At 36.8% G+C, this 72,089-nt stretch overlaps 3 protein-coding genes across 4 annotated transcripts; 2 read left to right on the forward strand and 1 right to left on the reverse strand.

Annotated features, from left to right (window-relative positions):
• The first annotated feature begins 6,997 nt into the window (after window positions 1-6,997).
• On the forward strand, window positions 6,998-10,455 carry LOC104101704 (uncharacterized). The gene is made up of 2 exons (XM_009609202.4): window positions 6,998-7,374; window positions 10,031-10,455. The coding sequence occupies exons 1-2, from the start codon at window positions 7,188-7,190 to the stop codon at window positions 10,222-10,224; spliced, it is 381 nt and encodes a 126-aa protein (XP_009607497.1). The 5' UTR covers window positions 6,998-7,187; the 3' UTR covers window positions 10,225-10,455.
• A 704-nt stretch (window positions 10,456-11,159) lies between these two features.
• Window positions 11,160-12,281, reverse strand: LOC117278086 (F-box/kelch-repeat protein At3g23880-like). Its single transcript, XM_070184582.1, has one exon. The coding sequence runs from the start codon at window positions 12,279-12,281 to the stop codon at window positions 11,160-11,162; it is 1,122 nt and encodes a 373-aa protein (XP_070040683.1).
• A 4,788-nt stretch (window positions 12,282-17,069) lies between these two features.
• Window positions 17,070-23,721, forward strand: LOC104101703 (uncharacterized). 2 transcript variants are annotated; one of them, XM_009609201.4, is made up of 9 exons: window positions 17,070-17,414; window positions 17,785-20,273; window positions 20,356-20,442; window positions 21,119-21,271; window positions 21,478-21,641; window positions 21,741-21,897; window positions 22,104-22,226; window positions 22,524-22,611; window positions 23,274-23,721. In XM_009609201.4, exons 2-9 carry the CDS (start codon window positions 17,985-17,987, stop codon window positions 23,453-23,455), a joined length of 3,243 nt encoding a protein of 1,080 aa, XP_009607496.1. In that variant the 5' UTR covers window positions 17,070-17,414; window positions 17,785-17,984; the 3' UTR covers window positions 23,456-23,721. The 2 variants fall into 2 exon arrangements, with proteins under 2 accessions (XP_009607496.1, XP_070042075.1); XM_070185974.1 differs by lacking the exon at window positions 17,070-17,414 and having other exon boundaries at window positions 17,764-20,273.
• Window positions 23,722-72,089: the final 48,368 nt, after the last annotated feature.

Consider the following 72,089-nt stretch of genomic DNA (forward strand, 5'->3'; position numbering starts at 1 on the left):
CTCATCATATACAACTTCCCAAAACCCGGCGAATACAGGTCACAAGCTCTATGAAGTATTTCTGAATATCTATATACATCAGTGTCTATAAAAGGATAAGGAAATAAAATAATCTAGGTAGAGGGGGACTCTGAGGCCTGCAGATGCTGGTAGGTATACCTTGAAGTCTCCGAAGCTGAGCTCTCGCCAGTGCCTGAACTGGATGGAGATACCTGGATCTGTACAAAAAGATGTGGAAAAGCGTAGCATGAGTACACCACAACGATACCTAGTAAGTGCGAAGTCTAACCTCGGTAGAGTAGTGACGAGATCGGATCAAGGCCTTACTGGAATAAATAATAAACTGAACAAGTGTATAACAATGAAATAATGATAACAATAGAAATGAGACAATTAAAGAAATACACCGAGAATAGCTACACTAAACTAAGGCAAATAATGCAACACAGAAGAAAACAAGGGATGCTATGACATGGAACAAAACAACAAAACACAAGTGATGAAATAGAAAGTATCAACAATAGTCACTACTGAGGTACCGCCTCGTAGTCTCAAATTACAAATCAATTCACAATCTTTCCTTATTTCATCACGGGAGCTTTGCATTTAGTTTTGAAAATTATTTTCCCGAAATAGCATCCCGCATTTTAGCCCTCCTTATCACACCGCGTGGTTTCAAGTAGTTTCCCTACTAGGAACACGCGTATCAAGCCCACCTTATCTCACTGTATACGTTTCAACCCTAAAACCTTATACCACCGCATTTGTATCAATGTTAAAACTTATTGCAAATCCCACCTCAAGTGCTCAATATCACAACTTGCCAAAGAAAGCAATAATAACGGTGTTTCACAATATATAGCCCATGGCTCAACCACAATGTACATAAGAGTCTCAACAATAACAACCGAAAGTGAATAACTCAACAGAATAGTATTTCACAACTTAACACTTTTCCTCAATGTTAATCACAACTTTTATAACTCCATACCAGTTTCAACAACAAGATATTCCAAAAATAACAACTTCATGTAAAGAATTCACGGTTAAATAATGAATAAGGAATAAAGGAAATAACAACTTCAACTAAACATGTAGGGCAATTAACAAGTAAGAGATAAGACAAGTAGAACATGTAAAGATAAACTAGAAATGATGATTATAGTTAAGGTAACTCAATTAAAGCATGAAAGGAATCTACATAGCTAAAACTATTAAATTTCTACATTTAGCCCGTGTACACACACGTCACCTTGCGTACACGGCTTTCACGCATCACAGTTATCACAAACAACACCAATCCTAAGGGGTAATTATTCTCCCACACAGAGTTAGACAAGACACTTACCTCCAAACATGCTAACTCAATCCACTAGTAGGCCTTTTTCTTGATTATCTAACTATGATGGCTCGAATCCCAATAATTTTCTTGAAAAACTCTCGAAAAATCGCCACAAATCGAGCTCTCTAGGTCAAAAATATGGAGATGAAACTCAAAACCTCGGAGACCCCTTTTCTGCCCAGCGATCCTCGCTTCTGCGGGCTTGGGGTCGCACTTGCGAAAAATCCATCGCAGGTGCGGTTCTAACTAAGGCTCAGAGGTTCCGCTTCTGCGGACAAATGCTTACACCTGCGATCCCACTTCTGTAGAGAAAATGACCGCACCTGCAGTCCCGTCCAAGGCCTCCCTCCAAATCCCACTTTTGTGAAAGCTAGTCCGTGCCTGCGGAGGCACACCTATGCCCAGGTGATCGCACCTACGAGCCCAGACCTAGGCTGCCTCATTTTGTTTTTGCGCTTTACCATTCGCACTCGCGAGTCAGCACCTGTGGCCAATCCCTCCTCAGGTGCGATGACACCAGAAGGCTGGAGATTCAGCAACAAGACTAAGTCCAATTTTGTTCTCGATTCAATCTGAATCACACCCGGAGCGATTGTAACCGTCAAAACTCCATTTCGGAGTCGTCTACACAAACGTCAATCTACGGTCAACTCTTTTAACTTAAAGCTCCAACTTAGGGACTATATGTCTCATTTCACTCCAAAACTCACCAAAAACCAAAACCAAACACCCCCAGAAAGTCACGTAACCATAATACAACATAAAAGAGGAAATAAATAGGGGGATCGGGGGCTAAAATACTCAAAACGACCGGCCAGGTTGTTACAATTGCTTCTACTGGTTCCCCTTTCAACCCCATCTAAACATTTTATACTGAGAAATACGTTATATGTTTCTTCTCTTGCTAAAAACTTTATCTCTATCTAGCGTCTTTGTATAATAATTGTGTCATTGAGTTTACTAACTCTGTTTTTTTTTGGTAAGGACCAGAGGATCAACAAGATTCTACTCCACTGTAGAAATGTTGGATCACTTTATCCTCTCAAAGTTACTTCTACTGTTCCGCCAAGCGTTGTTCTTTCCACTCAAGTCATGCCGCTTCTCTATGGCATCAGCGTTAGGACATCCTGGCTGACACTCCCTTCATTCATTAGTATTTAGGAAATTGTTTTACGCGAAAAACGGATAGAGTTGAACTTATACGTAGTTCTAAGGATACGTGGTATAACTTGGTATAAATCAGAAAAATAGTAAGTAGAAATATATTGAATATTGACTGTATAAAGGAATGAAATACAAACTAAATCGAGTAGAGAATGATTTATAAACAAGCAAGATGAACCAATGTCCAAGCTCAAAAAAGGATAATCTCAACTATATATCAATGTAATAATCTTTAGAATATGAGTGTATCAATGTTTTCTTCTCTGGATGTTGAATCTGCCCTCTACAGAAATAATATCCACTCTTCATATAGTGGAAGAATCATACTTTGGATATAACAAAAAATACATAATGGGGATCCCATGATAGATTAGTTGATCAGCTTTTCCTTAATTTCCGCTGAGATTCTCTCCCTGGTGCGGCTACAACGTCTCTTTGTCTCTTAGCTCGATCTTGGTCGGTCTCGGTATTGGTCGATCTCTGGATCTTGAGCTCGATATTGACTCGAGCTCGATATTGACTTGAGCTCGATCATACCACTTCATATCATAGTTCGATCTGGACTCGAGCTCAATATTGACTTCGAGCTCGGTATTGATTGGTCCCTGAATCTTGAGCTCAATAAGCTAGCATCAGATCTCGTCTCGACATCATGGTGATGACCCTCGATCCATCATGTTCCAATCTCGACTGATTATACGAAAGACGAACCCGATTTTGACCGTATATAAAATTAATTAATAGTTCTTCGTCTTTTGTCACAAATAAATGTAATGTTTTCCATGTAGGTAAACAAACTCGATTGTCATTTCCTTTATCTCTCAATAAATCCAATGCACCTTTTTCTCTAATTCATTCTGATGTTTGCCAAGCTCCAATAGTATCTAATTCTGGTTTTTGCTATTATATACTATTTCTTGATGATTATACCAGTTTTCATGGACATATTTGATGCATAATAAGTTAGAGACCTTTGAAAAATTTAAACAATTTTAGGTAATGGTTCAAAATGTCTTTTATGCATCAATTTCCAATTTCCAATCTGATGGTGGCAAAGAATATGATAATAATGCTTTTAATTCTTTCTTTCAATAAATTGGCATTCTATATCGTTTATCATGTCCTCACACTTTGTGTAACGACCCGGTCGGTCGTTTTGAGAGTTAGAGCTCCGAACCCTTATTAACTGCTTTTCCCATATCTATTTCTGCTATTGTGACTTGCCGGGATGATTGGTTTTGAGTTTCGGAGTGTTTTGGGATGCTTAGTCCCTAAATGAGAGCTTAAGTCTTAGAATTTGGATCGTAGTTAGAACTGTGTGAAGACGGTTTCGAAATGGAATTCTGTCGATTCCTTAGCTCCGTTGGGTGATTTTGAGCTTTGACGCGTATTCGGAATGTGTTTTGGGGGCCCGTAGCTCATTTAGGCTTGAAATTGCGAAAGTCGAAATTGGACAAGGATCTATCTTATGTTGAAGAGCCAGTGGCTATTTTAGACAGGCAGGTCAAAAAGCTAAGGTCAAAGAACATTGCTTCCGTGAAGGTTCAGTGGAGGGGACAGCCGGTCGAGGAGGCAATTTGGGAGACCGAGCAGGATATGCGCAGCCATTATCCTCATCTTTTTACCACTTCAGGTATGTCTCTATGCTCGTTCGAGGACGAATGATTGTTTTAAGAGGGTGAGAATGTAACGACCCGGCCGGTTATTTTGAGAGTTAGAGCCCAGAACCCCTATTAACTACTTTCCCCATATCTATTTCTGCTATTGTGACTTGCCGGGATGATTGATTTTGAGTTTCGAAGTATTTTGAGACACTTAGTCCCTAAATGAGAGCTTAAGTCTTAAAATTTGGACCGTAGTCGAAACTGTGTGAAGACGATCCCGGAAAGAAATTTTGTCGATTACGTTAGCTCCGTTGGGTAATTTTGGACTTAGGGGCGTGTCCAGAATGTGTTTTGGGGGCCCGTAGCTCATTTAGGCTTGAAATGGCGAAAGTCAAAATTTTGGAGTTTTGGACCACTAGTGAAAATTTTGATATCGGGGTCGGAATCTGATTCCGGAAGTTGGAGTAGGTCCGTAATATTGAATATGACTTGTGTGCAAAATTTGGAGTCAATCGAACGTTGTTTGGTCGGCTTAGGCATCGGTTGTAGAATGTTAAAGTTTCAAGTTCTTAACATTTGAATTGGAGGGTGATTCATCAATGGGAGCCACGTGCACCTTCTCCCGAATATCATCATTCCTAATCTTATCCATCCTAGTGTGCCGGCACATCCACCTCAACATCCTTATTTCTGCTACTTTAATCTTCTGGATATGTGAGTTCTTAACAGGCCAACATCCAGCCCCATATATCATGGCCGGTCTAACTACCACTTTATAGAACTTACCTTTGAGTATCCGTGGCACTCTCTTATTACACAGGACTCCAGATGCTAATCTCCACTTCATCCATCCTACCCCAATACGGTGAGTGAAAAGAAAAAAAACAATCGCACAAATAGGAATAGTTAGAGAAGTAAATAATAAATATGTTAATTACTATACGTTCCATATGTGTAGTCTGTAGAGATCAATTTCCCTTATTCTTCTCTTACTGCTGAGCCTACCTAACTTCACAAGAAAGAAAAAAAAGAAAAAAAAAAAACAAAGAAATGAATTAATATAAATTAAGCAAAATGTTTTTGTTTACCTACAAAAAAGTAAATTATAAACGAGATTTAATAAAAAATTTGAAGTTTAACTCTAGTTAAAAAGATAACAAGGTTAGAAATTTGGCCCTTTATTTGCAAGCAAGCTATCTACCCAAATCACTCTACCTTTTGGGAAATATTAAGACGTATTCTGGTAAAAGATGTCCATAAAAAATATTCAATATTACTCCGTCCCAAATTTAAATTGCTTCTTAAATACTTATCTATAGTTATAGTCTTTTGCATTATTAATTCTTCCATTAAAAAAATAATTTGGGACTTATTTTTAATCTTTAGCAATGTTATGAAATATCATCGCGTCCTTTTAACTCAATTTGATTTGCGGAGTATTAGGTACTCATATCTAAATAGAATGGAGCTCTAAAAATAAGGGGCGATGTGTAACTTTGTTTATGAATGTCCTTATTAATTCTCCCTTTGTCCAATTTATGTGGTATACTTTTCTTTTTAGTTTGTACTTAAAAGAATATTATTTTTTATATTTAGAAATAATTAAATTTTAAGCTACTTATTTTATCCTTAATGAGATGTTTACAACCGCATAAATGTCTAAGGCTTGTTCTAACCACAAGTTTTAGAAGTTTTTATTTCTTTCTTAAGCTCCACGCTAGTATATAAAGAACCGAACCCATAACTGTAAATGTCGGATTTCCACATTAATTATAAGATAAGTATGTTAAGATTACACAGTTTCTTCAAAGATTAAATAGAAATAAAAACCTTAACACTTTAAAAATTGCAACATAATTGAAGGTTAATTTTATAATTAAATCAAAAGATAGTAATATGAAAGCACTTATAAATCAAAACATGAATATATGGAATAATAATTAGGAAAAAGGAAAGATATGTGGACTCAAAAGAAGAGTAAAAGTTTCACGGGGCGCCTTATTTTATCGGCCCCAATTAAGTTGTACCCACTTTTTAAAAAAGCTTAAGTATCTAAAGTACAGACAACTTCAGCCCCCTCCTCCCCTCTTCTTCCCCCTCCTCCTCCTCCTCCTCCTCCTCCTCCTCCTATGTGAAAACAAAGGTGACAGTGAATTTACATAGTTTTTGTGAGCAAGTTTTAAGGTGATTTATGTTGTTTTACAGTAGTGAGTTATTGTGTCGCTTCCTTCTTTCATACTACTTAGGCTTTCTTCTTCTTCTTCTTCTTCTTAAATGAGCTTATTAGATTTATTGTTGTTTTGGTAGATTGATATTTGGGATTTGTTCTTTATGATATTTGGAGGTTATGTTTCAAATTTGTACTCATTTGGAGTAGATTTAAGAGTTAAATCGTATGTTGGATTGTTAAAATTTGAAATACAAGTTTTGTTTTTGGGCAATTTGCACTTCAAACCTATTTGGTCTTAAGTGAATGAAAATATTGGTTGCACTTCACACCTATTTGACCTCAAGGGCATGCAAATGTTTGTTGCACTTCATACTTATTTGGCCTTGAGTGTAATTTTTGCACTTTAGACTTAATTGACCTTAAGTGCATTGCATTCTAAACTTTTTTTTCTTTAACTACGGACTCGATAAGTTTGAAGTTGATCCTAAAGTGGATAGTCTTATAAACTTTTGTGCAAATTAGGTATAACTTCAATGGTGACCCCAAAACTGAGTATAGATGCAAGTGATTATTACACAAATAGCCGATCAAATTCAATTTTTATTTTTTTATAGCCGATATATACATAAATTATATATTGATTATATATATCAACTATTTTTAATTTAACAGGCGAACGACTGTTTAAGTTAATTCTTCTAGATGTGCAAATGCCCCAAAAGAAGAGGCAGGAAGTACAGCCATAAGAGAGACCCAAGAGTCCAAATGTGATGAAGGTCACTGCTTGGCCCAAAAACCCGACGTATAAATTAACACAACAGAGTCTTATTCTCCAATTCCATACGACAAGAACCAAATTCAAAATTCAAAATTCAAAATTTGTAAAATCTGAAACAGAGCAAAAATAATGGCAACAAAATCTGACATGAAAGGTTTCTACAAGCAAAAGAAGAAAGGCGGTGGCATCGCTAAACCATCCAATTCTAAATCATCATTTACGAAGAAATCCACCACCCCAAAGAACGCTGCAGCTATTGGCTCTGATGTTACTCAGCCCCCTGCACTCATCTCCCATGGCTCTCTCGATTTACAAGGTCAAATATTTTCCCTCTAATATTTCCAATTTCTTGCACCCCTTTTAAATTTTAACTTCTGTTGCGTATTTATTTTTTAGTTTTGGCCTTAGGGTTTGTTTACATATGTTTGTTGATTTTTGGTTATCTTAGGTAAATTAGGAGTTTTTTTGTACACATGCTTGTGCTTTGAGTTTTGGTCACCCTTTTGGGACGTCTAGCGGCGGAGCCAGGAATTTTAACAAGGAGATTCAAAAATTTGAACCTGCGATCTAAAAGAAATTGTTTTTGCCCTTTTTACGCAGTACAAATTTCCAATGAAGGGATTCAATTGAACCCCTTAATTTTTTAAAATCTTGCTTTTGGTTTGCTACAAGTTAGGGGTTCCTACAACTAAGTATTCCATAAACCATTATTTGCAAACGAAACCCACAAACAAACGCATAATATAAATTTTAATCCTTTTTCGATGGACGAGAGAACTAAATTATGACGAGACTAAAATGAAGACAGACTAAGAAGTAAATATGTACTTGTTGTCTCGTTTTTATTTACCTTAAAATATGATTATTAGATTAGCCAATTAGATTGATGAAATTAGGCCACAAGCAACTTGATTAAACCAATGCAATTATAATGAAAATAACGTAATAAAGTAGACAAGCTAAACAATTGAACGAAACAGATAAATAATAAGTGACAGAGGTTCTTATTGATTGATGAATGCCGCGAAATATCGTAGCAATGAGCACAAAAATTTTGATATAAGTATAGGGCATGTAAGTGAGAATGAGAATTAGACTGGGCTACAATTGTGGGGAAGAAGGGTATTTATAGGATAACCTAATCGTAACCGTCCCTAATGCCTCTCCACACGTTGGGTCCATTATCTGCAGTAAGTGTGAATCCCCTCCGTTACGCTAGCTAAGGCGCTACGCTAGCTGAGGCGTAACTGCAGGACGTGGTTAATGGGGAATTCTGAATATCCTAGCGCTCGTTGGTTCGGGGGTCTATCCAGACGCTTGTGACGGTCCGGATCCGGAACGACCGTGACTGGTATGGGTAGGATGATCCCGCAATCATCTTCCTTGGTTTTCATTCTTCGATCTAGGTGACTCTGGCTGACTTGGAAATGCTTGCCACGTGTTGACTCTCGTGCGGGCCACGTGTCGTGTACATATTTTACCAATACAGTTTTGTTGAAAAAGGGACACATTTACAACTTCTCCTTGACATATAACTGAGAAGGAACTTTCAACTTTTGACTTATTTTAATTAATTAGGAAATAGGGAAAACATTCTTCACTTTGGTTTAATTTTGGAAGAAAAAAGGAAATGAAGAAAACATTATTTGAGTTCTGTTAAATCTTTGGGAAGTTGATACTTGTGCTTTACTATTCTTTTCACTAATTAGAGTTAGAGAATCTCTTTAAGTGAAGGGTTCAAGCAAGATTGTGGATAGTCTAACCTACTTTTATGTCGGTTGCGGGTGCAGCTCTTCTAGTCTGTATTGACTGACTAGAGACTAGGACTACTCAGCAGCTTTTTGTATATTAGTGATTTATGGTATAGTTAAGATACGTGCCAGTTGGACCAGACACCACTGTTATAAAAAAATAAAAAGAAGAAGCTTTTTGTAAAGTAGTCACTCGGTAAAAAGGGGCTATAGAGGAGATTTATTCTAAGGTCCTAAGATAACTTTTCCCAAGATCTGATTTTTTTGAGATAGAATAATTACTTTTGTCTTTCTTCCAGTTTTAGCCAATTATCTAATTTCTCAATTTCTTTTTTCGTTTTGTTTGAATTTCTTCTTTAAGATACTTTTTTCCTCTTAATTGAAAAATGTTTGAAGAGTGTGCATACACAAAAGTTTTAGTAGAAAATCACATGTCTATAATTTTTGTGGATTCAATGAAATTGAACTCGTCCAGGAACTGGCATCTCTCTTGTTGAACGCTTGCCGCAGTCCTTATGCCTATGGACTTGCCATACTAACATGAGGTTTTTCATATCTTCAATCAATTAGCAAGTCATATATGAATTCTATGATTCAAAAGAACTAATTTGTCAAGATATCTTTGGGCAAAATGTTATCCTATGGAACAATGGGCTATATTCTGGGGTTGGATTGGAGAGGTCAAAGTTGTTATTTTCTCGTTTATAACCTTTAGTTATTACTATAGATGTATTAAAAACATGGCTTCTAAAATTGGCTTGTCAGTGTGTTTATATGGTTTAGAGAAAGGAACTTGCCACTACTTTAAAATTTTAATTAAAAACGATGCGCCAGAACAGTTGCATAATTATAATCAACCAGGTAGGAATGGAAACATCTGCTTACCAGGCATGATATACTATTATACTAAAGTAAACTGGAACAAACAGTCTATCACCATTAGCAACTTCCCTCAGAAAAGTTTAGCAGGGAAATGACCACTGAGATATGTTTCTGTTTCATTGGTGACATTTTGGTTTAATAGCTTTGGAAGCAAAATAAGGAATGTACAGTTTGTGGACACTACTCGAATCTTTCTTTTCTTTTGGTATTGAACTTGCAAAACGTAGTGCTGAATTGTTAAATTCTGAAGTTTTGCTCTTTTTTTTCTCTTGTTTCTCTAATATATTTTGTGATCTGAAGAGGTTGCTTTTGTGTCCCTTGCAATTACCAAATCTGCAGATGATTATGATCAGAATGAGGAAGTGTTGAGGCAATTTGACATGAATATGACTTATGGGCCATGCCTTGGAATGAGCAGGCTGGACAGGTGGGAGCGTGCTAAGCGACTTGGTTTGAATCCTCCAACAGATGTGGAACGTCTTTTAAGGTCTAGCAAGGTTCGCCATGAGTCCCTGTGGGATGGTCGCGTTTAGCCCCCTTCTGCATCGTATGGGTCTTTTGGTTTAAGTCTAGTTGCCATCCCTCTTTTGTTTTCCCTTTTCCTTTGGGGTTTTAACGGAATTTGTGTAAAAAGATGTACAGCAGCTGGCTGTACTGTACTATTAGTATCTTAGATATGCTCTACTTGACTGTAATTTTAATGTGATTCGCCTTGAAATTTTCTCTTCTCGTGTGATTTTAATTTTAACGTGTTCCCCTTGAAAGTCTTCTCATACCGTTACTGTTTTTCATCAAAATCCATCAACTTGAAATAGTTGATGGATAAGAGATAAATTTGTAGCAATGTTGAGTAAGAGACTTTGGAGCAGTTTCATGCCAGTGCAACGGACACACCAGTCACTAGTTCAACCATTTTATTTGTGTCAATTTGACAACAGTTTGACTTGCTTTTTAGTGTTGTGCTCATTGCTAGGATCGGAATACTCATGCGGAAGCTAACAAAGCAAACATTAAACGACGGTAAATCAGATAACAAACGAGAAATATACCAAAAAGAGATACAAATATTTAATGTGGTTCGGTCAATTAGCCTACATTTATGAATAGTACTCAACTCATTTCTCATCCAAGAGTTATTATATCTTAAAAGGATATTAATCTACAGTTTAACAGCTATGTTACAAAAATACAACACTTACAATAGTATGATACAACACATGTATCAATGAAAAAATTCACAAATTCTTACTTGTCTGTTGACTGCATTAGTGTACCCTGCATAGAAAGAACACACAAAATGCTGATAGTACTTTTTAAATAATTGATTCCTACAGAAGATAGAGGTGTAAGAATTATCCCGGTCAATTAACCTACATTTATGAATACACAATGTATAGAATTAAAAGAATTATAATATAATATTTTTTAACAGAAAAAAATAAAATAAACTTGCAAACTCAGCGTAATACTATATAGCATTAGGAGAGATTAATGTCTCCACATATGTTACAGCCCAATTGAGACAAAGTGATTCTTCAAGCTCAACTACTTTAACCTTTTGGAAGTGTCGTTTCGAATCATATATCACAAATTCAGTTTTATCCCTCAGAAATAACATATCTCCATCCCTAATAAATCCCACAGGCTGCATCCAAAATCTGTCATTCCAAATACACGGAATTATAATTGTCAACATTATATTCCAACTACAACTCATTCCATTCTTTTTCATACACCAAACTTCAAAATCAACCATCTTATTAACAGGGCTCAAAAACTTAGCTAAAAAAAGACTTTCTCCTATAGTAAATAGAGTTTCACTGACAATCCCTAAATCCTCGTCCGGACATAATATTTCCTCAAATTTTTCATTTTTCAAACATAGACTTAGAATAAATTTCTTCCCCTTTTTATGGCTAATCATGTAAACAATTCCATCAGCTATAACCATGGCTCTATCATAGTACGTGTCACGAGGCAACTTGCCCATCAATTTCCACGAATCATTTTTCGTCGAAAATATTTGAATATTATGACCACCTTGAGAAACTTTAGGCCCTACTCTAACTATTTTGTAATCTTCCAAAGTAGAAACATAACCTAAACCATAAACTATTTTGTCATTCTCTAAAGAAGAACTATACCGTAAATCATATGATCGCTCCTTCTCAATTTGGATTGCGCGAGGGATTGTTCTTGATTCTCTGATCGTCGGGTTCCAAAGAATAATTTTATCATAAGAGAAAGCTAGAAGAAATAAACCATATTTGCAAGAACTGACCACAAATTCTCTAGTCAATGTATGGTTGATTTTTGGAGGATGTTCAAGAAGAGAAATACCGGAATCATGTTGAAACGGGGCGTCTATGGAGTAGTACTGTTGGCAATGGTATTGGTACTTTATACAAGCCAAAAATATTTTATGGAAATTTGTATCATTTTTGTAACGATCATAATGTTGTTTGATGAATTGACGATCTTCAATTAGAGAACGCCATGATTTGCAAACGCAATTGAACCTTAGAATAGAACTCACAGGAAGTTTTATCAATATATCAATGGTGATATCACGGGGAAAGTTATCAGGCATTCTAATGGCTATAAGGTTTTGGGTTTGAGCTGTGCTACTTTGATGTGGAATTGTTTTGCTAGGATTAGGGTTTTAATATTAAGTGAAAAGAAACCAAATTATTAACGTTGCGTTTTTTGTGGGAATTAAAACAAACTATTAACGCCGATTTTTGCCTTTTCAGTTTTCCTTTTATTTTTCTTTAGTAAGTTCTACTTCCAAATTAACCGATATATATATATATATATATATATATATATATATATATATATATATATATATATATATATAAAAATTGTGGAAAATAACTTGATTATAATATTTTTCACCCAAATTAATTATTAGATCTACCAAAGTATTATATTGTTTATCGTCTGTATGTAATATATGTTCTCTACCCTAAAATTACTGAATTCTCTTTTAATATTCTATATTTTTTTTCTAGATATATTCTTAAGTCTAAATATTCTAAATTCTTTAATTTATCTATTTTAATTAGCCTAGTGATATCCAAATTTTTCTGCTTTTTAAAAATTGTATTCTTTGCTCTTCATAAATTATATCACTTTCTAATTCTTGTATTTCCCAATCTTAAGCGTATATGTTCTGGTCACTAATAATAATCTATACTAATAGATTTGATGTCATATGAATTCTTAATTCTGATTCTTTTATTTGTTGAGCTAGTTTTGAGGTTGTTGTTAAAAGTTTTTTTTAACTTTTTTGAGTATTTTTATTAATTTTATTTTTTCTGCTATATCTCTGTTTAAAATCCAATAATTAAAGGCTATTTGTTTAGTCAAATGACGTTGTCTCATAAGTATAGTCTATCCTAAAGAAAAATGTTCTATTTTACTTCTAAGTGTTCTAATATATTCCTTTTCTTGTATAATATCGTTATTAACTCTTTGAATTTTCCGAGTAAGGAAACCTTTATAATTAAACCTATTATCTATATTGATTATATCTAGATCAACTAGGGGTGGGCGTCGACCGGTTCAGTTCGGTTTTCATGAAGTTCGGTTTGTTCGGTTTTCGATTTTCTGTTTGGTGCACCAATAACCGAACCAAAATTAGTTCGGTTTCTTCGGTTGTTGCTAATTCGGTTCGGTTGATTTTCGGTTCAATTCGGTCGGTTTGGTCTTGTCGTATTGAGCTTTTAAATCGAATTTTTTCTACTAAAAATATGACTAATTTCATGTTTTAGTGCAACTAAAACTCGAAAACGCGATTATATCATTCATATAATAAAATATTTCTAATTAAAATATGAAAATACCAGAATTATCATAAATATATTGGTATTATTATGTTATTATACCATTTTATATAATTAATACTTATTTAGAAAAAAAAAAAAAGAAATGGTTTGGATGGGATATGGAAAAAGCGTGATTACAAGTGAGAGATTTTGTTTGCTATAAGTTTCTGATATGGAAAGAAATATTCTGTTGTCATCTATGTAAATCTCCTTATGATCCTAGGATTATGTGATTTTGGTTGAAACCGTGCCTAGTTTTAAAACTTTCTCCAAATAAAAAGGGATAATTTTTGAATGTGGGACTTTATTTATGTTTGGGCTTCAAATTTTATAATGTAAATATGTAGAAAAGTTGGGCTAGACAACTTAAAAAGAGCCCAGAGGTTAGGACCCATATTAGAAAACTTCGGTTTTTCGGTTTAACTGAAAACCGAAGTTGCAAAATCGAGCACCGAACCGAACACCGAAATTATAGAAAACATAAACCGCAAACCGACCGAATAAGCCGAAAAATCGAAACCGAATAAATCGAAATTTACGATTCGGTCAGTTTTTTTGATTCGGCCGGTATTATGCTCACCCCAAAGATCAACTTCTTCTGGACTATTCAGATACTGTTCTAGTTTTGTTTTATATTCTATTATGCTTTGAATTCTGTCTAGAGTGAGATATATTAAGTGATGGTGATAGCTTATATATCTAGTGAAAATATGTTATTTCATAAATTTGTAGTCCTAAAACCTTCTAACTCTGATACCAAAAAGAAATGAATAATTTCAAAAAAGAAAAAAAATGATAAAATAGAAGATATAGTTAACACTAGAAAAATTCTTTCAAGACAAAGACAAACAAGACAAACATATTATCAAAAATTCCAGTCCATAAATAAATTCCAGTCCAAAAATATTCCAAGATCGGGTGAATATGGTAATTACGAAAATGAAAACTACCTAAACTATCAAGATGCTCAAGATCCAAATGATAACTCGAAAATGAGTTTCGACTCGATAGCTCTACATAATCTTGACACGTAGAATAAATTTTTAAGAACAAAACAAAAGACAAGACAACAAATAGTGAAGAATCGCTCTGGCACAAGAGGTACAATAATGCAAAAGACATGTGAAGAAAGAAGAAATAACATAAAGTAGTGCTGAAAAGACTTTAGAGTCTTTGAATGAAAAAAATAATTTCAAAGTGACAAATAAAAATGAATCATCTCTCCTCAAGTCATGTGACGATGGGGCTAATGAAGTACCCAGCAAGGCTAGAAAAGAAAGGATTCTAAATATGTTTGAAATCCGTTTTAAAATTTGTTCCAAAGAATCGACTATATAGAAAGAGAGAATAAAGAAGAGGGACACAACTACAAGTCCATATGAAGAAAACATCCAATATTTCCTTCATCACCCACCATTCTCCAACACCCTTTGTAATATATTTTCCTATGTATGCTTTAGTATTTTCTATCTCAAGCCTGTAAAATAAATAAAGCTTTATGCTTTAGTGTGCAAGTTTTTTATTTCAAAGTCCAGTAAACTCTTTCGGGTTCACCGAAAGGGCAATCTCTCTCCGGTAAACATGTAAGCTACTATTTTTATCTAAAAATTATGTTTCTGTTTATTACCCCGAATTTATTTATAGTTTTATATTATGTATTTAATTTCTTAATTGCTATTATGTATTTAATTTTATCAGTTTGTAAATAACTAAAAACTACTCTATATAAGTATATGGTTATCTTTCCAACTTCTTAATAAATCTGATGGATTAATCTGTAAATTTCTAGGAGAGACCGGTTAAGATTAAATATTACCACAATGGTATTAAAATGGGCAAATATGTTTAACTGCGGCTTAAAGAAAGAGGATTTAAGAAAAAAGGTTGGAGAGAAGAGATGAACATAGTAAAAAAAAGAAAGTATACATTACGGGGTAATGTCAGTTCATAATTTTGATAAATTATTAACAATACAAGTTTATAAATTAAGAAAGAGGGAGTACCGAGTAGGATTTTACAATCATAAAGTTATCACCCTTTATCATTCCCCAATCACTTTTTACATACCCCTTATAATATATATATATATATATATATATATATATATATATATATATATATATAGGTAATGTCAGTTCATAATTTTGATAAATTATTAACAATACAAGTTTATAAATTAAGAAAGAGGGAGTACCGAGTAGGATTTTACAATCATAAAGTTATCACCCTTTATCATTCCCCAATCACTTTTTACATACCCCTTATAATATATATATATATATATATATATATATATATATATATATCATGTACTAAAATTAGCAAATATATAACAAGAAACCATGTGAGTCATTAGCCTAGTGCTTCAGATTTTAAAGTAGGAAATAGTAGTGGAATCAGACACCATATAGAATTCGTATTTAGATGGCAATGGCCGTTGAACCAAGTTTATTGCAACATTTAAGTCAATTATGCCTAGCTAAAGTAAAAAATAAATAAAATTGAATACAACATTTATTAATCAAAACGTTTCAATTTGAAATTTAACCATGCACAATTTATTTCTACTAATGTCTTATAATTTTAAAATCGATTGTGTACATTAAAACCGAAAAAATATCATAAAAAATATGATTGACTAAATGGGTAATAGTTTAAGGGAATGAAAAAGGAAAACAAATCAGAAATAGTTCGATTTACAACCAGTAATTGAAAAATAGCCACAGTTTGAAAAATAATCAAAATTTAGTCACTTTTTTCATGTAAAGATAAAATCTGAACAAAAACATCCTTATAAATCAGGAAAAATTCCAGCATAATGTGATGAAATTTTATAATGTGCTGGAGTTCCAACATAATATGCTGAAAGTTTATACGAAGGAGCTCCATAATCCAGCTATTTTTTAATAACTTTGCAAATGATGGTTATTTTTCGATTACCGGTCCGAAAACTAGTTAGTCCATACTATTTTTACAATAAAAAAAGATTATAGCCCCAATTGAACAAATTTCACTCGCGCAACCACTATTTCAGTTTTCACCCGTGTAGCCAAATATATATCTTGCAACAATTTTTATACATCTTTATATATTATTATACATCCTTGAGCCGAGGGTCTATCGAAAACAGACGCTCTACCTTCTCAAAACTTCTCAAGGTAGGGATAATGTCTGCTTATACATTACTCTCCCCAGATTACATTCGGTAGATTACACTGAATTTTTTTTTTTTATGTTATTGTTGTATATATTATTATACAATATTATACGCTTCTTATAAAATAATGTATCAACCTTGTATAAAAGTGTATAATAGTTTGTATATACAAAATTATAAGTGATACAAAATTATAAGTGATACAAGATTATACCAAAAACTGAGCTTTTTCTCCTACTAAATTAACTTCAACTCATGAAACTCTATTCAAAATGGGTAAAAAGCATCACCAAATGGATCCCAAAATTTAGAACAAGCTTTACCCAAATAATTTCATCAATATTAAGCAACACCCGCTTGATTTCCTTTAATAAATTCTTAGACATAGAATACAAGCTCTCAAAGAAATTCCAACTTTACCTTACAAAACTCCATTCCAAAAGGGTCTAATACATATATTATCAATGCGAGAAAAAAAAAAAAAACCTAAGCAATGGTGGGTCCTAAGTTGATGCCGCGTAATTCTAAGCAATGGTGCTCTCCCACTTCTCTTCTTTTGATATTCCGAAACCTTTGCATTTTACAACGCCCCCTTCTTCTCTCCCCATTACCCTTCTTCAAAAATGCTAATTTTCCATGTTCCATTTTTTCCTCTTTTTGGAAACCCTTTTCCAAAAATAGCAATTCTTCAAGCCTCAAAACCAGGTTCAATTTCAAGAACCAAACATACAAACAGGTACGTCTTGGCTAAAGAATTTTCTTTTACCCTTGTTCCATTTCAGAAAGTTTGTTAATTTTTTGAAAATGTTATGTTTGTGGAGTTAAGGAAAAAGATTGTCTTTATCAATTGTTAGCTGACTTTTTGCCTCAATATTTCTTGAAACTGTTATATTTTTTTGATGGTTTATTAGAAATTCTCTAAGATTGGTGAACTTGTCTTATTTTTTGTGATTATTGATCAATTTTTGTGGATAATTGTATTTTATGTATACATAGTTGCTGTTAAGAAAGAAGGACTTCCATTTTGGTTGTGAATATTGAATAATATTTATTTATAATGATTGACCAAATTTCAAGTTAATAACCTTTTGTTTCTGGTTGTTCAGTTGGTATTTCGTGTGGTGGTAGAAGCGTTGGAAGCAAAAAGGCTAGTTATATACAATACCCTTTTGGATTGAGTTTGTACATAGACTAAATTATTTGGCGTCACGAGCACATAGTAGAAGTTTCAAGAAGCTTTGGACCATTGGTGTTATGAATTTTGTTAAACGTTTTAGCAGTAACGGCCAAACTATTAGAGAAGACCATGACCTGTGAGTCTTGTGGAATTTCAGGCCAAGAAGTTGGCAATGTTGTTCCGCGTGATGAAAATTGTGATGACAGGCGTAGGCATAATGTGTCCGTGCAAACAGGCGAAGAGTTTTCAGAGGAATTTCTTAGAAAAAGTGTGACACCAAGAAAAACAAATATAGTAAGAGATACAGAACAAAATCAGCCAGCTAGAGGTGTTTCTAATCTATCTCAAGATTGCCGTCTTGTCTCTAAGGAACTTCATGACCTCCTTGGGATAAAGAGAAGAGATTCTGACTGCAGTACAGAATTTTCGGATTATTCTCCTAGGCTAGCACATGCAGCGGAAGGTGAAAAGAACACTTATTTTGATACGACAAGCAGATGTAACGAGGAATATAGTGTTAGTGGACGACAACCTTCTCGGTTCTCAGATGAGAGGAATAGAGATATATTAGAGTCCCCTCATGCACCGGAAGGTGAAAAGAACACTTACTTGGAGAGTTGTGCCAATGGAAAGATGAGATTGCTGTGCAGCTATGGGGGTAGGATTTTACCAAGGCCGAACGATGGAAAGCTTAGATATGTGGGTGGGGAGACGAGAATTATATCAATTAGGAAGAACTTAACTTTTAATGAGCTTGTGAATAAGACAACAGCGATATGTAATCAACCTCATACAATTAAGTATCAGCTTCCTGAAGAAGATCTTGATGCACTTGTATCCGTGTCGTCTGATGAGGATCTTCAGCACATGATCGAGGAATATCACGACTTGGGAAAAAGTTCTCAAAGGCTACGGTTATTTATTGTGACTTGTGCTGATTCTGAGGGACCTTGTTCCTTTGAAGCAATGACATTACAGCAAAGTGAAGCTGATTATCAGTACGTCGTTGCAGTAAATGGAATGCTTGAGCCAGGTCATCGTAGAAGCTCTAGCAGGGGTACATTTGGAAATGCACTGGACTACAGTCCAATTTGCCAAAGAGATTCCCCAACTTATCTCCAGTTTGATAACCATAATAGAGGTAATTCTATGAATGTGAAGTTTCTGCTCCGAAATCCCAGTTCTTCTTATGTTAACTTATCTCAGGTCCCCTCTACTTCATATGTTCAATCGTCTCCTTTATCTCCAGCAGCATTTCAGATCAAAGATCCTAACCGTTCCCATGTCTTTTTATATGATAATGTTGCAAGTCTTGATGTTCCTGATGCCGGTAGTCCATATACCATAGAGGAACCACTATATGAAAATTCCTATCATGTTGATACCACAGGCTACTATTATAATTGTCCTCTTGATAGGACAAATTACCCTAGTAAAGAGTCCGTGCCTTCTACGCAGTTTGGTCAAACAGAGTTGGATTCTAAGAGGCTAATGTCAGACAAAACGGCAATGCATTTAGAAAAGTTTAACTTTTCTCAAGTATCTGATATTCAAGCTACATCGGGTTTCAGCATGCATCGTGATGTCACTGAATCACGATTGGCTGAGAGGCCCAATGTATCTGCAGAAGAATCAATCAGCCCGTCTCCTTCAGATTTTCTACCTGAAAAATCTCCATCACTTGCAATGTCTAGTTCATCACAAGAGTGGTCAATGAAAGAGCATGAGGTGAGAGATGAAAATCACCGAATTGCCAAGAAGGAGAATCAACCAAATATAGAAGCAAGAGAACGCAACAGAGAGTATCTAGACCCTCCTTCCGATAAGTGCCGTAGAAGCTCTGAGGTTAATACAAGCAACATACCAACTGTTAACACCATGGAACACAAGTTGAAATTGCCAAAAATTCTATGCTACCCGGAGTCAGCATCAGATCCCCAAATACTAGGGGAAAAACACACTTCCCAAAATACTATGAGCAATGTAACAGACTCCTACAGATTTTATAAGCCACAGCCTTCAATATTAAAGGATAGTCGTGGCCTCCAAAACATGCATTCTGTGCCATTTTCATCCGAGGAATCTAGTTTTTATTTGGATTGGAGAAATCCCCTTACCAGTGATATATCACTTCCAAATTCAGCTACAGATGTGGCTTACACTCATGAGGTCTCTTTCCACCGGAAACTTGCGGATGGTCCTCATAAAACTATGGAAAAGGGAAATGCTGATGGAATTTCAGCAGCATCCACATTACCAGAAATTGCTGTTATTGTGGAAGATGTAACTGATAGTGTGCCTCCCGATATCCCCTTATCTTCAACAGTAATCCCACATGTGCAAGATGAACCTAGTGATGGGATTCCATCTTCTGAAGAAGAAACTGACGCCGAGAGTGTTGTTGAAGAATCTGATTATGTAATAATTTCTTTCTCGATTCATTGGTATCAGGTCTCATTTGGTTTTGTGGAAAAAACTTGACTATTTCATGAATCTGTAGGCTGTCAAAATTGGTTCTAATGGAAAGGAAGAATCTGTCTCTGATGCTGCCATCATTGAAAAGGAAGCCGGGATCTATGGCTTGCAGGTCCAGAACTAATTCTGTTAAAGAATAAAATCTAATATTTGATTATGATATATAGTGAATGCTACCTTTTTCCCTATCTCTTCTTACTAATTTTGACCATGAATTCGGATATTGAATATTTAATTTTTTCCAAATAAAATTTATATATTTGGAAAGTACATAAAAAGTACTATAAGTCACACTAATTAATAATTTAAAAGACATATGAAAAAATCGTGATTAAAAAAAAACTAGTTTGACTCTGAAATCCGAAATGCATCAAACAAATTGGGACGGAGGGAGTATTCTTTATGCATTTGATCTTTCAACTTCAGTAGTTTACCTACGACTATATCACAGTGAAAGAAGCAGGGGCAGACAGGACAACATTCTTAAGTTTCACTTTTATTTCCAATCACATAAACAAGAAAGAATGAGTGAAGCAATTAATGCAGATGGGGCTGATCCTTTCGAGAATTCTGAAAGTGTCTTTCCTGACACAGTTAACATATGCGCTTAATTTCTCAACAAAAATCTAATGTTTGAGCTGTTTGTGGTCATAAACTGTTATGTGTATAATGGAATTAATGAAAACTTGAACTTTGAATTTACCTTGCTTTCCTTATTAAGATTTTACATCACTTATAGAGAGGATGTTTCTCAATTTGAACTAAAATCAGTGAGTTACTACTCGCAGATCATAAGAAACAGTGATCTTGAAGAGCTACTAGAATTAGGATCAGGAACATATGGAACAGTATATCATGGGAAGTGGAGGGGAACAGATGTTGCAATCAAGAGAATAAAACAAAGTTGTTTTGCTGGGAGTTCATCTGAGCAAGAACGACTGGTACGCCCCGACTCAACTTCAGAGAGTCAATTTTGCATTTAGATATGGATGGAAATGTAATATTCCTTTGTCATGCAAAGACAAGTTACTGAGAAATAAATCAACCATATTGACTAATTCTTCGTCACGTGAATAACTCTAAGAAGAAAAGAAAAATGTTTCTCATAATCATCAATTGGTAAATGTCTAGTTACTGTGTTTTGCAGATCAAAGAATTCTGGAGAGAGGCTAAGATCCTCTCCAAGCTTCACCATCCAAATATAGTGGCTCTCTATGGGGTGGTTCCGGATGGACCTGGTGGAACGGTGGCTACAGTTACTGAATACATGATCAATGGATCGTTAAGGCATGTCCTGGCTAGGAAGGATCGGTGAGTTTGCTGCTTCTCATTTCCACTTATTCGTAGTTTCAACTATTCTTGCCAATGACACTAATCCATTCAGTGATTTTGACCCATGGAATTACTCAGTTCTTGCAGAGCGCTTGATCGGCGGAAAAAACTTATGCTGGCGCTAGATGCAGCTTTTGGCATGGAGTACCTGCATTTGAAAAATATTGTTCATTTCGATTTGAAATGTGAAAACTTGCTTGTCAACTTGGGAGATCCACAGCGCCCTGTGTGCAAGGTAATGGTCAAATTTTGTGTCTGTTTTGATTATGAAATTCCAGGCACCTCTCAAGTGTTGCTTTATCTGGCGTATAGCCAGTAGCCAGCAAATTGAATTTTAAATTCTGAAAGATGTAAAATGGTTCGTGTCTATTTCGATGTATTAAGATGATTTGACTAACAGTGTTCCTTTTAAACATGTAACCTGACACTTAAATTTTTCAGGTTGGTGATTTTGGATTATCTCGAATTAAGAGAAATACCCTTGTTTCGGGTGGTGTTAGAGGAACACTTCCGTGGATGGCGCCGGAGCTATTAAATGGAAACAGCAGTCGGGTTTCAGAAAAAGTAAGATCTTTTTTTCTGTATGCTTAACTTCAAACCGGAGAAGGGGAGCCTTCACGTAACTGTTAAAGTTGCTGCCATGTGACCAGGAGGTCATGGGTTTGAGCCGAGGAAACAACCTTCTTGCAGAAATGCAGGGTAAGGCTGCGTACAATAGACCCTTGTGGTTCGGCCCTTCCCCGGACCCCGCGGATAACGGGAGCTTAGTGCACTGGGTTGCCCTTTTTTTAAACTTCAAACTGGACCATTAAGTACTTTTATATCCCAGATATGAAGAAATGCCGTTAATCTGTTTGGCAGGTGGATGTGTTTTCCTTTGGCATCACAATGTGGGAGATCTTGACAGGAGAGGAGCCGTACGCAAACCTGCATTGTGGTGCTATTATCGGTAAGCTTCTAATTTAGTACCTAATTATGGAATTTTAAGAATAGACTTGCAGTTGCCTTTCGATGATAAAGCACGTATTTACACTGTCATTAACTGCAGAGTTACATTCTTATAGGATGTTGTGTCTTTGACAATTTGGTTTAGCCTTCCATAAGCTGATGATTATAGAAGAAATTCTGTTGCTGTCATGCTTGCCGTATAACATTTAAGTAATCTGGAACTTCATTAGATCTATCCGTAGTTTCCCACTGTGTACAAAACTGTTGATGTGGGATGTAGTGGATAAGACCAAAAAGAGGACAATGCTTTTGAATTTCTGAAATGTCCCCTTGGCTCTATTAATTACAACTTGGGGAATTAAAAAACAGTTTCTATTTTTCACTATAGAAATTTGTGCTTTATGGTACATTTATGTAGTTTCTGAAAATGTAAATGGAATCAATGCCTCAATTTTCACAAGAATTTAGATGCATTGACCTTGCGCCTCCATTCTTTTTGCGACAGAGGAAATATTTTGTCCTTTCATATGTTTTTGTATTGTAAGACAAAATTCATCGCACATGGAGATATACGTATAGTATATTTTTCTTTCTGCTGCATGACAATTTGAGACTCTCTGGACAAGCTTGAGATTCAAATAATTTCATAATTTGTGGATGAAGGTGGGATTGTAAATAACACACTCAGACCTCCCGTCCCACAACATTGTGATTCTGAGTGGAGAAAATTGATGGAAGAGTGCTGGTCAGCTGATCCAGAAGCAAGACCATCATTTACACAGATAACAAACAGACTGCGCGCAATGACACAAGCGCTCCAGCCAAAGACTCGAGTAAGAACATGAGATTATACATCCATGCAAGTGTAAAGAATAGTTTATATGAAAAGATAGCAATTGTCCGTTCTGTTAAAATAATAAGTTTCCTTGTGTAAAGACATGAGATTGTACATTCCATGCCAGTGTAAAGAATAATTTAAATGAAAAAAAGAATAGTAATTGTCCATTCTGTTAAAACAATCAGCTTCCCTGTGTGTAAATGATGATGAATACATCATGTTGAACACTGGATACATAAATGATATACGAGATTAGTTCTCCAATTTACTTCACTTTCCCCTCTTTATTACTGTTTATGTGCAAACTCTAAAAAATATTCACCTTCTTTAGTTCTTTTCAAGTCACTGGATATTATACACTGTGACCAATTTATGGCTTTGTTTCTATCAACATTTATCGGTTTGGGACATTTTTATGAAATCATGCTTTTATATGCATGAGGTAAGAAGTCCTTTCTCTGGGCTTCGACGATGAGGATTAGGTAAGAAGGGAAATTGTGGGATTCTATGCATGCTTTTATAAAGAGGGGGTGAGTAGGAGAGCGAAGTTGAGAGGAATAGTGTTCAATCAAATAGGATAAGCTAAGAGGGAGTGGTTGAAGAGAGCGATTAGGGAAGGAAGTGAGGTGAGGGAGGTGTTGGAGAGTTGTGCGGGTTATAAGGCCTTGGGACAGGATGACTTCACCTTGACTTTCTTTCAACAATAGATTGGAGTACGGTCGAAGGAGAGGTGATGGAACCATTGCTGCATTACAGGAGACCGGGGAATTTGAAAGAAGCCTCAAAGCATCCTTCATTGTCATCATACTGAAAAAGGAGCGAGGGATGAACATCAAGGATTACATGTTATCGATGTCTAGTGGGAAGCATCTAGAAGATAATCTCTAAAGTGGTTTCTAGTAGACTAAAGAAGGTGTTGGACGAGACATTGCCTACCTCTCAGGAGCGATCGCGGAAGGAAGGAAAATTCTAGACATAGCTTTTGTGGCAAACAAAGTGGTCGACTTGAGAAGGAAGCAGGGACAGCCAGGGATCTTACCTGGAGAATCATCATCATAGTCAATCTTTGTCTCCAATATTTTCTTGAAATGTTTGTGACCTCTTGTACTAATGTTTTGTGAACAGTAATGTTTGAATAAGATGGTCCTTGTTGCAAGTGGGGTTCTCTCACCTGTGCTCGCTTCCGTTTTAGAAGTCAGATTGGATTTCCGCGAAGAGCAATGGTGAAGATATCATGCATTTGGCCTGCTCATTTTCGGGCACAAGCTGTGATGTTTTATTTCTTTGCTCATCTTTCACTTTGTTCTACTTCGGGGGAAAAACGCTACCATGAAAGACGTCCTTCTGATTAAGGATGGAGAGATATGTACCTATACTACCGTAACCTTTGTTGATTCTTTTTCTTAGCTTTATAGTACTTTTGCCTTTATAATTCTGAATAGTATCCCACATTAGTTATACAAGGACATCTAAAGGGGTTTGTTTATAAACTCCGCCGATTGTGATTCTTCATAATTTGTTTATGAAGTAATGATTCCAGATTCTGTGCTGCTATTTCTTTTTTCTCCTTTATTTCATCTTTTTCTTCCTTATACACATTGAAATTTAAAGAATGAGAACCCAAATAAAAAGGAAATTATGGAATATTGACCTCAAGACAACAAATGCTCAAACGAATTAAAAGGCTACAAGGGTTAAACAAATTCTATGCTCAAACTAAAGTTTGAATCGAGACAAAATCACCTACTTCCATATACCATACCTACTTCCAGCATTCTGATTCAACTTATATGACACACTTGCTTTCGAGTCTGTTTAAAAAAAATGACATTTTCTTAAATTTAAAATTATTTAACTTTTCTCATTTGACTCTTAAAGAGAGATTGTTATAATCACAAAAATGTATGTCATATTTTAGGCTATAAGTTTCAAATGCTATGACATGGTTAAGAATACTCTTTTTAAAAGTTTTCTTTCTTTCTTAAATTCCGCACGTACTGATACAAAGTACAAACTACTCCATGTTTTACATAAATAAATGGGAACGGATAGCGTGTAAGTTTTATAGTTTTTATACTTTGATTTGATGTTTTTCCTATCAAATTAATTTTGCTAACTGTTCTAATTTAATAATTTTTCTTCCTCTATAACTAATAAGAGCATAAGATATGAGTAGAATTAATTTTTTAAACCTCATAGAAAATGAAACGAAGAGGGTATTACTGTTTCTATGACATAAAATTTTGACTTATTTTTATAGTTCTCTTATTCTTTTTACGAAAAAGAGTCAAATATATCTCTCTACCATTAAAAATTATTTAAATTTATCCTCTGTTTCACTATCAGTGTATTTGTACCCTTACCGTTATACTTTAGTTTAAAATGCCCTTAATTTTGACGGAGAAACACGTAGGGGTATTTTTAATTCAGAGCTGCCATATGTCCCTCCGTTAAAATTAAGGGTATTTTAAAATTAAAGTATAACGATAGGGACATAAATACATCAATAGTAAAACGAAGGATAAGTTTAAATAATTTTTTATAGTAAAAAGATATATTTGTCCTTTTCCGTTCTATTTATGTAATACTTTTTGTTAGATATCGAGACAAAATTAACAGACATCTTTGGATAAGAGGTTATAGAAAGCAACTAAAGAAAATATCTAGGACAACTCATGGCATATTTGAATTATAAAATAAGCTAACCCTACAAAAAATGACTAAATTAATTAATCACCTACCTTCATGTAACGATCCGATCGATCATTTTGAGAATTAGCGTCCCGTTCGGAGGCTTAAGATCTCGAGCAGCTGCGTATTATGTGTTATGACTTGCGTGTATGGTCGAGTTTTATTTTCGGATGATTCGGGGTTGATTGGAAGAAGGATTCTTGCTTTAGAAGCTTAAACGCTAAGAGTAAACCGGAGTTTTAACTTTTGTGTAGACGACTCTGAAATGGCATTTTGATGATTCCAATAGGTCCGTATGGTGATTTGGACTTAGGTGTGCATCTGGATTTGAATTTGGAGGTCCGTAGAGTAATTTGAAGCATTTCGGCGAAAATTGAAAAGTTGAAGTTTTGGAAGGTTGGGAGGTTTGACCAGGACTTGAATTTATTGATATCAGGCTCAGATTCTGATTTCAAGAATTGTATTAGCTTCGTTATGTCATTTTGAATTTGAGTGCAAAATTTGACGTCATTCCGGGTTGATTTGGTATGTTTCGGCACGAGTTTTGGAAGTTGGAAGATTTAGAATTTCATAAGTTCAATTCGAGGTGCGATTCGTAATTTCGACATTGTTGATGTGATTTGAAGTCTTGACTAAGTTCGTATCATATTTTAGGACGTGTTTGTATATTTAGTTGAGGTCCCGGGGCCTCGGGTGGATTTCATATGGATAAAGAATCGGATTTTGACTTAAGAAATGCTGAGGGGTTCTGGACTGATGTCCTCGCACCTGCGATCGATTTGGTCGCAGGAGCGCAACCACATAGGCGAGGCAGTGATCGCAGAAGCGAAAGAGGAAGGACTGGCCAGTGGTCGTCGGTGCGAAGTATTTTCAGCACCTGCGTGATCGTGGACGCAGAGATGAAGACGCATAAGAGAAAGCTGGCAGCCGTGTGTGTGCTCGCAGAAACGAGAATCCTTGCGCACCTACGCCATCATAGGTGCGGTGCCTGGGCTCGCAGAAGTGAAGGCATTGCAAGAGAGTGATCATCCGCAGAAGCGACATTTTAGCCGCATAAGCGACCTATTGTTCGCAAATGCAAAAAGTGTTGGGCAGAGAGGTTATATTCAAGGGTTTGCCATTTTCCCCATATTTTAATTTGTAGACCTCGGTTTTGGGAGATGTTTCGTGAGTTTTTCAAGCAATTCACCAGGGTAAGTGTCCTTTACCCGAATCTTATTATATTTCATGAATTCATTGTTATCTTCATCATTTAATTAGTGAATTAAGTTGGAATTTGGAAAATATTTGTAAAAATCTTTCAAAATATAAAATGATGATTTGAAGGATAAATTGAAGTTGGAAATTGATAATTTTGGTATGGTTGAACTCGTATTGGAATGGGTGTTCGGGTTTTATAAATTTTATCGGATTCCGAGGTGGGAGCCCTGGGGTTGACTTTTTAGTTCTTGTTAAAGATTGAAGCTTTATTATCCAAAATTATTTCTTATGAGTTTTATTTATGATTTGAAGTTATTTTGGCTAGATTTGAGCCGTTCGGAGGTTGTTTCACTCAAGAAGGTTATTTTAGTGTAACAGTCTAGCTTCTTTGAGGTAAGTATCTTGCCTAACTTTGTGTGGGGGGATTACCCATTAGGATTTGAGTCATTTGTGCTAATTGTGTCATGTGAAGGCCGTGTACGCAAGGTGACGAGTACGTGCTCGGACTTAATGGTGGAAATTTGACCGTTTAGGGCTCTTAGGTTCTTATGTTCATTAGATATGAAGTTGTTTGTCATGTTAAATCCCTCATTTACTAAATTCACCCTTACATGTCTTAATTGGAATTTATTGCTTCATGTTCTACCCTTGTCGCCGATTAAACTCTTATGTGTCCTAACTGAAGTTATTACCTCTTTTACTGTCATGCTAACCCTTCCGTAATTGCTTAACCTTAATTGAAATCATTATTATCTGTTCCATAATTGCTTAGCCTTAATTGAAGTTTGTTATCTTTTTCATTGTTGACGTATTCTTATTTTGGTTCATTGATTCATGCTATCTCTCTTGTTGTCAAATTATACTTTCGTGGAATCATTGTTACACATTACCTCTCCCTCGTTGAACTATTCTTGTTGAGACTATTATTTCCCTTGTTGTGTCTTTCTTTGTAGTTCGTTCTTCCGTTTTTTGTGTTCTAAAGTTCTTGTGTTGATTTACTTGTCGTATTCTCGTATTATTATTGTTGTTGCTGTTGTATTCAGTGTTGTTGAGCCGAGAGCTATGCGTGGTTGGGATATTAAAACTGTTTGAGGAAATGTTGTGGCATGTGGGCACTTATTATGAAAATCATTTATTTGAGTTATGTTTCGGCACACGTGTTATTGTTGAGAGAATTGTTATGTTGTTTGAACGAGGTTTCTGTTGTGCCGTTGCTATGTTGTTGCGAGGTTTTTGCCGTGTTGTTATTGTTATTGATACACATGCAGTGGTACAAGGTCTGTGTATTGAAATGAATACGGTGAGATAAGGTGGGCTTGAAACGCGTAGCTAGTAGGGAACTGCTAGAAGCCATGTGGTGTGATAAGGTGGGCTAAAACGCGAGATACTATTTTGGGAAAAATAATTTTCAAAAATTAAATGTAAAGGCTTCCGCGGTGATATAAGAAAAATTTATGATTCATTTTATGATTTGAGACTATGAGGCGGTACCTCGGTAGAGCTCTTGCTTTCATTTCCCCATTCTTTTGTACTTGTCTTTGAATGTTGCCTCCTTAGCATACTATTAATTGTCTTCCTCCGTGTTGCCCTATTTGCTTAGTTCTATGTAGCTAATCTGCCGTGCTAGTCGTTGCTTCAACTTCATTATGCTGTGCATTTTGTGGTGATCGTTTCTTACGTACCATTCATTGTCGCTACTCTTATTTGTTTACTTGAATTGTAGTAAAACACATGCACAAGCATACACGTAATTAAATCACTCATATCTGTTTTAGAAGATGAATCCTGACGTTATTGACCATTATACGTACTCTTGTCTACTTGCTTCTGTGTGAGAATTGTTCTATTGGCACGATAGTCGTCCGTGCGGTTATGAGTTGTAATGTGGGCACAAGATGCCAAGTGATTAGGGTTTATGAATTGGGACCCATGAGCTGTGTTTATGAGGCTCAGTACCTCATGGAAATGCTTGAACAAATTTGGTGTGAAATCGATTGTTCTTATTGAGTTGTTGTTGGTTTTCCTTTATTTGGTTTCACCGGACTTAGACTGTGTTCAGATTACTCTACAACATTATTACCTGACTGCTTTATATTAAATATTGTTGTTACTAGTGTATCATTGCAAGCATTGTTTTGTATTCCTTATCCTGCTTAGCTTTATATTAATATTGTTTCTCTGTTAGTTCACCTTCACACTTGTTCAGGTTGTTTAGTCCGGTAGGAGTCTTGACTGTCCCTCGTCACTACTCCACCGAGGTTAGTCTTGATACTTACTGGATACCGCTGTGGTGTACTCATACTACACTTTTGTATATTTTTGTGCAGATCCAGGTGCCTCGGTTATTGTGGATTATTAGCTGATTGGTCAAGTATTGTTGTGGAGACTCACGGTAAACCTGTCGTCGCGTTCGCTGGACTCGGAGTCACCTTCTAATATTTTACTTTTACTGTTAAATTCTATTCCGAACAGTTATATTTAGGAATTTTCTAGCAAACTAAATAGAGTTTATGACTAATACTACCGGTATTGGGATTGTCAGTTGTGTAATAAGATTTCTATTTCATATTTATCAGTGGATAGTTGAATTCTTCTATTAATCCAGTAAGTGTTAGGCTTACCTAATCTTATAGATTAGGTTCCGCCATGACATCCTACGGCAAAAAATTTGGGTCGTGACAAGTTCAACGGGTGCTTGTCTCCGAAATCAATCGTGCTCCCCAATATTTCTTACGCAGAGCTTATCATGAATGAGTGACAACAGAGGTGGTTCAACAATATCTGTGGTTTAAAGACAAAATGTAATATTAAGATATTACAATTTTTTTTAACAAAACTAATGCATGTTCCTTCAAATATTTCTCTTAATGGGAAAATAAATAGTTTATTCAAAAAACTTAGGTTAAAATTGAAAAATGAAACCATAAAAAACAAGAAACTCAAGTTAAAACTGGAAGATGAAATCATCATAAATAAGGAAAAGAAAATAGAACAAATATAGGCAAAGAAGGAAAACCAAAACAAATGGGATAGGTATACGTAGTAAGTACTAACTAATGAGATATAACTTAATTACTCACTCATTTGAATAATCTCAACCAAATATAAACAAATTGAAACCTTTTTTATATTGTCAATTATAAGAAATATAATATTATTTATATCATCATACTATATTTTAAGTGTGAACACTTTTAGGTGAAGTTATTTTACTAAAGTATCCTTCAAAAACTGAATGACCAAATTAGCCTCCATTAAATGATTATTTACCACAATCAATCATTTCTAGAATACTCTAACATATGTGAAGAGTTGTTCATCTTCTGCTAATTATTCTCGGCCCTGTGGTATGTTACCTCTGTTTCAACCAATATGGTGTAACGATTTGGCCGGTCGTTTTGAGTATTACAATCCTGTTTCCCCATCTACTGCTTATTCTGTGTTCAATTATAATTATGTGACTTATTAGGGAGATTTCAGAATGAATTGGAACACTTACTTCCAAGATTTAAAGCTTAAGTTGAAATAATTGTCCGGATGATGAATTATGTGTAAACGACCCCTTAATAAAATTTTGAAGGTTCCAATAGCTATGTATGGTGATCTCGAACTTAGGAGTGTGTCCGAAAATTTATTTTAAAATCCGTTGTTAAATTTGGCTTGAAATGGAGAAAATAGAAAATTTAAAGATTGGAAGTTTGACCGAGGGTTGACCTTGTTGATAACGGGCTCGGATTTCGATTTCGAAAATTTGAATAGCTTCGTTATGATCAAATTACTAAAGTTAGACCACCCAGTTAATTTGGGGGACAGCGAATCAAAGCTCGCTTCGCCAGACCAGATGCGAAACCTGTCTTCCCTTGCATGTAGTGGACAACGAAGTGAGGCACACTTCGCTAGAGTAGACGCGCTCGAGCCCCAGCTCTTTTTAAGCCAATTCGGGGTTCATTTTTCTCATTTCACTTGGACGGATTTTGGAGCTCTTCTCCTCTCTCTCAAGACCACCAACTCCTCTCTTCTTCAAGGTAAGAAATCCCCATTATCTTGGAGTGAAATTCCATCATTTTTACACTAGTATTGATGAAATCTACACATAAAATACTTCGATCTTCAAGAGATGTTTTCAAGGACTCAAAGGAGGGATTTGCAAGATTTATTCCAAAAAGGTAATCCCACACCCTTAGACTTACATGTACGAATTTATTATGGGAATATGAGTATGAATTAAGTATTGAAACTCATGGTACGGTGATTGGAAGCCATAAATTTTCAATTTAAATATATAACCATTGTAGAGATTGAAAGGTGATTAATTGATGTAAATTTTGTTGGTTGGGTATGGATGAATGGTCACGTGTGTGATGATTGGAAGTTATAAATTTGTTTAAGAATGATGGTGGGATAAATTGTTGGTACATGGTGGTAGTTGGATGAACTAATTCTATGGTTAAGAGATGTAGAGATTTATGCACTCTAGGTGTTTGACAAAATACCTAAATGGCCTAAAAATTTGAAAATTCTTACTAATATTGGTCCAATTGAATTATGTTGATGTAGTATGAAGTTGTAAGAGTAGTTGGAGTTTTTAATAATACTAAAGAGCTCAAAAAAGCTTGGTTTGGGCGATTTTCAGAGGCAAACTTCACAAAGTAGACTGGGTAAGTAATCTTAATTTTATTTGGTCCGTTATTCATGAATCTAACACTATTTCCAGCACCTATTTCGTGATTTGGGGGAATAGAATAGAAATTTTCCCAAAATTGATTTGAGGGTTTGAAGGTCGAGTTCATGTCGGAATTTGAAAAATTTGGTATGGTTAGACTCGTGGTTGAATGAACGTTCATATTTTGTAACTTTTGTCGGGTTATGAGATGTGGGACCCACGGGTACTATTTGAGTGCAATTTCGAATTTTGTTGGAAAATTAATATTTTCATATGAAATTAATTCCTATAATTCATATTGACTGAATCGAATTAATTATGACTAGATTCGATGCATTCAGAGGTCGATTCGTGAGGCAAAGACATAGCAGAATAAGGAATTTCAAGGTTTGATGTAAGTAACAGTTCTAAATTGGGTCCTGAGGGTATGAAACCCCGAATTCTGTGATATGTGATTGGTTTTGAGGTGACGCACATGCTAGATGACGAGCGTGTGGGCATGCACCATAAGAATTGTGATTTGATAAATTCCATGGAACTGTGTGGTTGAATAATCTGTTGATATCCGTATATTTTTCACGTATTAGAGAAACTGAACTATAAATCATGTTTAAAACATATGTTGACACTATAGGGACCCACATAGGTCGTGTACATGTTGAACTATCTGCTAAATTTTTGTTTTGCACTGAGTCACAGTTTTACTTGCACATTACATCTCAGTCTCTATTGTTTATTATTAATGCATCATATCATTGCAGTTTGGGCTGCTTATCATCATTTTTGAGAGCCCGAGAGACTGGAGAGGTCAATGACTGAGTGAGTCCGAAGGCCTGATTGTGAGGATATTTATGGGACCGGGCTGCACGCCGCAGCATGTTTCATTGATTTATGCCATGATTGGCTTGTTATAATGCTTGGGCTGAAGGAGCCCATGCGGAGTCTGTACACACCTCCAGTGAGCGCAGGTACCTACTGAGTGCGAGTGCCGAGTACTGAGTGATTGAGAGGAATAAGTGACTGTGAGGAAAGAGTAATTGTGAGGTTGGAGTAAATGGGAGGACTGAGTGACTGTTGCTCTGAGAGGATGCATTGATTTCATTATTTTTGTACTTCATCTGTCATATATCACTGTTTTGGAAATCTCTAAGAGATATTATCTTCTATTTCAGTTGAACTTCATATGAAATTACTGTTTGGGTTTTAAATGTTGAACTTGAAAGCATGCTTACCTTCTTATGTTGGAAATTACTGTAACTGGACTTAGCTGTGAAGCTCGTCACTACTTTCAATTTTTTATTTAGTATTGTTACTTATTGAGTTGGTTGTAATCATACTACACCCTGCACTTCGTGTGCAGATCCAGGTACTTCCGGACATAGTGGGTGTTGATTTCTTCGCGCAGTTGATCTTCGGATATTCTGAGGTAGCTGCCGGTGTTTCACAGACCTTTTCTCTCATTCCCTATCTTCTTACTTATTGTATTTAGTCTGGGACTATTATAGGCCGTGTTTTCCGTACTTGTGATGTATAAATGCTCATGTACTCTGTGACACCCTGATAGTTGGGAATTCCGCGTTGAGTTTTGAGTTTCTATCCATGTTCATGAGAATTATTGTTATTTAAACTGCTTTAATTCATTTTCTGTTAAAAGTATTGGGATTATTTTGTAATGTCGGCTTGCCTAGTACCATGATAGGTGCCATCATGACAGGTTAGGATTTTGGATCGTGACAAGTTGGTATCAGAGCCTAGGTTACATAGGTCTCACAAGTCATGAGCAGGTTTAATAGAGTCTTGCGGATTGGTACGGAGACGCCTGTACTTATCTTCGAGAGGCTGCCGAACTCTTAGAAAAATTTCACTTTCTTGTATTCTGTCATGTGAATTTGTTGATTCCGAAAACTAAATTTATGTTATTCTATTCTCTCACAGATGGTGAGGACATGTACTATCGGATCAGACGTTTAGCCACCAGTGTCACCAGTGCCACCAGTTAGGGCCACCAGAGGTCGGGGCCGTGGTAGAGGTCGGGGCCGAGGTCGAGGTCGAGGTATAACTCGTATGGCAGTTTGAGCAGCACCTGTAGCACCACCAGTTACTCTAACTCAGGAGCAGATTCAAGACATAGTTGAGACGGCGGGACCAACTCAGGCACCAGCTGTGCCTATTGTGATTCCGGGCCTTTAGGAGGCTCTAGCACAGATATTGACTATTTGCACTAGCCTTGCTTAGGTGGTTTCAGCTCAGGCCGCACCAGCCACTTCTCAAGCTGGGGGAGGTACTCATAGCCCTGTCGCCCGTACTCCAGAGCAGGTAGTGCAGGGACTTCAGATATCGGGGGGCACCACCAGTCCAACCGGTTACAACTGCTCAGGCCCAAGTGGACCTCGTTATGGTTGATGATGAGCAGAGGAGACTTGATAGATTTGGGAGGCTTTAGCCTCCACCATTTAGCGGTGTTGAGTCAGAGGATGCTCAGGGTTTCCTTGATAAGTACCAGTGTATGCTTCGCACGACGGGTATTCTGGAGTCCAGTAGGGTCTCGTTCAGTACTTTTTAGTTCATTGAGGCTGCCTTCAGATGGTGGGAGGCTTATGAGAGGCGCATGCCAGTCGGTGCAGCACCACTTACATGGTAGGAGTTCTCTATTTTCTTCTTGGAGAAGTTCGTGCCGCAGTCTCGCAGAGAGGAGCTGCGCAGACAGTTTGAGAAGTTACATCAGGAGGGCATGTCTGTGATGTAGTACGTGATGAGGTTTTCTGAGTTGGCTCATCACACAGTTTGGTTGCTTCCCACAGACAGAGAGAGGATTAGGAGGTTCATTGATGGCCTCACGTATCAGCTATGGTTGCTTATGACTCGGGAGAGGGTATTTGGTGCTACTTTTGATGAGGTGATTGACATTGCTCGACAGACAGAGATGGTCCATAGCCAGGAGCGAGGAGAGAGGGAGGCCAAAAGGCCTCGTGGATCGAGTGGTTTCAACGGTGTTCCTTTAGAGGGTCAGTTCTACCACGACATGGGTCGTCCTTACAGGCACGTATAGACGAGTCGTCCAGTTCACCGTGGTGCATCATCCAGCCACGATTCATAATGTTCTCATCAGGGTCAGTCATCTCTCAATGCCCTTCCAGCCTAGAGTTCGTCCCGTGCTCCTTCAGTTTAGGGTTTATTTGCACAGGGTGCTTCTAGTAGTTATTCTGGTTCTCGGGGCCCGATTCAGTCCCCACCACCACCAATACCGGGGAGTTGCTTTGAGTGCGGGGAGTTTGGGCATATGTGGATGGAGTGTCCTCGTCGCTCGGGAGGTCCAGTGCAGTAGATGAGTCAGAATACGACTTCAGCACCAGTTACTTCGCCACCCGCCCAGCCAGCTCGGGGTGGGGCTCAGTCAGTTAGGGGTCTCCCAAGAGGGGGAGGCCGATAAGGTGGAGGCCATGCCCGATTCTATGCTTTTACTTCCAGACCAGATGTTGTTGTCTCCGATGTAGTGATCACAGGAATTGTCCCAGTATGCCACGGGGATGTCTCTGTATTATTTGACCCCGGTTCTACTTATTCGTATGTATTATCCTATTTTGATCATTATCTGGATATGCCCCGTGAGTCCTTAGTTTCATCTGTTCATGTATCTACGCCAATGGGCGATACTATTATTGTGGACCGTGTATATCGGTCGTGTGTAGTGACTATTGGGGGATTAGAGACTAGAGTTGATCTCTTATTTCTTGGTATGGTTGATTTTGATGTAATTTTGGGTATGGATTGGTTGCCACCATGTCATGCTATTCTGGACTGTCACACAAAAATTGTGAAGTTGGCGATACCGGGATTGCCGAAGGTCGAGTGGAGAGGTTCTATAGATTATGTTCCCAGCAGGTTGAAGGCCCAACGGATAACTATTGATTCTGTACCGATAGTGTGAGACTTTTCAGATATATTTCCTGCAGACCAACCGGGTATGCCACCCGACATGGATATTGATTTCGGTATTGACTTGGTGCAGGACACTTAGCCCATTTCTATTCCTCTGTATCGTATGGCACCATCTGAATTGAAAGAATTTAAAGAATTGAAAGAGCAACTTCAGGAACTTCTTGATAAGGGGTTTATTAGGCCTAGTATGTCGCCTTAGGGTGCACCGGTTCTGTTTGTAAAAATGAAAGATGGTACTATGCAGATGTGCATTGACTACACGTAGTTGAACAAAGTTACAATCAAGAACAAGTATCCTTTACCAAGTATTGATGATTTATTTGACCAGCTTCAGGGGGCAAGGGTGTTCTCTAAAATTGATTTGAGGTCAGGGTATCACCAGTTAAAAATTTGGGATTCGGATATTCTAAAGATGACATTCAGGACCCGTTATGGTCCCTATGAATTTCTCGTGATGTCTTTTAGGCTGACCATTGCCCCAGTAGCATTGATGCACCTGCTGAACAGTATATTCCAGCCATATCTTAATTCATTTGTCGTAGTATTTATTGATGATATCCTGGTATACTCACGTAGCCAGGAGGAGCATGCACAACACTTGAGTATTATATTACAGTGGCTGAGAGAGGAGAAACTTTATGCCAAATTCTCCAAGTGTGAGTTCTGGCTTAGTTCAGTGGCATTCTTGGGACACATAATGTCCAGTGAGGGAACTAAGGTGGATCCGAAGAAGATAGAGGCAGTTCAGAGTTGGCCCAGGCCATCTTTAGCTACCGAGATTTAGGGTTTTCGGCTTGTTCGGGTATTATCGTCGCTTTGTGGAGGGTTGCTCGTCTATTGGATCGCCTTTGACTAAATTGACCTAGAAGGGTGCTCCATTCAGGTGGTCGGATGAGTGTGAAGAGACCTTTCAGAAGCTCAAGACTGCCTTGACCACAACTCTAGTTCTAGTTTTGCCGTCAACTTCAGGCTCTTATACAGTGTATTGTGATGCTTCTCGGATTGGTATTGGGTGTGTCTTAATGCAGGAGGGTAGAGTGATTGCTTATGCTTTGCGCCAGTTGAAGCCACATGAAAAAAACTGCCATGTTCATGATTTAGAATTGGCAGTCATCGTTCATGCATTGAAGATTTGGAAGCACTATCTCTATGGTGTGTCTTGTGAGATATTGACAGATCATCGGAGTCTTCAACACTTATTCAAACAGAAGGATCTAAATTTGAGGCAGCGGAGAAGGTTGGAGCTGCTAAAGGACTATGATATTACCATTCTGTATCATCCCAGGAAGGCCAATATGGTGGTCGATGCCTAAGTAGAAAGGCGGTGAGTATGGGTATCCTTGCATTCATTCCTATTGGCTAAAGGCCTCTCGTAGTTGATGTTCAAACCCTGGCCAATCAGTTCATGAGATTAGATATTTCGGAGCCCAGACGGGTTCTAGCTTGTGTGTTTTCTCGGTCTTCCTAATATGACCGCATCAGAGAGCGCTAGTACGATAATCCCTATTTTCTTGTCTTGAAGGAGACAATTCAGCACGACGATGCCAAAGATGCTACTATTAGAGATGATGGGATGTTGAGAACGCAGGGTCGAATTTGTGTGCCAAATATAGATGGGCTGCGTGAATTGATTCTTGAAGAAGGCCACAGTTTCCAGTATTCTATTCATCCGGGTGCCGCTAAGATGTACCAGGATTTGAGGCAGCACTATTGGTGGAGAAAAATGAAGAAAGATATAGTTGGGTTTGTAGCTCGGTATTTATATTGTCAACAGGTTAAGTACGAGCATCAGAGACCGGGTGGATTGCTTTAGAGACTTGAAATTCTAGAGTGGAAGTGGGAGCGTATCACCATGAACTTCGTAGTTGGACTCCCACGGACTTTGAAGAAGTTTGATGCTATTTGGGTGATTGTGGATCGGTTGACCAAATCCGCGCATTTTATTCCAGTTAGTACTACTTATTCTTCGGAGCGGTTGGCTGAGATTTATATCCGCGAGATTGTTCGCCTTCACGGCATGCCAGTGTCCATCATCGGGGCACACCATTTACATTACAATTTTGGAGAGCAGTGCAGCGAGAATTAGGCACGCAGGTTCAATTGAGTACAACATTTCACCCTCAGACGGACGGACAGTCCGAGCGCACTATTCAGATATTGGAAGATATGCTACGTGCTTGTGTTATAGATTTTGGGGGTTCTTTGGATCAATTTTTTCCACTTGCATAGTTTGCTTACAATAACAGCTACCAATCGAGCATTCAGATGGCTCCGTATGAGGCTTTGTGTGGGAGACGGTGTAGATCTCCGGTGGGTTGGTTTGAGCTCGGTGAGGCTAGGCTATTAGGTATTGATTTAGTTCAGGATGCTTTGGAAAATGTTAAATTGATTCAGGATCGACTTCGCACGGCACAGTCTAGATAGAAGAGTTATGCCGACCGAAAGGTTCGCAATGTTGCTTACATGGTAGGAGAGAAGGTACTGCTCCGAGTTTCGCCTATGAAGGGTATTATGAGATTTGGGAAGAAGGGAAAGTTGAGTCCTAGGTATATTGGGACTTTTGAAATACTTAAGAAGATTGGAGAGGTGGCTTATGAACTTGCTTTGCCTCCTAGTCCATCGGATGTTTATCCAGTGTTTCATGTATCCATGCCCCGGAAGTATGACGGAGATCTGTCCCATGTTTTGGATTTCAGCACGGTTCAGTTGGATGGTGATTTGACTTATGATGTGGAGCTGCTGGCCACTTTGGACCGGCAGGTTCGAAAGTTGAGGTCAAAGGACATAGCTTCAGTGAAAGTGCAGTGGAGAGGCTAGCCAGTCGGAGAAGCTACCTGGGGGATTGAGCGGGAGATGCAGAGCAAATATCCACACCTATTTGAGACTCCAGGTATAATTCTAAACTCATTTGAGGATGAACGTTTATTTAAGAGGAGGAGAATGTAACGACCCAGCCGGTCGTTTTGAGTATTACAGCCCCGTTCTCCCATCTACTGTTTATTCTGTGTTCAATTATAATTATGTGACTTATCGGGGAGTTTTGGAATAAATTGGAACACTTAGTTCTAAGATTTAAAGCTTAAGTTGAAATAATTGACCGGATAATGAATTATTTGTAAACGACCCCTTAATGGAATTTTGATGATTCCAATAGCTCTGTATGATGATCTCGGACTTAGGAGTGCATCCGGATATTTATTTTGAAATCAGTTATTAAATTTGGCTTGAAATGACGAAAATAGGAAATTTAAAGATTGGAAGTTTGCCGAGGGTTGACCTTGTTGATAACTGGCTCGGATTTCGATTTCGAAAATTTGAATAGCTTCGTTATGATTAAATTACTAAAGTTAGACCACCCAGTTAATTTGACGGACAGCGAAGTGAAGCTCGCTTCACCAGACCAGCCGCGGAACCTGTCTTCCCTTGCATGTAGTGGACAGCGAAGTGAGGCACACTTCGCTAGAGTAGACGTGCCCCAGGCCCAACTCTTTTAAAGCCAATTCAGGGTTCATTTTTTCCATTTCACTTGGACGGATTTTGGAGCTCTTCTCCACTCTCTCAAGACCACCAACTCCTCTCTTCTTCAAGGTAAGCAATCCCCATTATCTTGGTGTGAAATTTTATCATTTCTACACTAGTATTGATGAAATCTACACATAAAATACTTTGATCTTCAAGAAATATTTTCAAGAACTCAAAGGAGAATTTTGCAAGATCTCTTCCAAGAAGGTAATCCCACACCCTTAGACTTACATGTACGGATTTATTATGAGAATATGAATATGAATTAAGTATTGGAACTCATGGTACGGTGATTGAAAGTCATAAATTCCCAATTTAAATACATAACCATTATAGAGATTGAAAGGTGATTAATTGATGTAAATTTTGTTGGTTAAGTGTGGATGAATGGTCGCGTGTGTGAAGATTGGAAGTTATAAATTTGTTTAAGAATGATGGTGGGATAAATTATTGGTAAATGGTGGTAGTTGGATGAACTAATTCTATAGTTAAGAGATGTAGAGATTTATGCACTCTAGGTGTTAGACAAAATGTCTAAATGGCCTAAAAATCTGGAAATTTTTACTAATATTGGTCCAATTGAATTATGTTGATGTAGATTGAAGTTTTAAGGGTAGTTGGAGTTTTTAATATCACTAAAGAACTGAATGAAGAAAGCTCGGTTTGAGTGATTTTCAGAGGCAAACTTCACAAATTGGACTGGGGTAAGTAATCTTAACTTGATTTAGTCCGTTATTTATGAATCTAACACTATTTCCAGCACCTATTTCGTGATTTGAGGGATTAGAATAGAAATTTTTCTAAAATTGATTTGAGGGTTTGAAGGTCGAGTTCATGTCGGAATTTGGCGAATTTGATATGGTTGGACTCGTGGTTGAATGGGCGTTCATATTTTATAACTTTTATAGGGTTCCGAGACGTGGGCCCCACATGTAAATTTTTAGTGCAATTTCGGATTTTATTGGAAAATTAATATTTTCATATGGAATTAATTCCTATAATTTGTATTGACCGAATCGAACTAATTGTGACTAGATTCGAGGCGTTCAGAGGCCGATTCGCAAGGCAAAGACATAGCAGAATAAGGAATTTCACGGTTTGAGATAAGTAACAGTTCTAAATTGGGTCCTGAGGGTATGAAACCCCAGATTCTGTGATATGTGATTGGTTTTGAGGTGACGCACATTCTAGGTGACGGACGTGTGGGCGTGCACTGTAGGAATTATGACTTTATAAATTTCATGGAACTGTGTGGTTGAATAATCTATTGATATCCGTACATTTTCCACGTATTAGAGAAACCAAACTATAAATCATGTTTAAAACATATGTTGACATTGTAGGGATCCACATAGGTTGTGTACATGTTGAAATATCTGCTAAATTTTTATTTTGCACTCAGTCACAGTTTTACTTGCACATTACATCTCAGTCTCTATTGTTTATTATTGATGCATCATATCATTACTGTTTGGGTTGCTTATCATCATTTCTGAGAGCCCGAGAGACTGTAGAGGTCGATGACTGAGTGAGGTCGAGGGCCTGATTGTGAGGATATTTATGAGATCGGGCTACACGCCGCAAAATGTTTCATTAATTTATGCCATGATTGGCTTATTATAACGCTTGGGCTGAAAGAGCCCCTCCGCAGTTTGTACACACCCTTAGTGAGCGCAGATACCTATTGAGTGCGAGTACCGAGTGATTGAGAGGAATGGGTGACTGTAAAGAAAGAGTAATTGTGTGGTTGGAGTGAATGGGAGGACTGGGTGACTATTGCTCTGAGAGGATGCATTGATTTCATTATTTTTGCACTTTAGCTCTCTTATATCACTGTTTTGGAAATCTCTGAGAAATATTATCTTCTATTTCCGTTGAACTTCATATGAAATTACTGTTTGGGTCTTAAATGTTGAACTTTAAAGCATGCCTACCTTCTTATGTTGGAAATTACTGTAATTGGACTTAGCTGTGAAGCTCGTCACTACTTTCAGTTCTTTATTTAGTATTGTTACTTATTGAGTTGGTTGTAATTATACTATACCCTGCACTTCGTGTGCAGATTCAGGTGCTCCCGGACATAGTGAGTGTTGATTTCTTCGCGCAGTTGATCTTTCGGAGATTCCGAGGTAGCTTCCGGTGTTTCGCAGACCTTTTCTCTCCTTCCCTATCTTCTTACTTATTGTATTTAGTCTCGGACTATTATAGGCAGTATTTTCCAGACTTGTGATGGATAGATGCTTATATACTCTGTGACATCCCGATAGTTGGGAATTTCGCGTTGAGTTTTGGGTTTCTATCCATGTTCATGAGAATTATTATTATTTAAACTGCTTTAATTTATTTTCTATTAAAAGTGTTGGGATTATTTCGTAATGTCGTCTTGCCTAGTACCACGATAGGCGCCATCATGATAGGTTACGATTTTGGGTTGGCTGCTACATTGGAATCCTATTAAACGGTAAGTAATTACTACAATGACCTGTTAATTGGAAAGAATATTTATCACAATCTACGCCTCTTCACCGAGCTTTAACAGTAACGTTAGCTGAAGAACTTTTGGTTTTATTTCTGATCAATGATCACTTTTATAAATGAAAATGTATAACCCTCACCATTAAAGAAAAAATAGATCCGGAAAGCTGCAGATTTACTAGGTATGTTCATTTTCTTTTGTTATTTCCTATATGAGTATTCATGACACAATATATTTTTGATTATACTAATTTTTATTTAGTATCACTTTGTAATGTTATTAATTATTTCGCCGGATAATAAATTGCAGAAGTATCAGCTTTCGTAATCAAGCAAATTGACTAGTTTGTGAGTTTTTGAGAAATGATTTCTTATAATCAAACTTATCGATTAGCTAATAAATTTTTGAGAAATTTGGTCTTTGTAAAATAACGAGCTTTATTAGAAGTTTCATGACATTTCTTTTCTTCTTCTTTTTTTTTTCTTTTTTTTTTCCTTTTGTTAAATAAATTTTAAATTCTTGGGAAGAGCATGTTCCAAGGATGGGGTGCGCAATTTACCATCACTATTTTTTTTAATAATTATCTTTTTTATTGATCTTTTTGTCACTCATTGACCCATTTTATTGATGGATTGATTCTATATAGATGTTTATCTGTTCCCACTACTCATCTCTTGGCATTAAAAAAAAAAAGAAAAAAAAGAAAAAAGAAACAAAGATTTTGCTTTGTTAATGGTTAATAAGGAATGAGCTAATTTATGGAAATTTGAAAAACATAGCACTCAGTAGATATGCATAAAAATCAAAACTGTTACATTGCACTTTATGCAAGCTTATATAACACTAGATTTTACATCATATCACTTTGTTATTGTGTTTACTCTCTTTCTCGTTACATAGTTGCTCTTCCTAGCGTGAATATGAATATTTTATATTTATTATGTAAATTAGACAATTGCTTTTACTTGAGTAGTTACTTCAAGAACATTGTCTATAAGGAAGCCTTAGATACGATTCAAATATTTTTCATGTTTGCCTCTAATAGCATGAAAATGTAACTCTTTATACATTTTACATACCTAACTAAATTTAGTTGTTTAATTTTTGCAGGTTCACACAATATGTAATCATGTGCCGTTCAACAAAGACGTCATTCGAATAAGGAGACTGCTCATCAATTTAAGTTTATTCTTCTTTCCCTTAAATTTTCTATTATTCATTACACTTCAGTTTTAATGTGATGCATATGTCATTTCATTCAGTACTATTTGCACAGGACACAAACGTGCAACGCACGTGTTTAAGAACTAGTTGTTATATAAAGCATGAAATTCCAACACAAAATATTAATTGACTTTTCTATCCTTCATAAGTGTATGTTGGATAAATTTATAATTACAATGTATCATAAAAATATTATTATTTTTTGGTGTTCATAATTTGACATTTTTATCTAATATAAAATTACTTACTAAGATAACTACCATCTTTGTTAAAATGTTTCAATTAATTTTCAAAATGTTCATATTTCCTTGTGTTCATTATTTGACTTTTTCAATTAATAATTTTTTAAAATTATTTTAGGAATGTAGTAATGGTTTCTAATTTACTAAATCACATGTTTTTATTTTCGGAACATCACATGTAGAGTATTTAGGAGAGAATCACTCGGCGTCATTGCTTCTTACTTTCTAGCCGGAGCTTGCTGGGTAGTGAAGTGGCCCGTGAAGGTCAAATAAAACTTGTGTTAAGCAAGCTAAATAGTCAAGCCAGAGAGGAAAAACAAAAGCAAGAAGTTGTGTTTTCATTCGACTTCTTTTTGAGTCCTTTATTAACATTAACTGAAGACCAAGCCATTCCCTTTTCAAAAATTGAAGTAATTAATAAAAAAATAATTATATACTTAATATTTTAGAATTTTAAATCAAACTACTGAAATCTCATATATGTTAATAAGATTTTTGACAACAAGAACGAATATGGTATATTGACACAAATGGCTAACTTGGATATGTAAAATACTAACTTGTCATATACTTTATCCCCTTTATTTAAAAAAGATTGGCACTATTTCCTTAATATTCCTTTTTAAAAAGATTGACACCTTTAAATATTTCTTTAATAGGAAGCATTTATTACCACAGAAATGCTATGGTAGATTTAAAATCGCAAGTTTCAAAAATATTACAGTCACACAAACGCTATGTCTTATTTAAGACCGTATACCTCAAAATTCTTCTCTTCTTTATTAAAGTTTGTGCATACAGTTTACGGGGCCTAAAGCATAAGTTTTAGTAGTCTTATCCCCGAGCCTACTACGAATGACACATTTCTTTCTCGTGTCCACTCCTTGCTATGATATATCCAAATTTAAATAATTTTCATTCGGTATGTTTCTCCACATAAAATCCTTTATTTGAAAAATCTTAACTCTCTTTGGCTTAGCAGCAATTTGTGGAGGCGGTGCATATATTTTCACAACCAAAAGTCCCTCAATTCATACGCCAATCCGATCGAGGCGGCAGATACTTCATCAGCTTTTGGAAGTTGTAATACCTCATGAGTAGTATGATTTCAAAGGGTGATTATATCACTCTGGTCTCCATACATATAATTCCATTAAGTGTAGCAACTACACTCATTTGGTTGAAAAGTCTTGAAAATCTGAATTTCATATCATTACTGATACTTGAATTGAAAGAACTCAGTATGTGATTGGCGGTATCTGATTTTTGGGAATGTATTAAAATTGATAATGGTTTCTTTGCTGAATACTTGTATTGACTTTGAACAATGTAGTCTTCATTTATTAAGTCACGCCAATCCTTACTAACTAGCTTGTTTCTACAAATGGCTTTCAGGCAAATGGGACCAATGTCTCCAATTATTTCTTTGGGTAAAAAGTTGGAATATTAGTGAGGTGAGGTTCACCATGTTTGATTTAGGAAGAAGAATGAAATGGAGAGAGATGGAAGAATATTTCAGTAATTGTTTAGGAAGAAGAATCTTAATTAAGTTCAAAATCTTGAAGAAGCGCGGTGTATAATTTGAGAGGCGTTTTGTCAATTTCTCTTGCCATGATCTTATTATAGCTATTAATTCCTATTTAGTCCTCATGAGTGGCAGGGTTTGTATTTGCGGGTAAACAGTTGGTGAGTATCGTTTATTTATGGTTATTCCATAGTTTTTTCTATTGTAATTTATGTAAGATAAATTATAAAGACAAATAACTTTGGTAAAATGGCTTTTCAGTTTTATGATTTGTCACGACCCAAAAATCTCACCACAGGCGTCGTGATGACACTTAGTCTCTAAGACTAAGTAAGCCGATGATAATCATAATTCAAGCCATTTTTTTAAACATTTGATTTAATACAACCTCCCAAGACTGGTAATACTGAGTCACGAACTCTAACTGAATACATGTAATTATCTCGAGAATCGAATATACAGTACTGATCGAATAAGAAATTAACAGTACAATAAAATGAAAAGACTCCAAGGGACTGTGATGACCAAGCAGTCCTACTTGAATCCTTGCGATCATACTCTAATCTCAGTCCAAATCCGATATCCTCAATACCTAGCTATGCACAAAAAGGTGCAGAAGTGTAGTATGAGTACACCACGGTCGGTACCTAGTAAGTATCAAGACTAACCTAAGTGGAGTAGTGACGAGGTACAGTCAAGACATTCACTAGTCAAATAATTCATGCAATATAGCATACAAAAATAATAAAAAATAAATAGCAGTGATAGCAACACTAATCAACTAGTGATTTAAACAGCAAGGCAACAGGAACACCATAAATATTATTCAAATGAATAATAAACACAGGTACAACCAATTAATCAAGTCTTTCAAAATATATATCTTTTATCTATAAGTTTTTCAATAAAAGTCTCTAGAATATAAAATATATTTCGAATATACTTCCTTCAAATAAATATCTTTCCATTATAATTCTTTCAAATAAATATCTTCCGAATATAATTCTTTCAAATAAAAGTCACCAAGTGACACCTCATTTAACCTTCCTGGCGTGAGAAATATTTTCAACATATCATATCAAATGGCACGGCAATACCTTCGTGCACTTGTCTCATTCTCACCATATATATATATATATATGTGTGTGTGTGTGTGTGTGTGTGTGTGTGTTGATCAGATCAATTGGCACAGAAACACCCTTCGTGCATTTATATCTTTCTCACCGTGCATACGTATAACAGTACCATCTAGGTGGGAGAAATACCAATAACAATAAAATAAATAAAGTGGAGGCACACAGGAAATAACAACGACTACAAGTCTCATAGAAAACATAAGTGTACAATAACGTCTCAAGATAAAGACATGAATGTATACACAACAAAATGATATCACAATATAATGTATGTCTCTCGTCCTTGCCTGCACGGAAACACCCTTCGTGCCATGAATATATGATAATATAAAAATAATTGCACGGCATCACCCTTCGTGCTTTTACTCTCATCCTCACCTGATAATATAAATGAAATGGTACGGCATCACCCTTCGTGCTTTACACTCTCAATGGCACGGCATCAGCCTTCGTGCTTTACTCTCTCAAATGGCACGGCATCAGCCTTCGTGCTTTACACTCTCACTCACATGATAATATAATTCAAATGGCACGACATCGCCCTTCGTGCTTTACACTCTCAAATGGCACGGCATCACCCTTCGTGCTTTACACTCTTCCTTACCAAGCACATGTATATCATTAACAAGCAAGGTAGGAAGCATAAATAACATCAAAGAGAGTATTTAAACCACAACACAATACAACAATTCATATCACAATTTGTCACTGACCACAACCAAATTCCAAATATGTAGCAAAATCAATAAATTTCTCAACAAATAGCCCAAGACTCCACGCAACGTATATAAAACCTCAAACAATCAACAAATATGAAAAATACTTAGTATAGGCCATAGGGCAACACCTTCATTAATATAAATTCTTAATAATTATATAAACACCTCTTCTTAAATTTATTTAATTAATTATTTATAGATAGAAAATCCATAATGGAATTAATTTTCAAGAAATATCAAATCATCAATTCATAGAATCCACATAAATATACAAGTAATAATCACATCAAATTGTCATATAAAAATAAATTCAACAAACACGAATTGAGGCATGAAAAAATAGATAATTTAATAAATGCCAACAATTATCCAATTTACTACACAATATGCCTAAAATCTTAACCCAATATATTTTGCACATATAAGCCCGAGTACGTACTCGTCACCTCGCGTACACGGCTTTTCATATTTCACAAATGGCACATAAGACTCGATGCCTAAGAAAAAATTCTCCCACTCAAGGTTAGGCAAGATACTTACCTTCTTGAAGTTATGCCGATATTCCAAAATCGCCTTCTTGCTTGAATTGACCTCCGGACCGCTCAAATCTATCCAAATTAATTGTATAACTTCATTAAAATTCATCAAAAGTAATTCTGGATAATAATACGTCGACTTAAAAATTTATTTCAAAATATTAACAAAAGTCAACGCGGGACCGCTTCTCGGAACCCGACATAAATTTCATGAAATCCGAACACCCATTCAACTTCGAGTTCAACCATATAAATTTTACCAAATTCCAACATCAACTCGACCCTCAAATCTTTAATTTAAACTAAGAGGTTTTTTCTTCTTCTAAATCTTCCAATTTAAATCACCAATTAAATGTTAAAAACAACCATGGATTCGGGTAATTTGACCAAAATTGAGTTAAGAACACTTACTCCGTTGTTTTTCTTAAAATTCTCCCGAAAATTGCCTCTTCTTGAGCTACAATTCGTCAAAAATGAAAAATGGGACCCATTTTCAGAACTGAAACTTTCTACCCAGCGATTCCTTCTTCGCGAACGCGGCCACTGCCTCGTGTTCGCGACGCACAATTTTCATTCTGCCCAAATTCCTCCTTCGCGAGCGCGGCATCTACCTCGCGTTCACGAAGCACAAGTGCTTCTGTCCCAAAATCCTTCTACGCGAACGTGATCAACCACTCGTGAGCGCGGACCTTTACTGACCCCTTTCATCGCGAACGCGACCTCACCTCCCCGAACGCGTTGAACAAATGTAGGGGGTCCCCAGTTGCCTCTTCTCTTCTTCGCGGACGCGTCACCCATCTCGCGTTCGCAGTGCACTCTCCTCCCAAACCTTCGCGAACACGAAGAACAAACCTTCCACGGCCTCCATGTACACTTCGCGAACGCGTGACCATTCTCGCGAATGCGTAAGAGGAAACTAGAACCAACAAAATGTGATGCTTCAGTAATAACACCAAGTCAAATTCTAATCCGTTAACTATCCGGAATCTACCTGAGACCCCCGGAACCTCAATCAAACCTACCAACAAGTCCTAATACATCATACGAACTTAATCGAGCCTTCAAATCTCATCAAATAACGCTAAAAATACGAATCGCACTCCATTCTAAACTTAATGAACTTTGAAACTTCAAACTTCAACAACCGATGCCGAAACCTATTAAATCACGTCCGATTGACCTCGAATTTTGCACACAAGTCATATTTGATATTACGGACCTACTCCAACTTTCGGAATCGAAATCCGACCCCGATATCAAAAGGTCAACTCCCCGGTCAAACTTCCAACTTAAAATTTCTATTTTAGCCATTTCAAGCCTAATTTAATTACGGACTTCCAAAATATTTTTCAGACATGCTCCTAAGTCCAAAATCACCATACAGAGCTATTGGAATCATCAAAATCCTATTCCAGAGTCGTTTGCTCAAAAGTCAACTCTCCGGTCAACTCTTTTCATTTAAACTTCTAAATAAGAATTGTTCTTTTAATTTAATTCCGAATCTTCCGAAAATTAAATTCGACCACACCCGCGGGTCATAATACACATCACGAAGCTGCTCGAGACCTTAAGTCACTAAATATGACGTAAATTCTTAAAACGACAAGTCAGATCGTTACATGATTTCTTTTACTCCCTCAATTCTTGTGTTAAAAAATATGGGTTTGATCCGAATAGAACCCATTTTGACCTATGTAAATAAGGGGATGTTGGATTATGATCCTGTTCTCCTGAATCCAATATCAACCCGCTCAAAATCAATGAAAGTTTTGAATATTAGCTTTTTATCAATAGATAGTAAAAAGGATTTCATATACAATGGAATTCTTGAATATTATCCAATCATTATATTTTACTCTACTTCACATGATAATGACATGGTAAGCTTCTAAATAAGAAACTCATTTATCTTTTATCTCATTTTTTTGGATTTTCCCCCAATTTCTTCATTTCTTTTAATATTTATTAGGTTATGGGGAAAAAACTAATTAAACGACACCTCTTAAATTTTCAACCAAAAAGATACCTCTTAAAGGCACCTCTTAAATTTTCAACCCGAAAGACACAGCCTACGCAATAACAGTATCGAGTGCCTCCACAAACAATTCTCTCTCTCCAAATTCTTTTCAACTGGTAATTATGCACTTAATTGCACTGCCTCATTCTTTAATTTCTTATTTCTTTTGCAGCATTTTTTTGGATTTAAATGCTTATTTAATTTATTGGGTTGGTGATGTCTGATGTGAATAATGAAATAGTAGGATGAATTATATAAAGAAAAAACGATTTATTTTTGTCTAAAATTTAGATGAATAAAAAGAGTAATTTAAAAGGATAACGGTTTCTAAATATCTTGAGTTAAGTAAAGATTATGGGTGGGAATAGAAGGAAAGAATAAAAAGAAAGGAAAGATATGAATAAAGGAAAAAGAAAAAGAAGAAATGTGTAGGGAGGAGAAAAGGTAAAATTTAAAACTAAAATAGCAAATTTTAAGCTTGCCAATTGATTCTTATTGGAGACGGCAATTATCAAAGTTTTCTTCCTTTACTCTTTTCTACTTTGATTGAATTTTTGTATATTTTTAAAATTTTAACCAGCGGAGAAAATCATGTATTCTAGACATATTTATATGTACATATATATAGAAAATAAAGAAATTATTTTTAAATAAATATACAAATAACCAAATATATCACTACTAAACAAAGATAATATAACCATCATAAAGTTTCTAAAATATTTTATTGAAATTCCAAAAAATGAATTATGTACACTAGAAGAAAATATTGTTCGAAATAATTAGTTTCTTTCAACAATTAACAAAAAAAATTAAAAAATGCAACAGAATAACCTGTTTCGCTTTTAAAAATATCTAAAATTTTATTAGAAATTGATGGTAGTTAAAAGGATGGGTGTCAACAGAAATTTATTTTATCTTCTTTAAATATCAAATTTTATTTTCATATATCAAAAAAGATTTTATACTACATGTGTACAACTCAAATATCCATATCAATCAATAAGGGTTTTGAGAAATAGCAACATACATCATATACTCGAAGATTTGTGTTTTCCATTTACGTAGAAACAGAGAAAGTGAAGCTTTAATACCTCAGAAAATAGCAATCAACAATTAGAAAGTAATTATATCAAAGAACAATTGAGTCTTATGATTGGAGATTATAGCTAGACAAGACAAATTGATCAAATAATACTATTTTCCATGGGAGGTTCTTGAGTGTGAATGTGTAACAATGCTTATTTTTGTATACTCTATTTTATATTTCTAACTCAAATAAAAATTTTAAAAGGATATTTTTGTATGTTATTTGTAGCTAATAATGATTTTTTTAAAGAACTTTCACCTTTTTTAGCAAGAAAACTTACAATAGGTGATAGTATGACTTATTTTCTTATTACATAAATTCTAAAGTATTAATTACATAACTATAATATAATCAATCAGATGGCTATTCGAAGTTTCAAAATTTTAACTGCATAGGCTATCTCAAGATTTTAGCTGTACAAATGGTATTTCTCTCTTTTAGGCGGTTTTTGTTATTTTTTATCTTTATGGTGAGCATTGTGAAGTATTTTACTGGTTGGAGTATTATGATATAAACAATCTGTTTAGCCTTCAAATATATTTGGGAATATTAAGTTATTAAAATGATTATTTTATGAATTTCCTCTGTGTTAACAATCGCCCATAAAGTTGGGAATGACAAACGTGACGTGGCATAACTCTAATGTCACCAAATGCACTTTTCTTTTATCTCCTTTTTTTTTGACTTTTTCTACCCTTTATTGTTTCAGAAGAGGTAAAGAAGACGTCTTTTGGATTGGATCGTTCTTTTCTTTTTAACTTCTTTTTCGTTTTTGTTCAGACTTCATTTTGAAGGAAGACGTCTATTCGTTACAATTTAAGTATTTATTGTCCATTATTTGCCCATTAAGTAAGGGTGTGTTTGGTTCGTGGAAAATATTTTCGGAAAATATTTTTCAATTTTTTCATGTTTGGTTGGGTTAAATGTTTTGGAAAACATTTTCCTTATGAACTCATTTTCCTCCAATTGGAGGAAAATATTTTCCTTATCAAGAGAAGGGAAAATATTTTCCAAAACTCCTTCTCAACCTTCCCCACCCTCACTGTGACGACCCAAAAGGTCATCTTATGTTTTAGCACTCGAAGCTGCGCTCTTAAGCCTTAAAAATCTTATTTTTACCCTCCTCTATTTGCGTGCGCAGTCCGGCCATGTTTTCGGAAAGCTTTTATGTTGAAAATAAGAATTTATGCCTCGATTTACGTGCGCATTCCGTATGATATTTTTAGACTTGTGTGCATGTTTGGTTTGGAGCCCCGAGGGCTCGGGTGAGTTTCGGATAGGCCACGGGATGTATTGGACTTGGGAAAAATCTTGTTTTCTGCAGATTCTGGTGTCTAGCATGTCCTTCTTCACGTTCGCGAAGGTCCTCTCGCGAACGCGAAGAGTAAACTGGTGAGGCTGAGACTTCTTCTTCGCGAACGCGAATGCCTGGTCGCGAACGCGAAGTGATGGGGGATTTACCCTTCGCGAACGCGAAGCACTTGGGGAGGGTGGGGGGGTTGATCGTTCCTTCATCGCGAACGCGAAGGCCAGGGGGAGTAACCATCGCAAACGCGAGCAGCGTCTCGCGAACGCGAAGGCTTGGCAGCCAGTACCCTTCGCGAACGCGATGCACACTGTCGCCAAGTGTATAAAACAGAATCAAAAACACAGGTTTAAGCCATTTCTTCAACATTTTTCAAGAACCAAGCCGGTAGAGGCGATTTTCAAGAGTCATTCTCTTCCCTAAAGTGTTGGTAAGTGATTCTAAACCATTTTCTTCCAATTACCCATTACATTTCTTGAATTATCAACCTAAAATCTAGAGTTTTCATGGTAGAATTAGGGGTTAGGGTAGAAACTAGAAATTTTGAAAATTTGGGGATTTAGACCTCAATTTGAGGTCAGATTCCAAAACTAATTACATATTCGGGCTCTGGGGTGAATGGGTAAATGGATTTTGGTCCGAACCTCAGGTTTTGATCAAGCGCACCCGGGGTCGATTTTTTGACTTTTTGGAGGAAAATTTGGGAAATTTAATTTATGCAATATCATTGATTTCTTTAGCAATATTTGATCTTATTGAGGCATTTTTGAATAAATACGAGTGGTTTGGATGTGAATTCCAAAGAAAAAGTTGTGATTGAGAATTAAGTGGCCTTCGGAGCGAGGTAAGTGTTGTGTCTAACCCTGACTTGAGGAAATTAGGAATCTTAGATTACTTTCTAAGTGAAATTCATACGAGTGGCGTATATGTGAGGTGACGAGTACTTATGCGCCTCCAATTTACCTATTTTCCATGTTTCTCTATTTTTCTTATATTGTCTCTTTCCTATGCTTAATTGCTATGTGTTATACTAGTGTTGTTCAATTTATCGTTCTTATCATGTTTATGGATTTTCTGGTGATAATTGAGTTTTTATTTCAAAGTTGAGATTAATATTATGAAACCAAATATTGAAGTAAGGTTTATACTTGTTATTCTATCTCCCTGTTGTTGTTTATGCATTGCATTATGGTAAGGGAAAGTGTTAATGCACGAAGTGTGATGCCGTGCCATATTGTGAGTGTTAATGCACGAAGGATGACACCGTGCCATATTGTGAGTGTTAATGCACGAAGGGTGATGTCGTGCCATGATATGAGAGTTAATTCACGAAGGGTGATGTCGTGCCATTTCTATTGATTTTATGGTGAGATTGAGAGTAAAAGCACGAAGGGTGATGTCGTGCATTTTTCCTTTACTGTATTCACTATTCCTATTGATTCATGGTATGTTGAATGTTCCGGTTATCATTCTGTTGTATTTCTTTATCTCGTATTCCCCTCAGCATGTTCCCCTCCCGATATTTCCTGTTTAGTTCTTCATTTATGTATTTGTATATACACTGTTAAATTATTCAGGTTGATTTGTAGGTGCCTTGCCTTAGCCTCGTCACTACTTCGTCGAGGTTAGGCTCGACACTTACCGGTACATGGAGTCGGTTGTACTGATACTGCACTCTGTACTTTCTATACAGATTTTGATACCGGCTCGGGTTGATCAAGATTCTGCTATTGGTCCGCTGTCCGAAGACTCAAGATAGATTTGTCGGCGTTTACAGACCTTGAAGTCCCCATCTATATTTTCTGTTCTACTGTTTCTTTCATTCAGACAGTTGTATTTCTTTCAGACTATTACTTGTAGTAAATTCTAGAATGCTCGTGAATTGTGACTCCAGATCCGGGTGGTAGTAATTAATACAGTTTTATTATATTCCGTACTCATTATATTTCATCTTAGTTAATTATTATTAATTACTGAATGGAAATAAGAAATTGGTTTAATGATTTTCTAATGTTGGCTTGCCTAGCAAGTGAAATGTTAGGCGTCATCACGGTCCCGTCGGTGGAAAATTTCGGGTTGTGACAAGTTGGTATCAGAGCACTAGGTTGCCTAGGTCTCACGATTCACGAGCAAGCTTAGTAGAGACGGGAGGATCGGTACAAAGACATATGTGCTTATCTTCCAGAGGCTATAAAGTTTAGGAACAAGTTTCACTTATTTTCTTCTCTGTCGTGCGATTTTTCTTTCTCAATACTGATTGAACTCTTCTACTCTTATTCTCTCGTAGATAGCGAGAACACGTACTGCTTCCTCAGCTGAGCAGCAGCCAGAGCCTCCAGTGGCAGCTCCTACGTGGGGCAGAGGTCAAGGCCGAGGCCGTGCCAGAGGCCGAGGTAGGGGCGGGGCTCAGTATAGAGCTCGAGCAGCAGCCCCAACAGTAGAGCCTCAGATAGAGCTTGACGAGGAGGTTCCAGCCCAGACTGTTCCTGCCGGACCAACTCAGGTTCCGGAGGGGTTCATTGCTACCCCAGTACTTCAGGATGCTTTTGTCCGTTTGGTAGGCCTTATGGAGAGTGTGGCCCAGATTGGCGCATTTCCCATGGCACCAACAGTCTCTCAGACTGGAGGAGAATCCCAGACTCCCACCACTCCCGCTCCGGAGCAGATAGCTCCCCAGTATTAGGCTCCAGTAGCTCAGCCAGTTAGATTTGCTTAGCCGGTTATTGCAGCACAGGTCGGAGATGGGCCAGCTATGTCTTTAGAGGCTTTATAGAGATTGGACAGGTTTATCAAGCTCTTTCCTGTTCACTTCAGCGGTGCTCCTTCAGAGGATCCCCATGAGTATCTTGACAGTTGTCACGAGGTTCTACGGAACATGGGTATAGTGGAGACCAATGGGGTCAATTTTGCTGCATTTCAGACGACTGTTTCCACCAAGAAATGGTGGAGAGATTACTTGTTGACCAGACCAGCTGGGCCGCCTGCTCTTACTTGGGACAAGTTCTCTCAGCTCTTCATAGAGAAGTTTCTGCCTATCACATTGAGAGAGGAGCGTTGCTGTTAGTTTGAGCGTCTCCAGCAGGGCAGTATGACTGTTACTCAGTATGAGACCCGTTTTGTGGATTTGGCCCGTTATGTTATTCTTCTTCTTCCCACCAAGAGAGAGAGGGTGAGGAGGTTTATTGATGGACTTGCTCAGCCTATCAGATTGAAGATGGCTAAGGAGACTGGGAGTGAGATTTCTTTTTAGACGGCTGTTAATGTCGCCAGACGAGTTAAAATGGTTCTTACTCAGGAAGGTCAGGGGTCTGACAAGAGACCTAGTCATTCCGGTGAGTTCAGCGGTGCCTCATATCGAGGCAGGAGTAATTTTGGTAGAGGCCATCCTCCCAGGCCGTTTCATTCAGCGCTTCAGGAATTCCATGGTGCCTCAGGTGGTCGTGGCCCTCTGATGTATTATTCCGACCAGCTAGCCTACAGTGCACCACTAGCTCCTATTAGTACACCTCCACTCCAGAGTTATCAGGGTGGTTATTCAGGTCGACAAGGTCAGTTTCAGGGTCAACAGTCACATCAGCCGAGGTTATGTTATACTTGTGGTGATCTGAGGCATATTGCTAGATTTTTCCTCGGGCAACGGGCAGCTCACAATATCAGAGTTCTCGTGCCATGGTTTCGGCAGCAGTTGTTGCACCACCTGCTCAGCCAGGCAGAGGTAAGGGTCAGGCAGCAGGAGGTAGAGGCCAGACTATTAGAGGTGGAGGTCAGGCCGTTAGAAGTGGAGAGTAGCCAGTTAGAGGTCGTCCCAGGGACGTAGTTCAGGGTGGTGTTATGCTTTCCCAGCCAAGCCTGAGGCTGAGTCATCTGACGCTGTTATCACAGGTATTGTTTTAGTTTGCAGTAGATATACTTCAGTTCTATTTGATCCGGGATCTACTTACTCATATGTGTCATCCTATTTTGCTTCCTATCTGGTTGTGCCCCGTGATTCTTTGAGTGCTCCTGTGTATGTGTCCACACCAGTGGGAGATGCTATTATTGTAGATCGTGTTTATCATTCGTGTGTGGTCACCATTGGGAGTTTTGAGACTCGTGTAGATCTTCCACTTCTTGACATGGTTGATTTTGATGTCATACTGGGTATGGATTGGCTATCACCTTATCATGCTATATTAGATTATCACGCCAACATGCTGACCTTAGCCTTGCAGGGGTTGCCTCGATTAGAGTGGAGAGGGACTCTTGGCCATTCTACCAGCATGGTTATCTCTTATGTGAAGGCTCGGCATATGGTCGAGAAGGAGTGTCTAGCTTATTTGGCTTATGTCTGCGATTCTAGTGCGGAGGTTCCTTCCATAGATTCAGTGCCGGTTATTCGTGAGTTTCCAGAGGTGTTTCCTGTAGACCTGCCAGGGATGCCACTCGATAGGGATATTGATTTCTGCATTGATTTGGCTCCGGGCACTCAGCCCATTTCCATTCCGCTATACCGCATAGCCCCACCAGAGTTGAAAGAATTGAAGGAGCAGTTGCAAGATTTGCTTGATAAGGGCTTCATTAGACCTAGTGTCTCGCCCTAGGGTGCACATGTATTGTTTGTGAAGAAGAAAGATGGGTCGATGGGGATATGTATAGATTATCGGCAGTTGAACAAAGTCACTATCAAAAAACAAGTATCCATTGCCGAGGATTGATGATTTATTTGATCAGCTTCAGGGTGCCCATGTGTTTTTGAAGATTGATTTGAGATCTGGCTACCATCAGTTGAGGATTAGGGCATCCGATGTCCCTAATACAGCTTTTCAGACTTGGTACGGACATTTCGAGTTTCTAGTGATGTCATTTGGGCTGACAAATGCCCCAGCAGCATTCATGGATTTGATGAACCGGGTGTTCAAACCCTACTTGGATTCCTTTGTGGTTGTATTTATTGATGATATCTTGATCTACTTCCACAGTCGAGAGGAGCACGAGCAACACCTTCGGATCGTTCTTCAGACTCTGAAAGATAGCCAGTTATATGCTAAGTTCTCAAAATGTGAGTTTTGGTTGAGTTCAGTTACTTTCTTGGGTCACGTTGTATCAGCAGAGGGTATTCAGGTGGATCCTAAAAAGATTGAGGCAGTTCAGAATTGGCCTAGACCCACATCAGTTATAGAGATCCGTAGTTTCCTAGGTTTGACGGGCTATTACCATCAATTTGTGGAGGGGTTTTCATCCATAGCAGCTCCGTTGACCAGATTGACCCAGAAGGGTGCCCCGTTCAGGTGGTCAGACGAGTGTGAAGCGAGCTTTCAGAAGCTCAAGACAGCTTTGACTACGGCACCGGTATTGGTATTACCCACAGGTTCAGGACCTTATATAGTATATTGTGACACATCCCGTGTTGGTTTGCGTGCAGTATTGATGCAGGGTGGCAAGGTTATTGCATATTCTTTGCGGCAACTGAAGGTTCACGAGAAGAATTACCCTGTTCATGATCTAGAGCTGACAGCCATTGTTCACACGCTGAAGATTGGAGGCACTATCTTTACGGCGTGCCATGTGAGGTATTCACTGATCATCGAAGCTTGTAGTATTTGTTCAAGCAGAAGGAACTCAATTTGAGGCAGAGGAGGTGGCTGGAGCTATTGAAAGGCTATGTTATCACTATATTGTATCATCCCGGGAAGGCCAATGTGGTGGCCGATGCCTTGAGTAGAAAGTCAGCCAATATGGGTAGCTTTGCTTATATTCCAGTTAGTGAGAGACCTCTAGCATTGGATGTTCAGGCCCTGGCCAACCAGTTCGTGAGGTTAGATGTTTCTGAGTGCAGCCATGTTCTAGCTTGTACAGTTGCTCAGTCTTCTTTATTTGAGCGCATCAGAGATCAACATGATGACAATCCCTATCTACTTGTCCTTAGAGACACAGTGAGGCACGGTGGTGCCAAGCAGGTTACTGTTGGAGATGACGGAGTTTTGAGGATGCATGGTCGTATTTGTATGCCTAATGTGGGTGGACTTCGTGAGTTGATTCTTGAGGAGGCCCACAGTTCCAGTATTCTATTTATCCGGGCACCGCCAAGATGTATCAGGACTTACAGCAACATTATTGGCGGAGGAGGATGAAGAAATACATAGTTGCGTATGTAGCTTGGTGTCTAAATTGTCAGCAAGTAAAGTACGAGCATCAGAGACCTGGTGGTTTGCTTCAAAAGATAGAGATTCCTGAGTGCAAGTGGGAGCGTATCACTATGGATTTGTTGTTGGACTTCCACGGACTCAGAGGAAGTTTGATGCAGTTTGGGTTATTGTGGACAGGCTAACTAAGTCAGCGCATTTCATTCCTGTGGCAATTACCTATTCCTCGGAGCAGTTGGCAGAGATTTACATCCGGGAGATCGTCCGTCTTCACGGTGTGCCCGTGTCTAATATATCTGACCGAGGTACACAGTTCACCTCACACTTCTGGAGGGCAGTACAACGTGAGTTGGGTACGCGGATTGAGTTGAGCACAGCATTCCATCCTCAGACGGACGGGCAGTCCGAGAGCACTATCCAGATCTTTTAGGATATGCTCTGCGCATGTGTTATAGACTTCAGAGGATCGTGAGATCAGTTCTTACCCCTTGCAGAGTTCGCCTACAACAATAACTACCAGTCGAGCATTCAGATGGCTCCCTATGAGGCATTATATGGTAGGCGGTGCCGGTGGACAGTTGGGTGGTTCGAGCCGGGAGAGGCTCGGTTGTTGGGCACATACTTAGTACAGGATGCCTTGGATAAGGTCAAGATTATTCAGGATCGAATTCGCACAGCTCAGTCCAGGCAGAAGAGTTATGCCGACCATAGTGTTCATGATGTTGCATTCATGGTCGGAGAGAGAGTGTTACTTGGGGTATCGCCCATGAAGGGTGTAATGAGGTTCGGAAAGAAGGGCAAGTTGAGCCCTAGGTATATCGGACCTTTTGAGATTCTGGAGAGAGTGGGAGAAGTGGCTTACAGGCTTGCGTTACCACCTAGTTTAGCAGCTGTTCATCCGGTATTCCACGTGTCCATGCTTCGAAAGTATCACGGCGATCCGTCCCATGTGTTAGATTTCAGCTCTGTCCAGTTGGACAAGGATTTGACTTACGAGGAGGAGCCAATGGCTATTTTAGCCCGGCAAGTTCGCCAGTTGAGATCAAAGAGTTACCCTTCAGTTCGAGTGTAGTGGAGAGGTCATCCTATTGAGGCAGCTACTTGGGAGTCTGAGTCCGATATGCGGAGTAGATATCCCCACCTTTTCACCAGCCCTGGTACTTTTTTATGTCCGTTCGAGGATGAACGGTTGTTTTAGAGGTGGAGAATGTGATGACCCAAAAGATCATTTTATGTTTTAGAATTCGAATCTGTGCTCTTAAGCCTTAAAAATTTCATTTTTACCCTTCTCGATTTGCGTGCGCAGTCCGGGCATGTTTTCGTAAAGCTTTTATATTGAAAATTAATGAAAATAAGAATGTATGCCTTAAAAGTTGATTTAAGTTGACTTCGATCAATATTTTTGGTAAACGGCCTGGATCCATATTTTGACGGTCCCGGTGGGTCCATATCAAATTATGGGACCTGGGTGTATGCCCGGAATCGAATTCGGAGGTCCCTAGCTCAAGTTATGAATTTTTGAAAAAAACTAAAAAGTTTGAAAATTATTTATTTTTAAGAATTGATTGATGTTTGGCATTGTTAGTACCATGTCCGTATTTTGGTTCTGGAACCCGGTACATGTTCATTTTAAGACTTGTCTGTAAAATTTGGTGAGAAACGAAGTTGATTTGACGTGATTCAGACGTCTAGTTGAGAAAATAGAAATATTAAAGTGTTCTTGAGAATTTCATTTGATTTGGTGCTAAATTCGGAGTTCTAGGTGTTATTTTGGCGATTTGATCACGCGAGCAGGTCCGTATGATATTTTTAGACTTGTGTGCATGTTTGGTTTGGAGTCCCGAGGTCTCAGGTGAGTTTCGGATAGGCCACAAGATGTTTTGGACTTGGGAAAAATCTGGTTTTCTGCAAATTTTGGTGTCTGGCATATTCTTCTTCGCGAACGCGAAGAGTAAACTGGTGAGTCTGAGACTTCTTCTTCGCGAACGCGAAGGCCTGGTCGCGAACACGAAGTGATGGGGGATTTACCCTTCGCGAACGCGCCTGGCTCATCGCGAACGCGAAGCACTTGGGGACCTGGGGGGGGGGAGGGGGGTTTCGTTCCTTCATCGCGAACGCGAGCAATGTCTCGCGAATGCAAAGGCTAGGGGGAAGTAACCATCGCGAATGCGAGCAGCGTCTCGCGAACGCGAAGGCTTGGCAGCCAGTACCCTTCGCGAACGCAACAGTGTCCTCGCGAACGCGATGCACACTGTCGCCCAGTGCATAAAACAGAATCAAATACGGGTTTAAGCCATTTCTTCAACATTTTTCAAGAACCAAACGGGTAGAGGCGATTTTCAAGAGTTATTTTCTTCCCCAACGTATTGGTAAGTGATTCTAAACTATTTTCTTCCAATTACCCATTACATTTCTTGAATTATCATCTAAAATCTAGAATTTTCATTGTAGAATTAGGGGTTAGGGTAGAAACTAGGAACTTCAGAAATTTGGGGATTTAGACCTCAATTTGAGGTCGGATTCCAAAACTAATTACATATTCGAACTCGGAGGTGAATAGGTAAATGAATTTTGGTCCGAACCTCGAGTTTTGACCAAGCGGGCCCGGGGTTAATTTTTTGACTTTTTGGAAGAAAATTTGGAAAATTTAATTTATGCAATATAATTGATTTCTTTAGCAATATTTGATATTATTGAGTCATATTTTAATAGATACGAGTGGTTTGAAGTTGAATTCCAAAGGAAAAATTGTGATTGAGAATTAAGTGGCCTTCGGAGCGAGGTAAGTGTTGTGTCTAACCCTGACTTAAGGGGATTAGGAACCTTAGATTACTTGCTAAGTGAAATTCATGCGAGCGGCGTATATGTGAGGTGACGAGTACTTATGCGCCGCCAATTTACCTGTTTTCCATATTTCTCTATTTTTCTTATATTGTCTCTTTCCTATGCCTAATTGCTACGTGTTATACTAGTGTTGTTCAATTTATCGTTCTTATCATGTTTACCGATTTTCTGGTGATAATTGAGTTTTTATTTCAAAGTTGAGATTAATATTATGGAACCAAATATTGAAGTAAGGTTTGTACTTGTTATTCTATCTCCCTGTTATTATTTATGCATTGCATTATGGTAAGGGAGAGTATTAATGCACGAAGTGTGATGCCGTGCCATATTGTGAGTGTTAATGCACGAAGGATGATGCCGTGCCATATTGTGAGTGTTAATGCACGAAAGGTGATGCCGTGCCATGGTATGAGAGTTAATGCACGAAGGGTGATGTCGTGCCGTTTCTATTGATTTTATGGTGAGATTGAGAGTAAAAGTACGAAGGGTGATGCCATGCATTTTTCCTTTACTGTATTCACTATTCCTGTTGATTCATGGTATGTTGAATGCTCCGGTTATCATTCTATTGTATTTCTTTATCTCGTATTTCCCTCAGCATATTCCCCTCCCGACATTTTCTGTTTAGTTCTTCATTTATGTATTTGTATATATACTGTTAAATTGTTCACGTTGATTTGTAGGTGCCTTGCCTTAGCCTCGTCACTACTTCGTCGATGTTAGGCTCGACACTTACCAGTACATGGGGTCGGTTGTACTGATACTGCACTCTGCACTTTCTATGCAGATTTTGATACCGGCTCGGGTTGATCGAGATTCTGCTATTGGTCCGCTGTCCAGAAACTCAAGGTACATCTGTCGGAGTTCACAGACCTTTAAGTCCCCGTTTATCTTTTCTGTTCTACTGTTTCTTTCATTCAGACAATTATATTTCTTTTCAGACTATTACTTGTAGTAAATTCTAGAATGCTCGTGAATTGTGACTCGAGATCCGAGTGGTAGTAATTAATACAGTTTTATGATATTCCGCACTCATTATATTTCATTTTAGTTAATTATTGTTAATTACTGAATGGAAATAAGAAATTGGTTTAATGATTTTCTAACATTGGCTTGCCTAGCAAGTGAAATGTTAGGCGCCATCACGGTCCCGCCGGTGGAAAATTTCGGGTCGTGACACTCACCCACCCACCCACACCTCACACCCCACCCACCTAACCCTACTCCTCTCTCCAAAAAGGCTTTGTTTTTTCAAATTTCAGTTTTTTTTCGTCACCTCACACAAAAAAAATTACTTTTTTTTTTGTAATTTCAAATTTTAGTTTTTCCCTTTTTGCACCACCCACCCCGCACAAAAAGAAGTTTTTTTTTTTTTACTTTTTTTCTTTTTTGTAATTTTTAAATTTCTGTTTTTTTTCTGCACCACTGCCCCCACCTCGTACAAAAAAAAAATTTAAACTTTTTTTTTGTAATTTTAAATTTCTGTTTTTTTATTTTTCTGCACCCGCAGCCCCTGCCCCCCTCCCCCAGTGAAAAAATATTTTTTTATATATTTTCAGTTTTAGTTTTTTCATCTTTTGGTTTACAGGTTCGAAATTTTACAAGTTCGAAAGTTATGAATTCGGAGGTTTATGTGCTTGGAAGTTTACGGGTTTAGAAATTATAAAGTTTACGGGTTCGAAATTTCGCGGTTTCGAAAGTTTAGCGGTTCGAATGTTTATGAAATTTGTGGGTTCGAAAGGTTGTTGGTTCGAAAGTTTATGACTTCATGTTTATTGTATTTAAATTATTTATGAATACTCTTGAGAAGTTATTTTTCTTAATTTGCGTACCAAACACCGTAAAATGAATAAGATTACTACATTGTTTTCCAAGATTACTACTTAATTTATTGTCCATTATTTGCCCATTACTCTCACTAATTACTCCCTCAAATGTAACATACATCTCGTCTAAACTTATTCAATTATAAAGAGCTATGCAGAATTACTCGGTCATTGTATCTATAAAGATTAAAAAAAGCTTCGGGAGGACGACATAGTTTGAAGTCTTCATAGTCAATAGACAGAGCAATATTCTGATAAGAAGACATATACGAGGAGATGAATTCCACTTTCTTTGTAAGATGTTTTTCTAAACTTACCTTATTTGCTTTTCACTGTAAAAAGACAAAACATATCTGTTATTCTCCTGTACTTTGTAAATTTGTAAGTTTGTTTAATTTCTAAAACCAGTGGTTTCTGTTGATTGCTCGAAGCTGATTCGTGCAGAACCATATATGTTTTATGATTAATTTTTTAATGGCAAGACGAATGGGTCTTTTTATTTAGATGATGCTAGAGGTATTAATTAGTAAAGTATTATATTCATAGTTTTGACTTTCAGTTTGAAGTGTTTAAAGACGAAAATTTAACTAACAGTACACACGTTTTTTGTTCCAAATTTATCAATTATAATAATACATGGTAGAATTAATCAAATCGTCAAGGAATATTTGGTTACTCCGTAAAGATTGATTTTTCTCTTATAAATTTAAGACATTATCTATATTGCATATTTTGTTTTTCATTTATGACTGCGCGAAACACAGATAAATTTAGTATATATATATATATATATATATATATATATATATATATATATATATATATATATATATATATAGAGGGTAATAGAAAAGTGATGTGACACATTTCTTAAGCCAAAAACATATTTATCTTTTTTCTCCTTTATTGTATTTATAAAAACTCTAAATTCATAACTCACACTTCTTTATCTTCATAACTTATATTTTAATAATTTTAATATTTTTATGCCTTTTATATCCGTAACTCCCAATTGTTTAATGTGTAAGTTTATGGCAATTTATGATAGTGTTCATCTATATGTACCTATATCATATATATATAAGCTAATATGAAAGTGTTAAGCAACGCAGGTAGAGGTTTGGAAAAAGGAGGCGGGATCACTCCGAAGCTCATCTGAAATGCTTGACCTTGGCTATAAGGCCGGGCAGCAATTCCTCCGAGGACAGCAACTAAATATTTAAAGAAAAGAAGGTATTGTAATTTTTTGTGAATTAAGTAGTGCATGTAGTATTAAAGAAATAGATTGAACCATTATGATCTTACTTTATTTAGAGATTTAAATTTTAAAATAGCACTATTTATTTATTTATTTATTTTTAACGCATAAGAATAGTGCAGTTAAATATATAACACAGCTTCTGCATAGAGAATGAGTTGCCTTTGAATATCTCACTTCCAACAAAATTATGAAATACCACCAAAGATTGTGGCGAAGCTCGGGCCGGGTATATAGTTGCCTTTGAAGGATTGGATAGTTGAGTCATGAGGTTTCGACCTCGAACCTTGGGCATGAGTTGCCTTCGAAAGGGAGTATCTTTAATCATAAAATGGAACTCTTTTAGCGTGAATACGGATTAGTCGAGCCCCAAAATGAAACAAAAACTATAGAAATAGTAAAATTTGAGGTATCTCTACGTGTTCTGCCATCAAAGAAATCGAAATAAAGCAGTATCGAAATACCCAAATAAACAAAGAACAGTGAAATCAATTAACATTACAAAAAGGATTCGACCTTGCTTGCTGGAGGAGAAAGCTGCTGAAAAAAAATTAATATTGATCATGGAATTTGTGGAGGATTTGTTAGTATTTTTGATGCATTTTGGGAGATTATCATGTATAATTATTATTTTTGTTAAACAATTTTGTATGTTAAGTATTGCAGATCTCGGCCGCTTGTGTGAAGAGGTAAATGTCTATTGTTCAAAATTATAGGAAGTTTAAGTTATAAAGGAAAGTTGAAGGAGAAAATAATTTTCAACCTAAGTTTTTTATATTACTCCTAAATATTAGACAAAGATGAGAAAGCAGGTCTCTTTTATTGTCTTCACACTTGTACCAAAATACTACTAACAAAATAAATTACGAATACTTTTTCCGAAAAGAATAAATAAACCAGATATGATATAAAAACTAGAAAGTCAGAAGTAAGATATTCACCGCCTATTTTTTGCTTTTTCAACCTTTTAAATATTAGAAGAAATTTATTCTTTAAATATAATGAGATTTTTTATATCGCGCGAAGCGCAACAAGTTCACTAGTTTTAGAAATATATTTAACCATACTTGTGATGACCCAATATGTCATCTTTAATTATAAACATTTATTTCTGTATTTTGAGTCTTCGAATAGCACCTTTCAGCATTCCTCGATTTGCGTGCACAGTCCGTAAAATATTCAGGAAAGTTTTTATGTGAAAATTTGATTAAAATGTGAAATGAAGCTTCAAAACTCATTTAAGTTGACTTCGGTCAACATTTTAAGAAAACGGACCCGGATCATTATTTTGACAGTTACGGTAGGTCCGTATCGTGATTTGGGACTTGGGCGTATGCTTGAAATTTAATTTGGAGGTCCTTAACTCGAGTTATCGCCAATTATTGAAAATTAGAAGTTTGAAAGCTTAAAGAATTTCCAAGTTTGACCGCGAATTTGACTTTATCGATATCAGACTCGGATCGAGATTCCGAGAGTTGGAATAACTTTGTTACGTCGTTTATGACTTGTGCGCCAAATTTGAAATCATTCCGGATTGATTTGACGCATTTCGGCGCGAGTTATAGAATTTAAAATTTCATAAACTCATAAGTCCGAATCGAGATGTGAATTGTAATTTCGAAGTTATTTGACGTGATTTGAGACCTCGAGTAAGTCCATATTATGTTACGGGACTTGTTGGAATATTCGGACGAGGTCCTGAGAGGCTCGGGTAAGTTTCAAACGTGTTTCAGACTATTGTGATAAAAACTTGTAGGTCTAGTTCTGGTGTTTCGCACCTGCGACTTTTGGAGTGCAGGTGCGGCCCCGCTTCTCCAATTTTGGAGGCTGGGCAGATTTCTCGCTTCTGCGAGCAGATAATCGCAGGTGCGGCCATCGCTTTTGCGGCTCTTCATGCGCAACCGCAAATGCGGCTCAATTTTCGGAGATGCGGACACCCGCTTGGCAAGCCCATTTCGTAAATGCGAGATTTTTCTCGCAAATACGAAAATATGTCCGCAGATGCGAAAATGCTAGAAAGAATGCTTAAAAATCGGGAGTTAGCATTTTTACTCATTTTTGAGTTTTGAGTCTTGGATTTGGGCGATTCCAAAGGGATTTTTCACGACTTCGACTTGGGTAAGTGTTCTATACCCGAAAGTGATTATATTTCATAAATCCATGTTTATATTCATCGTTTATTTCGGATTTAGATGAAAGAAATTAGAATTTTTGTAAAATTTTTCAAAAATAAAAATTTAAGATTTGAAGGTCCATTTGACATCAGAATTTGATAATTTTTGTATGGTTGGACTCGTCTCGGAACGGGTGTTCGAGTTTTGTAAGTTTTTCCGAGATTCGAGACGTGGGTCCCACTATTAATTTTTGAGATGAATTTCGAAATTTAATTCAGAAAATTAGAAATTCCATGTGAAATTAATTCCTACGAATCATATTGAGTATATTGAATTGTTTGTGACTGGATTTGAAGCTTTCGGATACTAATTCGCGAGGCAAAGGTGTATTGGAATCTTGAGTTGGTTGTAAATCGTGGTAAGTGTCGTGGTTAACCTTGACTTGAGGGAATAAAACCCTCAAATTATTTGTTAAGTGAATTTCATGTGTAATGACATATAGGCGAGGTGACGAGTGACTATACGTCGTCAAATTGATTGTTTGTATATTTATCTGAAAATCATAAATTATTTTAAATCATGAATTAATTATTATATTAATTATTTCTCTCATATTCCTTGTCCAATATTATGTCTTGAATTCATGCTATAATTGCTACATGCTTATTTGAATTATGTGTCTTAATTGCTATTTGGCATTTAGCATATTAAATATTAAATTGCTTATTTTCTCCCTGATTTCTATAATTAATTGCTACTTGTCATTAATTATTTCCTAAATAAATTATAATTTTTGTATGCCTTGTTGCCTAATAATTTTTTATTAAATGTGGTATTTATTGGAGTATTTTTACATTTAATAATTGTTAAATTATATTGTTGGAGCAGGTTACACGCCGCAACGGATTTATGTTAAGTTTATATTGTTGGAACGTGTTGCACGCCGCAACGAATTTATTGAAACATTATATTGTTGGATCGGGTTGCACGCCGCAACGGAATTAAATTGAAAGATTATATTGTTGGATCGGGTAGCACGCCGCAACGGATTTTATTCTAAGTTTATATTGTTGGAGCGGGTTGCATGCCGCAACGAAAATTAATTGAAGGTTTATGATTGATGAATTGACTTCAGTTATTGATATGATTTAACGGTTTTACCTCTATTTCTGTTAATATTAATATTATTATTATTATTATTATTATTATTATTATTATTATTATTATTATTATTATTATTATTATTATTATTATTATTATTATTGCTTACAAGTTTATGTAAGCGACATGCCTTAACCTCGTCACTACTTCGTCTAGGTTAGACTCGGCACTTACAGAGTACATGAGGTCGATTGTACTCATACTACACTCTGCACTTCTTGTGCAGATACCAGAATTGGTCCCAGCGGCGTACTATAGATTTGCTCGGATTCAACTATCAAAGGAGACTTGAGGTATAGCTGCACAACGTTCGCAGCTCTGAAGTCCCCTTCTACTTTATCTTAGCTGTGTGCTTTCTTTCAGGTAGCTTTATTTTATTCAAACCCTTGTTTGTATTACTCTAGAAGCTCATACACTTGTGGCTCCAGTTCTGGGATGGTATTTAGACATCGTATTTATTTTGATTTGTTCACCTAAATTCAGATATTATTTCAGTTATTGATTTTATTATTATTTAATTAAGATTAATTGTTAAAAATGGTTAAATTATTCTAACGTTGGCTTGCCTAGCAAGTAAAATATTAGGGCCATCACGGCCCCGAAGGTGAGAATTTCGGGTCGTGACAATACTCTTGTTATCTTGTAAGGTGTAAGCTCAATGACTAATATTGAAAACTCAAGGCTCACAAGGTGGAACTTTTACTGCACTCCTATATAGAAATAACGGAAAAGGGCCTAAAATGCTCCTTTACTATATGAAATAGGACAGGATAGCCCTCCGTTAAAAGTTGGTCTCTATTCTGCCCTTGCCGTCAACAAATGGGCTCGTATATGCTCTCCATCACTAACGGGAGACTCATAAAGCCACATGGAATATATGTGAGTGCAAGTTAGACCTAGTTCGAATTGTCCAGGGGCATATATGAGTCAGTTATAATAGTCATTTCTCAAACACTTCACAACTCCATATCAGTTTACTTAGACACCTATTTGACAACACCAAACTAATTATCACAGCAAATAAACTAAGTCATAGACATAAACATTCAAATGAACTGCAATGACTTCATTAAATCCTAGTAGCTCAAAGGAGTCAAATCATAACAAAAGACAACAAAAGACAATGTCGGAATGTTCTAGTAGCTCAAAGGGGTCGAATAAGAGTCATTGCGGACTTGCTGCCAATTATTTCATGGCATGGACTCCTTTAAATGCTGGGAGAAGTTTTTTCAAGTGCCCGAAGCATGAGGTAAGTAGATTTTTTGATGGGTTCTTTTAATTATTCCGATTTGCTTGTAAATTTATTTTATTTATTTTTGGTTTTTAGGATGAAAAATATTCCTATTGGGAATGGCAAGATGAAGAGCTTCCTCCTAGAGTTTCAAATCTCATATGCAGTTTAAAGAAGGAAAAAGAAGCTCTAATCCGTGAAAGAAATACTCTCCAAAGGAAAATTTGATCTTGAGAATGTTATGATGCTCGTCGATCATGGAGGAATAGAAGCCTTGGAATTGGAAAGAAATATTCTAATGGAGAAAGTGACCGATTTAGAGTACTCAATTATGCTTGATGCTAAATTTCGGAAGAAGATGTGAATTTTCATGTGTATGATATTGGGATGTTTTGTTATGTTCTTTGGATCAGTGGGAAATGATATGTAATGTTAGTGTTATTGTGGCTTAATTGTTGTCTTTTATTATGTAATGAAGCATTATGTTTTTGTACAAGGATTTAAGAAGTCATTGTCGTTAATTTGTTGTGTCTATGACTGCGTTTATTTGCTATAATAATTAGTTTGGTGTTGTCAAATAGTTGTCTAAGTAAACTGATATGGAGTTGTGAAGTATTTGAGAAATGACTATTATAACCGACTCATATATGCCCATGTACAATTTGAACTAGGTCTAACTTGCCCTCACATATATTCCATGTGGCTTTATGAGTCTCCCGTTAGTGATGGAGGGTATATACGAGCTCATTTGTTGACGGACAAGGGCAATAGATACCAACTTTTAACGAAGGGCTAGCCTGTCCTATTTCATATAATAAAGGGTTATTTTAGGCCCTTTTTCGTAGAAATAATGATGATGCCAAACTTTAATGCTGGAAAACACTAATTCACTTCTATTTCTCTGATGACAGTTAATTTTATAAATAAAGAAATACAAGAGATAATTATTTTATAATCAAGTTTATCTTCGACGTATTCATAGGTACTTTAGGTTCATATTTACGATGTCATGATCATCAAATCGTACTAGTGTAAGTTTCATAAATTACAAGTTTAAAATATTTTCATAAACTATTCGTCGCATAAGATGTTGGTGTCGCATATCGGTTGGGTGTAGGGGTGGGCATAAAATCCGAAAAACCGAATTTCGAACCGAACCGAACCGAATTAATTTGGTATTTCGGTTTCGGTTTTTTCGGTATTTCGGTATACTTCGGTACAGAAATTTCGGTATTTCGGTATGGTATTCGGTATTGAGTTTTTGATATTTCGGTATACCGAAATACCGAAATATTTAAGTCCAAGCCCACCTATATTTCTATTTCCAGCCCAATAAGCCTAAGCCCAACACCCCAAGTCCCCTAAATCCTAATTCCCTAATCCCTTAGCGGGCCTAGCAACCTCCTTAGGCTTAGAGACTTACGGACAGTAGTTTGAGAATTTAAAGAATCACTGTTTTTGGGGAATATACACCATCAATTCCATTTCTTTTCTCTGATTCGGCAATCAAAATAGTGTCACCGAACTAATTATTCTTGAAGCCATGGCTTTGAGTTTTCCTTTGAGTGGTTGAATTCTCAGCAGAAGTCATAAGATATGTTAGACAATAGGCAATTAGGCATAGCATAATCTTGGGAGATTTGAAAGATTTTGGTATAATACCGAAACCATACCGAAGCCGTACCGAACCAAATAAGAAAATATCGAACCGTACCGAACTACTTTGGTACGGTATTTGGTATGCACAATTGATATATCGAATACCGAAATACCGAATCGTAATTATTAAATACCGTACCGAAATACCGAACGCCCACCCCTAATTGGATGGGAGCCATTGTCTCCTTATATAGTATTGCATAGGCAAGCCTCATAAGCTATTTTTTGGATTGGGTCCATTTCTTTCTTCAGAAAATTACATCCAATAACTTTGAAAATGGATGGTATTGATTTTTTGACCCTACTTACCCCATGGGCAAAACTTTAAGGTCCAAAATAAAAAGTGTTGTCAATGGGGCAAGCTAGGTGAAATACTGGTTAAATTTGAAGTTCTGCCCATGGGCCCAGCGGGGTCAAAAAAGAGGAATTTTCAAAAACTACTATTGTTTAGTAGCTATTAACTTCTTATAGCTAACATATACATAATTACTTTCTATAGCTACTATTCAGTTGTTACGATAGTGTATTCACATGTATTCGCGTTGTTGTATTCATGAATACAGCAGCAAAAATCGCCTAAAATCAGTGCAATTCAGCTGTATGCGCATGTATTCATATGTATTCGCACCATGTATTCATGAATACAACAGTAAAAATGCCTAAAATTAGGGCAGTCCAGCTGTACGCGCATGTATTCACATGTATTCGCGCTGCTGTATTCATGAATACAGCAGTAAAAAGCTCTTAAAATCAGGGCAGTCCAGCTGTGCGCGCACGTATTCACATGTATTCGCGCCTTGTATGCATGAATACAGCAGCAAAAAGCGCCTAAAATCAGGGTAGTCCAGCTGTACGCGCATGTATTCAGATGTATTCGCGCTGCTGTATTCATGAATACAGTTGTACCCGCATGTATTCATATGTATTTGCACCATGTATTCATGAATACAGTAACGGCAATCCCTTAAAAATAGGTATGTCCAGCTATCTAAGAGAGAGGGAAAACATAAATAACATATTTCATATCTTATTTCATGCCTCAATGGTAGTATATACCATAAAATACTTATTTTGCTATAAAATATAAAAGGTAGCTATAGAAAATAATATTTTAAAATGATTTTGATTTATAATAAATAGTGTGTATACATTTCCTGACACCCGAAGAATCCTATTTGTGCAAATCATCACCCATCTTTATCATAGTATCTGATCCAGGTCAACTCAATTCTTGATTCACCCGATGTTGACCCCCATATTATATTGTCGACGCTCCAATATTCAGTCCTAGATCTCATAAGCTAGCTTTTGAGAGTGAGTTAGGCTTAGGGTCCATTACTTTATCATAAGATCACGATAAACCTTGGCATCCAAGCTGTGGTAGATGCAGCAATCTTAGTATCGCATATTCAATTAAACCCTATTATTTTGGCACAACGACCTCGTGGCCACTTAAACTTGCACCACTTTGTCATCCTGGTATATAAACTTACAATTTTTCCATTTTAACACTTCTACTTTATAAAAATACAAGTAATAACTAAGCGTGTTACTCAATCGTTGTGACATGTCTGACACATCATATTCGTTGTCTATTATTATTTAACACTAGTGAATTTGCCGCACTTCGCGCGATTATTTTGTAAAACGTTTCATGGATTTATGAGATATTTTTTGTTAAATTGGATCGAGGTAGATAAAGAAAAACTATGAGAATTATTAGTCTCGTCTATAAAAAAAAATGCCAATGACTATTGATATCATACTAACAATATTGTAGGCAAGTAAACACCGACATAAAGTCTGTTGCCTACATTCTTATTTTTTTAAATAAAAATATCGATAAAAATCAATTGCTCGTCCTACCTTATTATAATTCATACTTCTAAAATATTTCAAAAAGTATTTGGAAGAGATTTGGCGACACACTCTCTAGAAGTCTTAATACATATTTTCCTGGATAGAAGTGAAAATAATAATAATGACGATTGAATTGATAAAGTTAAAACCTCTCATCCTAACTCCTCACAAGTCTCCACCTATTCATCGTACACACCTGATTTTTGTTCTCCATTTAATAGTCATGTTCTAATTAGCTATTTTTCTATTGGTACAAAAAAGTTAGATTTCAGTTTTAATT

This window comes from Nicotiana tomentosiformis, chromosome 9, assembly GCF_000390325.3.
Source record: "Nicotiana tomentosiformis chromosome 9, ASM39032v3, whole genome shotgun sequence".
Lineage (NCBI taxonomy): Eukaryota > Viridiplantae > Streptophyta > Magnoliopsida > Solanales > Solanaceae > Nicotiana > Nicotiana tomentosiformis.

Excerpts from the sequence above, each read along its gene's own strand:
- LOC104101704 (XM_009609202.4), top strand. The coding sequence starts at position 7,188 with ATGGCAACAAAATCTGACATGAAAGGTTTCTACAAGCAAAAGAAGAAA. Across the intron at positions 7,375-10,030 it reads TGGCTCTCTCGATTTACAAG|ATGATTATGATCAGAATGAG; the intron begins GTCAAATATTTT and ends CCAAATCTGCAG.
- LOC104101703 (XM_009609201.4), top strand. The coding sequence starts at position 17,985 with ATGACCTGTGAGTCTTGTGGAATTTCAGGCCAAGAAGTTGGCAATGTT. Across the intron at positions 20,274-20,355 it reads TTGTTGAAGAATCTGATTAT|GCTGTCAAAATTGGTTCTAA; the intron begins GTAATAATTTCT and ends ATGAATCTGTAG. Across the intron at positions 22,612-23,273 it reads GCATTGTGGTGCTATTATCG|GTGGGATTGTAAATAACACA; the intron begins GTAAGCTTCTAA and ends TTGTGGATGAAG.
- LOC117278086 (XM_070184582.1), bottom strand. The coding sequence starts at position 12,281 with ATGCCTGATAACTTTCCCCGTGATATCACCATTGATATATTGATAAAA.